Source organism: Carassius carassius, chromosome 10, assembly GCF_963082965.1.
Source record: "Carassius carassius chromosome 10, fCarCar2.1, whole genome shotgun sequence".
Taxonomy (NCBI): Eukaryota; Metazoa; Chordata; class Actinopteri; order Cypriniformes; family Cyprinidae; genus Carassius; species Carassius carassius.
In genome coordinates, this window is record NC_081764.1 from 2,035,095 (window position 1) to 2,107,183 (window position 72,089).

General features: G+C 36.4%; 3 protein-coding genes across 7 annotated transcripts; 1 reads left to right on the forward strand and 2 right to left on the reverse strand.

Moving 5' to 3' along the window:
* Positions 1–11,301: 11,301 nt before the first annotated feature.
* Positions 11,302–23,677, reverse strand: LOC132151501 (transcription factor AP-2 gamma-like). 4 transcript variants are annotated; one of them, XM_059559635.1, is made up of 7 exons: positions 23,519–23,677; positions 19,020–19,478; positions 18,883–18,936; positions 15,540–15,766; positions 14,096–14,214; positions 12,854–12,995; positions 11,302–12,657 (listed from the first exon to the last, which is right to left on the reverse strand). In XM_059559635.1, the coding sequence occupies exons 1-7, from the start codon at positions 23,546–23,548 to the stop codon at positions 12,363–12,365; spliced, it is 1,326 nt and encodes a 441-aa protein (XP_059415618.1). In that variant the 5' UTR covers positions 23,549–23,677; the 3' UTR covers positions 11,302–12,362. The 4 variants fall into 4 exon arrangements, with proteins under 4 accessions (XP_059415618.1, XP_059415619.1, XP_059415617.1 ...); XM_059559636.1 differs by having other exon boundaries at positions 19,020–19,475; positions 23,519–23,672; XM_059559634.1 differs by lacking the exon at positions 23,519–23,677 and adding an exon at positions 20,787–21,082 and having other exon boundaries at positions 19,020–19,475.
* Positions 23,678–24,641: 964 nt separating this feature from the next.
* LOC132151503 (replication termination factor 2-like) lies at positions 24,642–58,334 on the reverse strand. Of its 2 annotated transcripts, XM_059559638.1 has the most exons (9): positions 58,141–58,334; positions 57,308–57,402; positions 56,666–56,759; positions 49,311–49,450; positions 47,263–47,341; positions 35,643–35,756; positions 30,211–30,262; positions 26,185–26,256; positions 24,642–25,011 (listed from the first exon to the last, which is right to left on the reverse strand). In XM_059559638.1, the coding sequence occupies exons 1-9, from the start codon at positions 58,207–58,209 to the stop codon at positions 24,812–24,814; spliced, it is 915 nt and encodes a 304-aa protein (XP_059415621.1). In that variant the 5' UTR covers positions 58,210–58,334; the 3' UTR covers positions 24,642–24,811. The 2 variants fall into 2 exon arrangements, with proteins under 2 accessions (XP_059415621.1, XP_059415622.1); XM_059559639.1 differs by lacking the exon at positions 35,643–35,756.
* Positions 38,489–43,898, forward strand: LOC132151502 (beta-1,3-galactosyl-O-glycosyl-glycoprotein beta-1,6-N-acetylglucosaminyltransferase 7-like). The gene is made up of 4 exons (XM_059559637.1): positions 38,489–38,685; positions 41,558–42,544; positions 42,692–42,787; positions 43,411–43,898. Exons 2-4 carry the CDS (start codon positions 41,593–41,595, stop codon positions 43,650–43,652), a joined length of 1,290 nt encoding a protein of 429 aa, XP_059415620.1. The 5' UTR covers positions 38,489–38,685; positions 41,558–41,592; the 3' UTR covers positions 43,653–43,898.
* Positions 58,335–72,089: the final 13,755 nt, after the last annotated feature.

The following is a 72,089-nucleotide window of genomic DNA, read 5'->3' on the forward strand; positions in this document are numbered from 1 at the left end:
TTCTGGTCTTCTTGCCTGTCTTCACAGCGGTAGTTGTTATATTCATAGTAACTGTCTTAAAGATCAACTGAGCTGCTGTGACAGTGACACACAAAAGGAGAGAATGATTTCCTGACAGCTGATGTGTGCTTACATTGCTCAATGAGGAGAAGGAGAAATGTTTTCAACACATATGCTTTGAAAGATGTGATAATTCACTGGAAAATGACAGTTTTGGCATCATTTACTCATCCTTGTGTCGATCCAGTCCCACGTTACTTTCTATTTCTGTGAAAGGAGAAAGCATTGTGTCTGAGCTTCCGTTTATCATTCAACAAAAGCAGAAAGTGATTTATACAGTCAAGCTCAGAGTTCAGGAACCTTACAGGAGCTTTCGGTTAACGTTTCTTTTCATTTACGTGCATACTTTGTCTCTGAATAGAGTCAAACGAGTCTGTTTTCGTTCAGTCAGAACAGTCGACATTCACAAGCTTCCAGACAAGCTACGAGACGAAACAATGCTATCTCAAGATCAATTCATATATTTTATGAGGTGGCTAATTCGTACGAATTCATACGACCTCTCTCGTATGATTTTGTACAGTTTGTCTCGACCCTAGTGACGGGGTAAGATTTAGGGGCGGGGTTAGGTGTAGCTCATTCGTACAAATTCATACGATTTGTGCAACTCATAAAATAGGTACGATTTAGCACAAATTGTGTTAGTTCGTACAAATGTGGTCGTACAATTTCATTCAAATTAGCCACCTCATAAAATATGTATGAATTGCCATGAGATCAGGCTGGACTAACAACAAAGTAAAAGTGCGCGACGATCACTTAAAATCGAGAAAGTCGGAAAACTTTCCACAAACAATCCACGCAACACAGTTTCACGCTACCCTATCCGTAATGTGCGATTTGCGAACAAATGGCTCAAGAACCGGTTCGTTTAAATCAGTTAGTAAAAAGATTCACAAATTCATGAACCAGGAACAGTTACTTAAAATTACCCATAAAAAAAAAAAATTAAAACATTTTTTTATATATATATATATATATATATATATATATATATATATATATATATATATATATATTTCAGGTGACTACCTCTTGAAGCTCATCAAGAGAATGCCAAGAGTGTGCAAAGCAGTAATCAAAGCAAAAGGTGGCTACTTTGAAGAACCTACAATATGACATATTTTCAGTTGTTTCACACTTGTTTGTTATGTATATAATTCCATATATAATTCCACATGTGTTAAATCATAGTTTTGATGCCTTCAGTGTGAATCTACAATTTTCATATAGTCATGAAAATAAAGAAAACTCTTTGAATGAGAAGGTGTGTCCAAACTTTTGGTCTGTACTGTATATATATACATATATATATTTTTTTTTTTTCATTATTATTATTTTTTATCAGCTATATTCAAACAGAGTGGCAATTTACGTGGCACAAATACAGCTAAAATGACACCACTAAATTAATAAATCACTTCTAATGTACCGTTTTGAAGAAATTCTGTTTTTTTTTTTTTTAATAAAGTAGCCTAGTATAATATGGATTGTAGCTCCTATCATTTAATCTTAAAATATTTTAAAGAGAAATGTTCACATTGAGGTATCTACTTTTTGTATCTTGTCGGATCTGAGAGCAGTTGGAGGCACGCTGCTTAACATTTCCAAGATAACTGTTTCACTTGGTTTACATTTTCTTTACAATCTGCCCATCTCTTTCTCACTCATGTCTCTATATCTGTTTTTCCCATGTGTTTGTTTTTGTTCGTCTGATACATTCGTGTCTATCTGCAGAAGTGTGTGTGTCAGCAGACACTGTGTGCAGTAGTCACGCTTGTTTAGCCGTGTCAAGTGAGATCGGACAGGTGCATGCTGGTTGAAGCACACACACAAAATACACTAAATAAGTGAGAACAAACCTGCGCCCGGCGTGCCAGTCTACTCTACTGTAACATTAACTGTAGCACTGCTTGATTTTGCTTTTTCGTCTTCCCATTGCATTCCAGCATATTTTTCTAGGGAGTTGAATTTCAAAACATTTTGGACTGAGAGAATCTCAGTGAACCACAAATATTGGCTCCCTAGATGTTTAGTCTATTCTTTCACTAAAGCGTTTGTTTTAAAGGACTAGCTCACCCAGAAATGAAAATTCAGTCATCATTCACTCAACCTCATTTCACTACTGTATACTTTTCTTTCTTATGTGGAATAAAATGAGAAATATTATATGATGTTAATGACTAGGTCACAAACTGTATGGGCTAGTTTTACATTGCTTTTATGATGCGTTTCTTATTGACTGATTGATAATAGAAGTGATGCATTTATTATGTTATTATTATTTTGCTGTATAGAAAAGAGCATTTTAGAGATTCTTCAAAATATCCTGTTTTTTGTTTTATGCTAAAACATGCATGCTATTTATTTGTTTGTTTTTCTGTTTATTTATTTATTTGTTTATTTATTGAAAATAGCAGTTTGGAAAATCTTCAAAATATCTCTCTCTCTCTCTCTCTCTCTCTCTCATATATATTTATTTATTTATTTATTATGATTAGGATGGTGGTGATTTGTCTATATATTTTATTATTATTATTTTGCCGCATAGAAAAAGGCATTTTGGAGATTCTTCAAAATATTTTGCTTTGTGTTTTATGAAAAAGAAAAAAAACACCCTGTATGGTTTTTATTTATTCATTTACTTATTTTACATATCTTGGTATAAAATATGAGTTTATAGTTTCTTCAAAGTATCTTCTTGCTACAAAGAAAGTATTATGGGTTTGGAAAGACACGAGTAAATGATGACAGAATCTTCATTCTGGGAAAAATATTCCTTTAAAAATGAAAAACCGGTCTCACCCTCATCCACACACACAGGATGGAGTATCATTCTGATAGATCCGATAAAAAATGTGCTCTTTGCTTTCGTTCTCATTGTTATTTAAAGACGGGAACCTTCTGACAAGGTGGCATAGACAGATTTCAACAGCATGCAGCTTTTTCTGCCAGAAATCTTTACTCTGGAATGTGGCCTTATGTGTCAAACAGCACCTAAACAAAAGACAAACAAAGCCAAAGTAATTCAGTACATCTATAGTATCGTTCACCTCCAGCAAACACATAGGCATCATCTTGTCATGCCGAATGTATTTAATAGCCTATAAACATACTTTGCATTTACTTGTTTTACAGTGTAGTTTGAAAAAGACTTGTGCTGTCTATCTTCACTACCATTGACCTTTGGGACTGTTTAGTAATCAAGTTCTGAATCTGCACGAAAATCATTCTAGCCTACACTGAATGGCGCTGATTCTGGAACCTAACGTTTTCAATACAGTTCGCACTAAAAATAAAACTGATACATTTGATGATTTTAAGAACATTACAGCCCATTCAACAGCAACATGAACATTCCGCTGGACATCCCATGATGTAACTGCTGACGGAATGTTCATTTTTCTGTTGGATTCGATTTGAATTTTCAAATCGAACATTCTCTCTCTCTCTCTTTAAATAAACCAGATACTCCAGCTACAGTCATCCTCCCACTTTCCACCCAGTTTTGCGCTAAAAACAAGCCCGGACAGCTAACACGCCCCCCAGATAAACACATACAGGAAATGAGTGTGGTTGAGCCATGATTCACCCTAGACTGGAAACACTTAATGTCTGTGAGATTCATTCCAGCTTTTAGACAAAGTGTGGCATGTTTACTGCACCAGATGCCATTTTTTAGTTGTTATTTGTTGTTTTTGTTTATTGTGAGAGCTTGAAGGAAAGAGCCCTAATTTTAAGTCACTGCTAATTTTGGTATTCACATGAGTGCATTTAAACTGTGGGGTTCTTGGTGGAAACTTCAACGCTTCAAATTCGAAAGAGGAGAAATGAATGGATTTTACTTAATGGATGTTCTGCTCTGACGTGGTTGAATAAGAATAATTATGGAAAATAAAATTTGAGAAAACACACACATATCCCAAAATAAGAATCTGCATTGTATCTCCTACACATTGATAATACTAAATGGAGAACAAATGGAGACTTGATATTGTCTCCTATTTTATTTGATTTTTTTCTTGCCATGTACCTCCTCTGGAGTTTCTGAAGAGATTGCAACTCAAATCTTATTTTTTACAAACATAAAATTATTTTATATCTACACTGGGGAAAAAATCTAAAATGCTATAAAAACAATTTCTAGTAAAACTGACAAACAGTTACAAAGAAACCGCAAGTAACATTGAATTAAACATGAAATATTGAAGCTTAAATAATTTTTTCTTGTGAAAACTCTCTTGTGTACTTAAAAAATAATTTTGAATATCTTTATTTAATTTATATATTTTAATTTAAATTGTATTTAGTTTTATAGCTCCTTTACTGTAAGTCTCTTTATTTTTTACACAGAAAAATTTTTACTTTAGAAATTGCTAGTAAAAAAAAGGAAGAAAGAACAGGTATCACATTGAATTAAACATGAAATTCTGAAGAAGAAAAACTGAAATAATATTGTTTTAATATTCTGTTTAAAAAACAATTAAAGCCATTATCAGCCAACCTGAATTTGTTCACGATCTATCTGTAAGCGACTCCTCACGTGCTAATTTTAGTCTATTCTGCTTTGCATCGCTATCCTCTTTCACTTAACTAGTTCCAAATTTGTGTGTTATCAGTATAAAGGCGGAAGGCCTCGAGACCTCTTTTTAGTCAAGTAAGACAGCTGGTTGAAGATGGCAGAACGAGTAATGAGTTTTACCTTTCGCTGAACCATAAAGACTGGTCTACGCCTTTAGGCGCTCTTTGTCTTTCTAAGTTTCCAATGCAGCCTTCCACACAGTGCTTACCACGTGATCTCGTTCCTTGTAACTGGCTCAGTGAGTTAGTAAACGGTTTCATGAAAGCTCACGTCTCCCTTATACTTCTATAATTCACAACTCTAGACCAGTGAAAAAGAGGTCTGGTCTGAATCAGGAGAGAAAACTGCACAGATCAAGCACAGTTTAAAGGCCAAAACAACAAAACAACTTTTTCACTTTTTATGGACTCGTATTTTAGCCAGAAGCAATAGTTTAAAGTTAAAACATTTTGTTTTGTCTTGGCATCACAAGACATTAACTGATGGACTGGAGTGGATTACTTGTGGATTATTGTGATGTTTTTATCACTCTCATTCTGCCGGCACCCATTCACTGCAGAGCATCCATTGCTGAGCAAGTTTTGGGTGGACTATTCCTTTAACACTTACAGCCCATTAACTGAACATCTCACTAAACTAAAAAACATTGCTCAGTTTAAGAGCATATTACTAAAATGCATGGCACAGACAAAAATCCACAATTATTTCTAACTATTGTATAATATTTGATCATTGTAATATTAATAATAAGAAGAAGAATTCAAAGTTGTAAATAAAACTTAGAGTTATTGTGTTTCAGTTAATAATCTTCAAAGTCTAAACGTTGCAGATGTCACTGTTTTGCATGACAACAAAGCTTTGCCAGTTACAATCAGACTCCTTTAAACAGGGACATTTCCATGTTAGGGGACATTTATCCAGGATTATTCATTAGCATTGCATTATTCATAATTATTGCATTATTCAAAGACACGTTCACGTCTGTTGCTGTTACTGTAAATAAACCAGTTCTGGTGAAATGGGACCTGATGAATACAAAGCAAAATTTGTCCGAACTAGACACATGACGATGAAGGTTCATTTTTACCAATAGTTGTAGAATCTCAATATATCTTATTAGATTAGAACGCATTGCTACTTGCCACAAAATAGATAAACCTGATGCGTATGATGGAGGAGGAAACCAAATTATCAGCTGAAAACACTTCCTTTTGGATCAGTAATGGAAAAAGTGGAAAACAAATTAAACATTTTTAAATAAACATGAATAAAATTGGATTTAATATATATATATATATATATATATATATATATATATATATATATATATATATAATTAAATTATGTGAGATGTATAGATTTGCTGGAAGGCATATGTAAATAGGTACTAACTATAGACCTATTTTGCATAAAGTTTTAACAAAAAAAGTTTGGATAACACAACTTGGATTGTGAAAGACTCTCTAGAAAAGTTATTTTTTGGAATGAAAAAAGCTGATGTATATACAATATTGATCTAATGAATGGGGTCATTGGGATTTTTTGTGTATTTGTTATTTTTGTATTTTTTAAGGAGTCTCTTCTGCTCACCAAGGCTGCATTTACTTGATTGAAAATACAGTAATAACTGAAATGCTTTTAAAATGTAAAATAATTGTGTTTTTTCTGAATATATTTTACAATATTATTTATTCCAGCATCATTCCTCCAGTCTTCAGTGTCAAATGATCTTCAGAAATCATTCTAATATGATGATTTGCTGCTCAAGAAACATTTCAGTTTATTATCAGTGTTAAAAACAGTTGTGCTGCCGAATATTTTTGTGGAAACCCGAAACCATCAGACATTTGAATTTTTGGGATTCTTTGAATAAAATGTTCAAAATAACAGCACTTATTTTAAACATAAATCTTCTGTAACAATATAAATGTATTTCCTGCTTCTTTGGGATTAACTTAATGCATCCTTGCTAAATAAAATAAAAAATAAAAAAAAACCTTTGAAAATATGTGTAAATAACTGACCTCATTGAATTGTTTTTCACGAAGGACACATATATTTTCCAAGTGGGAGTCAAACTGATCATCACATCAAGCATTGCATCTTAAATAAGCATCCCGGGACCATGAGAATCAAACATATGGTGGAGCTGAATGTGCAGGATTAACATCAACCATTTAATCAATAGAATCTGACTGTTTTCCAACAAGATTTGATAGCAGTCGTTTGAACTGTTGAAACAGAAAATATCTCAAATTTGGACTGGACATAAAAAAAACATGTAAACTTTTGAACAGACTTACAGTACATGGCCTTATTTTTGTGCATCAAATTTAAGACCATTAGAGAAAATTACTTACAACAAGGGAGTGTTTTTTGTAGAAAAGAATGAACAAATACTCTTAAAAACCAGAAATCCCTTGCATCTGATAATGGCTTCAAGGCTGGCCAGAGAATTCAGTCAGGTTGTTTTAATTAGCGCTGTTTAGTGCATTATAAGAGAATAAACAGGACTAGCTCCGTATCGTTAGGAGGGACAGATGCTTTTAATTAAGCTGGATATGTCTTGTGAGCCGTGGAGTAATTTCTTGCACAGGAAAATAGGTAATGGTGGTTTCTAAGAAAGTAAGAGCCATCTTGACGTCTCTGTCCGTGTGGCAGAGTGGACGCTTCCCGCAGAAACACGGACATCTGCCGTCTGCCATGGAGGGGTGAGGAGGCCCTGGATTCGTTAGCAAGAGCGCAGGCTAATTGGCAGTATGTGTTATGATGAAGGGGGGGGGGGGGGGGGTCTGGGTGCTGCAGGCAGACCATCGCTTTCCCACAGAACTTGTCCAAGAAAGGAGGAAAAGGAGAGTCAGTTCATGATAGTTTACACGATTCATCCTACCAGACATGGGTCATTTTCAGGAAACACAGCCATTGTGTAGTATTTTTGACCTTTATTACTTACTACTAATATGAAAGGAAAAAAAAATATCGGGAAAAAAATTAAAATAAAATAAATAAATAATAATAATAAAGAGACACGTCTTCATTGGATTAAATATAAAAACATAACAAAACTAAAATGAAAATATAAAATGTATAAAATAAAAATTGGTTTAAATAATTTTTGTAATTTATTAAATTAAATTGTATTTAATTTGAAATGCGTTTTCTGAGAACATTTAATTTTCTTCTCTTTTTTCTCTCTCTCTCTCTGATTAAACAAACAAACACACACACACACAAACGCGTAATGCTACCGTAATTTACCAAATTATGAAGAAGCAGGAACAGAAACTACTGTACTATTTGGGTTCTCTTACGAGAGCTCTCTCGTACTGCGTCTTAGCTAAGACGCTACGGGAAAAGTCTCTTTTAGCTAAGACGCAGTACTCGTTCGCTCTTCTAGAGAGAACCGAGGTTACGTTTAGTAACCGAGTACGTTTTACTACTGAAATAATTAACAGGAAAAAAAAAATCTTTGTATGTCCCCACTGAATTTTATCTTAAATAATAATAATAAAAACACAATTCCATTAAAACTGGCAAAAATAAATCATTTTTAAAATAATGCACTGAATTATTTGAAATGCTTTTATAATTTTCACAAACACACAATCATGTTATATGTTACAATATTAGTTTAAAAAACAAACATTGATTTTAAAATTAAATTATTTAAAAAAAATATTTAAAATCATTATTTTAATGAACGATTCTAAATCCTTCATAGATTTATTAGGAAAGTTTCAGAGTTAACCGAGTTATTTGTAGTTCCCATTAGTCTTCCATTGTTCGCCAAAAACAGAGAGTCCCTTCCAAAACACAAAACACTGTTCTTTGAGAACGATTCCCATCAGTGTCTGTATTTCCTCCCTGGAAGCTCCTGCTCCACCAGAACATGCAGAAGAATTCCTCCTTGTCTGTAATTTAAGTTCATTCCCGGCATTTTCTGCTGGAATTCTTTGTTGTTAGATGCACACACATGCCTCCCTCCAACAACTTTTATGTTCCCATTATTTGGCCTCCTCATACCAGCAAGCAACTCCTCGGCTTGGCTCTCGCAAACCATCTGTACAACAACATCCAAGTCAGACATGTGCTGCTAATGTTCTGAAAACAAGAGCTTATTCAGAAACATCTTTCTGAATGAGTATGAAAAAACATCCAGGCACTGGAGTTACAAACCCCATTTAAAGCGAGTGTCTTAAAGAGCGGTTACAGTGGTTTGGAGTTTCTATTTCCATCGGTGTCGCTGCTAATGACTGCTAACGCAAACCATCCTGTGATGTTTCTGGAAACGCATGTTTTTTGCAGAAATAAAAAAAGAAGATGTGTTACAAAACTAAGTAGGTTACTATTCTCGTTTCATCTAGTATAGAGATTCTCCGAAATATATATAAATAGCCTCAGGATTCAAGAAATAAAAGCATGACAGCAAACATCACTGCCAATTTAAACACAATGCTGCCAGTCAGTAATGTGAGATAATTCAAGCACAGCCACTGACAACAAATTTAACATTAGCAACTCAACATTTATGTGCTTGAGCTTTAGTTTGAGAATAGATTTTTTTTTTTTGATTTAAGATTTAAGGATATTTGCATATATTAACAATAATGTATGCAAAACGGGAAAACAAGAGATGATATTAGCTTGGCAACACGGCTTCTGAAAGAGGCCTAATGCCTGCAGCTATTTGGCTAATTAATTAATAAAATGTCATGCATATAAGTTGTTTTATTAAGGTATTTGATAAATAATATGAAATATTAAGGTTAAGAGACTATTATTAACTAAATCTGGACCACTTAAAGGGATAGTTCACCTTCAGTTGCTGGTCCCCATTGAGTATGAAAAAAAAAAAAACTATGCAAGTCAATGGGGACCAACAAGCAAAGGTGAACTATACCTTTAAGGGATAGTTCACCCAAAAATGGAAATTCTCTTATATTTTACTCACCCTCATGTTGTTACAAACCTACAAACCCCCATACTATTGAAGTCAATGGTTAAACTAATTGGTTATTCAGATATCTTCTACAAAATATCTTCCTTTGAGAGAAATTCAAACAGCTTTGAAACAACTTGAGGTGAACTATTCCTTTAAAAGTATTAAATGTTTGCATGTTTATGTAAATTTAATATTTCAACAAAACACTGAATCACTGGATATGAATTTACTGGATCACAAGCAACGTTGGACCTCACTGACCTTCAATTTATGGGGAAAAATAAAATCTGATGCATGATGGTGAGTAAATACTGAAAAACATCTCATTTTTTGGGTGATTAGTGGTTGGTGATTTGAATAAACCCTTAACTTGAAGTAATAAACTTATCAAAGGGAATTTTGACTTGTCCTAGTAAGCGATGGTTTAGCTATCACCTGGAACACACTAGCACTGTTGAACTGACAAAATGTAATAATATGGTAAAGATTTAATATGAGGACAATAATGTAATTATTAAACATAGAGAATAGGCCTCATGTTTGTCTCCATATGTTTTTAATTATGTCAGTAGCCATTTTCAGAGTTAGGCTGCAGCCAGTTTAAACAAGCACAATGCATCCTCAGGACATACTTTCTTAAAGAGATGCAATATTTTTCCAGCACTTCCATGTAGGCATCTCATCACGGGACATTTGAAGTGTGTGTTGATTTGGGTGCGTGTCTTTCCGTGTCCGCATTTCACACCGATCAACACCTTTCATGAACAAGAGGAAGTTCTGCAACCAACACCTACAGCCGAAAAATCAAAGCAAGTCCATCAAAGTCGCCATGTCTCAACTTATAGCCTTGTGCAGGAAAAGAATCAGAGTAAGTGCAGGCAGTTACAGCCAACTGTGGGAGCGCGGCAAAGCCACACATCTGGTTCAACGGGTTCTGAGGGAGACGCTCACACTTGCTCTACTGTCAATTCAGTTGCATGAGTCAGTCACTCAACAGAGACAAACATGCACACCTGTGATTTCATTGCATATGAGAAATTGGGAGCGCTTGCTGTGAGAACGAGACAAGATAGGGGATAGTTTTGATAAAGAGATGTGATAGTTGCATCTGTATACTGGTGTCATCTGAAACTTGAGGTTTAAACAAAGAGAGATCTACATGCTAACTTTATAAACAAAAAGGCTATGAATAAACCGTTTCACATCTGACCACATGGTGCATTAATAATAAAGCAGTACAGCAAATAAAAAAGAAAAACATTGGGTCAACATTCTCTCATGGCTTTGTTTATCTCTTCTCAACAGTCCTGTGACTTCAATTGAAACCGCACTGCGAGTTTCACAGTAGAGCATTTAAATATGAAAAGAGAGATGCGGAAACCTCACACATATAACTGTTGTCCTGTCACGCCAATTTGCAAGATAAGCATGCTTATGAAAAGAGGGGAACTGTCTGTTTCGAGCAAATGAAAAACACAACTATTGGAAGGGTAATACAGGTATTCACAAATCCACTCTTCTTTTCTGAGGAAAGCCTTCGCTTGCCCTGCTTTCCCAATTTAGTGCAATGAAGACCACTTTTCTTTCTGTGTACATTGTTGGCATTTATTTTAAAAAGGAATCTTTATACACATGAATTAGCCATGTTGACATGCTTCACTGGCAGGGCACACATGTAGTGAAGTGTACAACTCAACGCCATAAATGGGAGTCTTGGTCGATGTAAATCAAGAGTTGAGTTTTTATTCCTACAGCTTTAAACCAATATTACACAATTCTATAAAGTATATCGATCCCATAGCCTAACCACTACATGATAAAAAACACAAACAAACACCCTTTATAAAAGCTTAACAGATTGTTTTTAAAAAGTGGAACCAAACACCATAATTTTACCAATATTTACAAATCCCGTTAAATTACAACATAAATTAGAAAATATTTACATTTGGGGAAAGACAAATGGAACATTTAACTTCTAGACTGGCGTAAAAGCATCAAAAAGGAGAACAATAAGGTTGTACGCTCATACGAAAGTGAACATGCACACACACACCCAACCGATATTTGATGTTTGATTTGATCTTGTTAACTTAATCAGAGGTCGTTTTAATGGAGATTTACGCCAAATACATACAAGCATTTCTTGTATAGTAAAATCCACTGATCAGTGGATAAAGGTTTGTTTAGTAATCATGTGTTTCCAAGCACACAAAACTTGTCATTCGTGCCAATAACACTCCCACAATAAGAAGAACAATAACACTGTGCCCAATCAAGTCAAGTGTGGAACAGGTCTCAAACATAATCACATCATTGGCAATCCATTAGGAGGTCAGCACCAAGGAGGAGGACAGGGAGAAACCAAACTTCCTCCTCCCAGATTGGTTGCAAAAGAAAATCCACAACAACTCTTGAAATGGTGTCTCTGGGAAACTCAACAACTTCCTCTTTGCAGTTCCCCTCTGAAAGACAACTTCCTGTACACTGTCTGACTCGTCGCAGCCCCGCAGGGTTCACCCAATAAAGAACAGTCTCGACTAAGGCTAAGCATTGAAATGTGTTTGTGTCTTTGTGGAGGAGAAAGTGCTGGAAGACCAAGACGTGAACCAAGAGGGCTTCGAGTTTAAGCTTAATCTCGTTGTGGGAAAACAAAGCAGAACGGAAACAGAATCAACAACTACAACAACGATGAAGAGTCAGATCTGGTAAAAAGGTAATTCCACTACAAAAACGGTTATTGCATTCAAAATGGTCCAATCGAGTTTGACCTCAGCCTCACTTTCTGTGTTTGTCCATCTTGTCTACTTTGTTGGTGCTGTCGGAAGAAGCCTGCGAGGAGTCTCCAGTCGAACTCACATACATTTTGTCCACCTGCTTGAGCGCCTCGTTGAGGTAGTTTTGCAGTGAGGTCATGGCCGCACAGATGGCCGGAGAGCCAAAGCCGTGGGTGATGAGGCTGAAGTGAGTCAGGCAGCTTTGAATCCCTGGCTCCAGAATGGGAGCCGGCCTAGAATTTCCCAAAGGAGATCGGTCCTGAGTCAGCAAGTCGGTGAACTCCTTACAGATGTGCCTGAAAGATTAGATGACCAGTTAAAGTATTAAACCATAAAGCAGAGATTTCAGAAGCCTGTTCTGCTTCAGTGGAGACACCCTCAGACGCAGGGAGACTTGTTTCCAGCCTTAATGCTTCCATCAACATGGGCTTGGCCACCCTAACCTTAATGCTTTAAGAGTTGGGATTCATGTGAAATGGGATAGTTACTCACTTGGCTGCCAAAAGCATGGTTTTGCGAGAGTTGATCTCATTGCGTTCCACGTGCGGTCGGCCAAGGTACTCCGCGATGGCCTTAGCAGGAAACTCTGTCTCACAGACGTACCCAAAATCTCTTGCCAGGTGTACGGCCTCACCTGCAGACAGGATGAGGTGAGAAACAGTTGACTCACGTAGCCCATGACTGCACCACAAAGATGAGTCATCATCAGATCCATCGACTTGAAAATGACTCACAGAAAGAATAGTTTCCTCTCTAAACTAAGATGAGTTCAGAGGAATAGACTCTCTTTTGTGGATTACGGTGGTCACACTGCATATCTCTAATGAGCTTTTGTAGCTCAAGGGGTCTAATGGTCCCCTAGACCCAACAGGCTCTTATTGATAGACTAGCACATTATTCACAGTAGTCGTCTTTAAGGTCAGTCGCTCCTCTTGGCTAGCGAACATGTGATAACAAGCCCTAATTCAGCTTTGAAGGTCTGTAAATAACTACGCCTTCTAGTCATGTTCCTGCTTCAGACCCATGCTCCCATTAGTGGTGAGAATGGTGACATTAAATAAGAAGGCTAAAAGTATTCTGCATGGCTCCTGGTGCTAGTTAACTCGTGATCTTTGCGCTGATGTCTCTGTGACTCATTGGTTAGCTATTCTCATGCGAAAAGGTGGACATGAAATGTCAAGAATTTAAAGATTGCCAATACATCAGTAGAGCTAAAATTTACAGCCCTGCATGTGATCACAAAGCATTTTGGCTTTGTATTGAACAACTAATAGTTTCGTAGATGCTCCATTTAAATTTAGACACTAGACTTTTGACAGAACAAAAAATGACCTGATAACAAGATCAGGACATTCGAACCTCAAAAAGTCAAGTCAAAGAATTTGTTCAGCATTTTGCACAGCGAGAATCAATTAAACTTTCTGTATTGTTGCAGGTCATTCAAACCAATTTAGACTGATTTAATGCAATTTAAGACTAGAAGATTTTTCAAATCTGAACAGATTGCATCATACACTGTGATTTTCTGTCAATTCATACTGCTTTTCAGCATTTACCATTGACTTGTTCAGACTACAAATTGGGGCAAAAGTCTTGTTGTGTATTCCAGCTTTTAACATCCACTTTTCAGTGTAGAACTTAAAGACATCCAATGACTGAAATACGCTAAACCTCTGCCATGTGGCTGGTTTTACAGTAACAATAGTGGAAATTTGACTGACATAAGGTGCTTACCTTCCACCAGAGCAGTTAGTAAGGTGACGTTAGCGGCCTTTCTGCGACCCGCCGGCAAGTTCAGCCCAATTTTATCCAGTTTTTCCCTCAAGGATCGGCCGCCGTTCTTTGACTTTGCCCTTTATAATAAAATTGACAGTGAGTGTCATTAGTGACCTTGTGCTAAACCTGCCAATGCAAGGTTAGAAACTGTTGCCATCTGTCATATTATCAGTCAAGCTTTTTTACGTTTCCTAGAAAACCCAGATGGACTTGAACAGATTTTTTTCCACATTTCCAAATCTTTAAACATGTAGCATGAGCACATTTTACAGAAAACTACATTTTTTACAGAAAATCTTCAACTAATCCAACAACATGTTCCGATAGAACAGCAGTAACCAGGATAGCAGAGTTAAACAAAGGCTTAATTATTGCAGGTGAAACACATGGATTTTATTTGTTTTGTTTGTATTATATGACTTCGAGGCCAATATGGAAAAAAGGTTTTGGGCCCAGATTCACAAGGATAAACAGGCTCGTGAAATAAAGTGATGTCACAGCTCAAGTGTTCTAAAAATCCCCACTTGCTGTTTGGGCCTCTGTGATATGCATGACTAGAGCTGTGGCCTGGCATCACCCTTCACATGTGGGGTAAGGGATTGTTAGCAGGAGGCATGAGTAAGTGCCCTCTTTTTCCGCCCGACACTTCCCCCTCCCAACGCCTGTGTTATATGACCTACTTAACGAATATCAGCGTGGTTGCATCAGACACATGGGGAAAAAAAAAATATTCCCACTAATAAGGGGCAATCAGATTAGATTGTGTGTCTGGTGACAATCTCCCAACATTGCACATGCCGGCATATGGGGTCAAAGGGTCAAATGAAATTAAAATCAGCTACATCTTATCAATACGCACACAAATGGAACTTGATGGTACCAAACATGAACCTGCAAAGATTGATAAACACACACATTTTGTTTCCACTGACTGGTAAATGCATGGGGGGAATCTCACAAAAACATACAGGTTACATTTCAACCAAATATCAAGATGTTTACATTTAGCTAAAATAAAAATAAGCTTTTTTTAAAGACCATTCAGATTTGTAGCATTTTAGCATAGTGATTTTAATTAAAAAAAAATTCACTTGTGCAAAAAATTTTTTTTCAGTGTATAACAGTAAAATGTCTAATTAAGCCATTCCTTTTTATTAAAATCAGCATAAATTAAAAACTCATAATATATAAATATTTTATCAATCTATGTTTAATTTCACATTATTTTTGTTCAATATGGCATATATAAATTCAAAATAGGGTTTAAAGTTGGCTTTAGGGTGGATTAAGACCTCTGCATGTTGAATGGTTTCATGATATACATCCACCAACCTCTAAAAAGTCTTACGTGCAAATAATTAATAGAACACTTTTCTACTTAGAAAGTGCAGTAACTGCTCACCTGCGTAATACTCCTCCAAGCAGGGATGCGTTTAGACACTCCGGCGGAGACAAGCGCCTCTGAACTTCTGCCACAGTTACTTTGTACTTCGAAGTGGAGCTGAGAAGAGAGAGTCGACCAGGGACCGAACAGAAGACCTCAGTGGGATTTGACACCATTCCCAGCAGCTGCTCTTTCTGAAAGGAAATCCCAAACGGACTTCCCTTCGGCAGGGACACCGGACCTGGAGATGAGAAATATCTCGGTCAGCCAAACAGCTCCAGATATACAGGGGAGAAAGAAACTAAATAAAACGGTCTGTTATGAAAGTTATAAAATAATTGTGTTTATCAGTTCAGGTCATAAGATCTTGGGAGAATTTGGTGAAAAATGTTTGAGAAAGCTCTGATTTTGATCTGATTTTTTTTTTTTTTTTTTTTTTTTACAAGGAACAAGTTGAACTGACTGTTAGGAAAAAACACAAGGTGTTCAGATTTTGTTTAAAAAAGAGTGAATATTATCTATACAAAGTGGAAGCTGAGATGGTATGGATGAAAACCGATTAAATTCAAGCCAAATGTGACAGAAATTTTAAAATGAACCAGAACGGGACACAGCAGTCATCCACGATATAATCATGTCGACTAAAATATTGGCATAGACATTAACTCAGCAAGTGACTTTGGTGACTCGAAAGAAAATCTAAATTACTGACTGGCTAAGATAAATGCCAGAATCTGTCATTCAACTCCTGACCACAACATAATACAGACGCTGCAAACAGATACATCTAATTACACTGCAGGAAATGGTAAAGACCACCAAACAATATCAAAAATATAGACTCTGAAATTGATTTTTTTTTCTGCCAAACATATTGCATTCAGATGTAATCTTTTGTGCATCTTCAAAGAAATACTGGTTCAATGGTTTTTAACTGATGGGTTTCTGTTCTAATATTATACAATGCAACTACATTTTTTATTATAGATAATTGTCACAGCAAAAATAAATAGGAATTAATAGCAACTTTTTAAAGGTCGGACAAATGCTTTTTTTATGATGGAAAGGTCATGGGGTCCAATTATACTCATGCATTTGTAACTTAGTAGAAGCTTGTCAAATTAAACAGATGTCAAAATGCATGCATTCAAACCCAAAAACCATGAACAAAACTAAACAAAGTAAAAGAAAATACTGTAATGCTACTCCGTTGCAAATGTAAAAACATTCTTGTTTACTTTTCCATGCTATACAGTTTTAGTACTGAATAGGGTTGATGTAACGTCCCGAAGGGTCCTAAAGCAAAACCTGTTGAGAACCACTAATACAGACTATTCATTTCACCAACTAGTGATCACACAAAACAAACAGACGTTCAAAACTATCTTTCGGTTTTGCTTATTTAAGACGATTTCTTGTCACAGCATATGACTGAACAAAATACCCATGCATTTATAAAAGCAGCCACACCCCAACTACGGTTGATTCTTGTCTCCTCGAGCGTGTTTGTGTGTGTATAGTGGGCCAGAATTGCATTTTGACAGTGCTGTTTCAAAAGACCTAGGCCTAGGCCTCCTCTCTCTGAGCAAACACACCATTTTAAGGATTGCCCAACATCTACAACTTTAGCTAGTCTGCCATTTTGAGAGGAACCTTTCTTTCTCCATTCAAGCTGACAGAGAGGCAGAATGCTCCACGGATCAATGCTAGATTAGTTAAATGGACCACATGACCAAAAGGATTAGCGATATACAGTACAGACCAAAAGTTTGGAAACATTACTATTTTTAATGTTTTTGAAAGAAGTTTCTTCTGCTCATCAAGCCTGCATTTATTTGATCAAAAATACAGAAAAAACAGTAATATTGTGAAATATTATTACAACTTAAAATAATAGTTTTCTATATGAATATAGTTAAAAAAAATAATTTATTCCTGTGATGCAAAGCTGAATTTTAGCATCATTCCTCCAGCCTTCAGTGTCACATGTAACATCCAGTCTATCACATGATCATTTAGAAATCATTCTAATATTCTGATTTATTATGAGTGTTGGAAACAGTTCTGCTGTCTCATATATTTGATGAATAAAAGGTTAAAAACAACTGCATTTATTCAAAATAAAATAAAAAATTCTAATAATATATATTCTAATAATATATTTTCTTTACTATCACTTTTTATCAATTTAACACATCCTTGCTGAATAAAAGTATTGATTTTATATAAAAAAAAGAATTAATGACCCCAAATTACTGACCAGTAGTGTATATTGTTATTACAAAATATTTATATTTTAAAAACATAGCTTCTTTTTCTTTTTTTTTTACTTTTTATTCATCAAAATATCCTAAAAAAGTATCACATGTTCTGAAAAAATATTAAGCAGCAGAACTGTTTCCAACTTTGATAATGAATCATCATATTAGAATGATTTCTAAAGGATCATGTGATAATGATCCTAAAAATTCAGCTTTGCATCACAGAAATAAATGATAATTTAAAGTATAATACATTTAAAAACAATTATTTTAAATTGTAATAATATTTCACAATATTACTGTTTTTTCTGTATTTTTGATCAAATAAATGCAGGCTTGATGAGCAGAAGAAACTTCTTTCAAAAACATTAAAAATAGTAATGTTTCCAAACTTTTGGTCTGTACTGTATGTATTAACCAGCACCACCTCAACTCCACCCACCTAAACCGTTGGATCGGACAAGACGAAATCTGGAGGCTGACTTTGTTTTTTCCACATAAACAGCAAAGGTGTAAGATTTTAGTCTTTAACACGGCTTTAAGCAGAACAATTCCTTCTGGAGATTTGGATCGGTAAATGTATTAACACGAGTGCATTGCATAAGTTTAATGCAAAACGATTATTATTATAGAATTATAGTTGTATAACTGCTGAAGTTTGAATCAAAAGACTTCACAAAATGACAGAAGGTTGACAAATGTAGGAGAGTCCTGAAATAAAATATTGTTAAATTGTACCTTCGTTTAGGAACATTTAAAGTAAAAGGTGAATAAAAAGACACTTCAGAAATTTGACATTTGACTTACTCTACAAAAACTATAGAGTGAACAGTTTTATGTGAACAAATCTCTTTCTACTCGAGTTTTTATAGGTCACTTTACTGCAGTTTTTTTTATCAATTCAGAATGACTATGAAATTATAATTATAATCATTTTATTTTGATTATTATTAAATATATTAAACTAAAAATATTTTTATAATGCTATTATATTGTTTGTGTGTAAAATTGCAATACTAATATTGACATCTTTCCCATATAAATTTGAACCTAAAAACTATCCAAAGATACATTTATACTAGAAAACAGAAATGCAACCAACCTTTTTTGATGACTGTGTGATCAGGAATTACAATACTGTGATCACCTTCATGCTGCAAGAAATAACCAGGAAATGCATCACTCTCCACTTAATCCCACATAAATAATTATGAAATCATTGATCATATCAGCTCACCTGTACATCATCCAATCCATGGCCCATATCGTGCAAACCCATGTTATCACCTATGGAATCAATTCCATGCATGTGTGGAGGCAGAAGCTCCGGTCTCCTAAAACCATCTCGCCGCATCCCGGACGAGCCCCCTTCGAGGCCCAGAAGGGGACTGCCGAGTCCACTGCGGTTGTGGGACCCAATGGCCTCTTGACCTTGCCGTCCAGGCCATGACTGTTGCTGATTAGATGCTGCAGACTGGTGTATTGAGTTGATATGAAACGGATCGCCCAGGTGAGAGTACGGGTCGTTAGGTTGGGTGTACGGCAGAGGTTGGTAAGGGGGAGGGAAGTACGGCGGCTGGAAGTCCGAGCTGGCGGTGTGTGAGAGGGACGGTGGCGGGCTGTAGAGGTGCTGGCTCACCGCGGGAATGTGAGGTAAACGGGAGTTTCCATTGCTGCTGACATCATGTCTTTCCTGCTGAAATAGAGAGTGCATCACATTAAAACCACACTAAAATGAGTTTCTCTGATTTTTGCCACATTCTGCTGACATGAATACCTTTGTAGAAAAAGGATCCGACTAGTGCATGAGTATAAATGCTTACAAGCAGTTAAATAAAAATAAAAACAAATATACATGGAAAAATACTGTTTTCTATTCTCACAGATAGTTAACAATCCTTCAATCACAAACTTTTTTATGCAAATTAAAAACTGAGATTTGCATGTTCTTTAGTTTATCATGCAAAATTAAATGCAAGCTCAAAAATCTTAGAATTAAATTAAAAAGATGCAGTGTTTGGCTTAAAGATCTATTTCTACCCGATTAAAGCCTTTAATGAACTTTCGTTCATTTAACCCTACGTATTCAGTCACATCGAATGCATCTGGCCTGCTAATTTAGACGTTATCACATGCAACGCAATGTAAGGTTACCAAACCAAATATTTTTACAGTCATTTGTTCTCTTTCTAATTCAAAATCAACTGCTCGTTTTTTGAGTCTGTGTTCAGCTCTTGAGTGGACTGTATAGTGTGCATTCATGACTCCCATTGCCTGGCATAGTTGCTTGGAGAGTTACTGTCACCAGAGACACATGAATAACAATGAACGGGCCATTTCTAGACAGCTTCATTCTCACTTACATTCATACTGAAAACCGATACGCGTTGGAATTTTGCGCCACCCCCCAAAAAAGCAAAACAATTATTATTATTATTAATAATAATAATATTTTAATCACATTGTAAAGTTTCAGTCTAATCTGTATGAAAATCAAAACTGAGCATTTAAAACATGTGGAATAATTGCGTGTCAAATTAAATTGTAGGCTACTTATACTTTCATTATTGTTGTTATTACTATTATTATTTTATTATAATTAGCTACTTTATTATTATTATTATTATTATTATTATTAACTGCTCAACTAAGTAAATTCCTTATAAATTTACATTAAGTAAAATATTTTTCACATCTACTATTTAAACGAACGCGTTTTGGTCATCACATGCATTATTTTTTCAAGATCAAATTTAAAATATCTCCCTTTTTAAATAAATAAAGCCTAAAACATTAGCTTATAGGTATGTTTCTTACTATAAGAACGAACCATCGTGCATTGATCTGCAAGAGTAGCTTATCTAGTTAACTTCCCAGAACTTACTTTTCATATTATTTGGAAACAGAACAATGCGAATGTCCATATTTTAAATTAAAAACAGACAGTTGCATGTGTTTAATTCTCTGATAGAATCTGCCCTTCGACCAGACGTTTTCCTCTTACCTCGCAGTCATCTTCATACTTCACGTTATCTGCTAATTTCCACAACATTGTGTCTTTGTCGCGCGAGGATCTCAGATGTGTGTATCTGTGCTAATGTTTGTTCGCGGTCTAGAAAATAATCCAGAGAGTCCGGCGCGCGCCGCGCACAACTCGAGCATCAACTCAGTGTTTGAAGGAGGAGAACGAATGAAGAGAAACTCGTGCAGTTCGCGACACGAGACGAATGCGAGGGTTCCGGTCCAAACAGACTCCCTCTGACGGACAACAGAGCGGCTCAGTGTCGACTCACTAATTCTCTTTGGACTCTCACTACTATATTTGCATGTGGCAGCGGTGGGCGGTGACCTGCTGCGCGCTGGCTACGTCAGAGCGAGGACCCAACTGCTGATTGGCTACTGTCAGAAAGACAGACCAATCGCAGAACTGTCCGTCTGTTCAGAGGGCAAATTAATCCTGGACGAAAAATTGCAATGTTTTGCCATTAACTAAATAAACTCTACAAACAAAACATCTTAATTAAAATTATAGGCCTATGTTATTTACTCAATTATAATAACAGATTGATGGAACGATAAAAGGGTAGACAAAACGATCAAACCGAAGAAGGATAGATAGATCGATAGATTTTGATTGATTGTAAAGTGGAGTGCAAATACTGAACAAACGAAAATATATTCATGTTACTTTTTTTCCACTCAATTTGTATGCTGATTATACACTTTGTAAAGACAACACACGGAATAATATAGGGGAAAATGCAAAATAATAAATGATTTTAGACCTTACAGACGAACTGTACATTATAATTTAATTGTGCAATTTTAAACGTTCTCAATTTATAATAGAAAATTAATTTTTAAAAACGAAATATAATAGTAGGCTAATAATAATGATCATGGTAATAATACTAATAATAATAAATGCAAAATATTTTAAAGTGATAAATGTTTACATTAGAAATCTGAAAATCCGTAAGTAAAAAGATAGCAAGAGAGAAAAAAGAAAAAAACTAAAGAAAGTCTTAAGACTCGGCTGTCTGTTAATGCAGGTGAATTAAATGTATTTGTGGGTCAAAGCGCCTGTGGCTCGAGCTGGACTGTGATAAATGAAGCGCACGAGCTGGTTTGATTAATCTGAAATCTGAATGAAGTTGCTGTCAGATCCTTCCACACACTCAGACTGTAACCCCGAGGGAGAAACTTCTGTTTATGTAACCTGCTGAAAGCACAAGCAAAACATCCACTCAGGGCAATAATAAAATGCACGAATGCGTGAATTGTGGCAAGACAATAATTATTTGCATTTAGGCCTAACCTGGAGAGTCTGTTACATTCTCATTTTCAGTCGGTTGAGCAAAACGGAATCAGGTCGAATAATTTAATATCTGCCTGATAAATCATCAATATGAGATCTTAATTGTGAGCAGTGACTGACTTTTTTTCCGTGGTGTTTTATTTCAGCTCAAAACTCATCGCTGGAAATAAATGATCGAAATCCGCCAAAAAAAAAAAAAAACAACAACAACAACAAAAAAGAATAATAAAATCTAATAATTTATTGAATTGAATTATTTTAATAATTTAAAATAAATAATTTCAAGTGAACAATCCCTGATCAGACAGGTTTATGATGCGTTGAAACAATAAGGCCTACAAAGTATGAAAAAAATACAATTACAAATATAATATGCATGCTATGTTTAATGATTTAATAATTCTTATTAGTGTGACTACAGGAAAACCAGAGATGGTTGTAACTCTCTTTGAGTTTAAGTCTGTAGCTCCTCATACTTTCATGTTTTCTCGCATTTATGTTACAAACTGAGCAATGTACAACTTAGCTACTTTAAACTGTTTAGAAAAAAGCCCAAAAAAGCGCTGTTATAACAACATAACAGTAACAGAATATGGCTTATAACATTAAGAGGAAAAAAGGGGGAAATGAGAAATCAAATCAGTTAAATTTGGTGCATTAATTATTTTATTAAACTGATTAACCACGACCGCATTTAAGCAATTTAATTAATTAAAACGCACGAAAATATATATATTTTTAAAGATCAACAGTTACATAATACAGTAACAGGCTAACAATTACAAATGTGTTTGCGTGTATGTATAACATGTAGCAATACAAAAAAACTGGAACCATCATCGTCTGATCAGTCATTATAGAAGTTTCACAGATCAAATTAAAGAAGAGAATATGATTAATACAATTCGCGATTTGTCATCTGTTAACATCACCACAAATCAAATTATAACCAAGGAGTAAAATGTGGATTATAATTATTATTTTCAACCCTGTAAATGCTTTATGATTTTTGCAGAGAGTTGTGACCTCACGTGGTGCTGATTTCAGTAGCTCATTTCTAATTGGTTAAATTTTTGGGTGTTGAACTACTCCCAACATTTCAAGATTTTTATTCGTCACATACAAAATTATATATAGCATAGCCTATATAACCAGCAGTGAAATGTGAGTTTCTCTTCAAATTTTACATTGTGATAAAGCGCGTTTCTCCTTCATCAAGACATCTGCTAAATTCATTAATTCTAATAAAACTGCTTTGCCTCACTGTTGAATGCTCAGATAGGAGTTAAGCTTCACACCAGAAGAAATAAAAGATCTGCAATTTGGAAATTACTTATTATTGTTTGTTGTTAGCCTAATGGCTGTTGTATAGTTCCTCTTGGCATAATTATAGCAATAAGAATTGAATGGAAACGTACCCGCCAGTCCAGCCTCTCCAGCATCGACATCTGCCTTAACTGTTCGGTTCCTCTGTGAAGCAGCGAATGTTCGCATCACGCGCTCCCGCCGCTCATACACCTGGATGCGCAGCGCAGAGAGCGCGCATGCGCGTACTCTCAAAAACACCTGAACGGGGGCCGCAGCATTCCGATCGATGAGGATGATTAGTCATCACATCAGCTCTGTGGAGCAGCACGCGATTGCAACAGCACGCATTCAATTAAAGAAACGTCCAAATAGTCATTAAAAATCAGGATGATCTAAAGAATTCACACACATTTAGACTTATCCAATAATTCCTTTTCATTTAAGAGAGACTGTACCTGCACTTTCCATGTTTTTAATGACGGAAACCTTGAATAGCTATATTAAGTGACAGACCTACAGGAAAAATGATCTGGAGAAAAACGTAACAAAATCTGGGGGATTTAATTTCACATGCAATAGTTACAATATTTTAAGTAAAACGTATTAGACAAAGCATGTCTAATAAGAATGAACCTCCTTGGACTGGGTTTTTATGTTCCACAGAACATGTAGCACACAATTCTGATTCAGTGAGTGAGTAATTCAAGTTTGACATTTCAAGCATGCATTTCTCATGCTTTCTCACGCACTTAGGAATTAAGACACATAAAAGAAACTGTAGAGTCTGGATTTAATTTATGCACCTGTCAGATGAACATAACAGACTGCGAAAAGTCAAGAAACGGATAACTACATCAGATCTAATACGGTTAGACTGAGGCAGCGCTTATTCATAGACATCTACTGCCGCCCTGTGGACAAAAACAGTATTGAGGACCATTACTAACATATATCCAACAACAGTGCAGGATTTCTCCCAGATCGGACTTTTACTGTGTTCACAAATAATGCATGTTTAAAAGCACACTGTATAACTACTGTAGCTATTTCTATGAATACTGTGAAACGCACAATAATTACAACAGTGCAAATAATTATAACATACAAAGATATCAGCCTTTAAATGTGTTTTTAATACAGCTCATTTAAACCTTAATAAAGCATTTCAAGACCAGATGCTGCTGCAAAGCACGATCCAGTCAAAAATTGTATAATGGAAAAGACATTTAACACTCAAGCCAACATGAGTTTACTGAACTCTTATGCATGCAACTAAATTAAGATAATCTTATAAAGGTAAATAAAAATGCAATGTTGAAAAAGAAAGAGGTTAATACAATGCATTCATTTTGCTCCTCCACAGCCAGACCACTACAGAGCGAGCTTCACTAGGAAGAACACACTCAAAAGTGGTAAGGCGTGTGTGTGACCCAGTTGGATATCTGGTCTTTGGTACGTTTGGCCGAGCTGTGGGAGGTGAAGAGTGACTTGAAGGTTTCAGATTTGTCCTTCATGTCCTGGATCGATCTCTTACTGCCAATAACGGGTCCTAGGGGGGCCTTTAATGTCTTAGAGCACTCTCCGGATGTAGACGGTCCCGGAGCTGAGGAAAAAAAAAAGACAAGACACTGGAGTGATTGAACTGGATGCGTGACTTCTCATGGGGCAGACCGATCTTTAACATCCATTCTTAAAGGAATGGTTTAACCAAAATGTAACATTTTCTGAAAATGTTTCACAGTTTTGTACGACTGTCCTCTTAATATGTCATTGCACATGTTTATAAAGTTTTTTTAAAGTATTATAAACTTATTTTAAAGTCTTTCTAGAATATAGTCTGTCTCTCAGAACAAGACAACAGAGAAGCCTAACAATGTCCTTAAATGACATGACATTGGGGGAAATTCATTTGCTTGTTAATATCTCGTGTGGCTTGCAGATAGTGATGGCCAGTAAGATATTTTGTGTTATATTTTTTTTAAGCTGATATTACTGAGGACTTATGCTTTCACATTTGCATGATGTGTACTTAAATGCAAATTATATTTAAATGTACTGCCATTCAAAATTTGAAAATAACAGTAAAGACTTCTATTTCAAGTAAATTGTTCTCAAATAATCCTGAATAAACACAGCTTCTAAAAAAAATATTCATCAGCACAACAATAATAATAATAATCAGAAATGTTTCTCAAGCAGTAAATCAGTATATCAGAATGACTTCTGAAAATCATGTGACACTGAAGACTGGAGGAATAATGCAGAAAATCCAGCTTTACATAACAGAAATAAATTACATTTTACAATATATTCACATTGAAAAGAGTTATTTTAAATTGTAATAGTATTTCACAATATTTATTTTTTTTTACTGTATTTTTGACCTTGGTGATTATAAGTGACTTCTTTAAAAAACATGAATAAAACTTTCTAACCCCAAATTTTTGCTGCCATCTACTGTTGGAATGAAATACTACAATAAATTGCTTGCCACACACACTGCACAGTATGCATCCAGCCTACCATTTAAAAACAGTGTGTGAACAAGTATGCAATGCCTGTTTCACACGACCTGACCATGTTAATGCAGCAATACACTTCTTTTTGAAATTGCATCATATTTCCAGAACAGTTTCCTTTTTTACAAAATGATTAAATACATCGCAACCACTGACTAAGCATTTATGAAAAAAAAACACTGATATGATTGTGATTCACATATAGTTCAATTCCACATGTAAATCTAGCCCTTCTGTACTCTGGCATGCTGGGATACCTGAATCACTGCTGCTTTCTCCATTTAGTGATGTCGGTTTAGACTCTGCGGTGTCACAGCTTCCTGCCGTTACAAGAGAAAAGGAAGACAATATTTAGTAGTTTTACTAGTTTAATAAAGTACTACAATTAGTTGTTCTACCATCATTGGGAAGTTCAAACCGGTGTTATTTTACGATCACAATTGCAGTTAGATACTATTGCAGTTTTTATTGATATTTTAAATTAGTTTTTTATTTAATAATTTATTATCACATTCATTTTAAAATTGAAGCAGTTAATGTCTATATAGTCTGTAATAATTTTTATTTTTATAAATAAGTTTTTTTTTTTTTTTTTTTTTACACATTTCATTTATTTCTACATGCAGCTCACATTAAATGTTCAAAAAATGCACAACCATTTCAAAATAAGTGTATATGAATTTACAAAAGCTTATTGACAATCCAGCTCATATCATGATTTAGACCGTATCATAGTACTGAGACTGCTCTCCTTAGAGTTACAAATGATCTGCTCTTATCATCTGATCGTGGGTGTATTTCTCTATTAGTTTTATTGGATCTTAGTGCTGCGTTTGACACAATTGACCACAACATTCTTTTGCAAAGACTTGAACACTTTGTTGGCATTAATGGAAGTGCATTAGCATGGTTTAAATCGTACTTATATGACCGCCATCAGTTCGTAGCAGTGAATGAAGATGTATCATATCGATCACAAGTGCAGTATGGAGTACCTCAAGGCTCAGTACTAGGGCCGCTACTCTTCACGTTTTATGTTACCCTTGGGAGATCTCATCAGGAAACATGGTGTTAGCTTTCACTGTTATGCTGATGATACTCAGCTCTATATTTCTTCGCGGCCCGGTGAAACACACCAATTTGAAAAACTAATGGAATGCATAGTCGATATAAAAAACTGGATGACGAGTAATTTCTTACTGCTAAATTCTGAAAAAACAGAGGTGTTAATTATAGGACCTAAAAACTCTGCTTGTAATAACCTAGAACACTGTCTAAGACTTGATGGTTGCTCTGTCAATTCTTCATCATTAGTTAGGAACCTAGGAGTGCTATTTGATCGCAATCTTTCCTTAGAAAGCCACGTTTCTAGCATTTGTAAAACTGCATTTTTCCATCTCAAAAATATATCTAAAATACGGCCTATGCTCTCAATGTCAAATGCAGAAATGTTAATCCATGCATTTATGACCTCAAGGTTAGATTATTGTAATGCTTTATTGGGTGGTTGTTCTGCACGCTTAGTAAACAAACTACAGCTAGTCCAAAATGCAGCAGCAAGAGTTCTAACTAGAACCAGGAAGTATGACCATATCAGCCCGGTCCTGTCAACACTGCACTGGCTCCCTATCAAACATCGTATAGATTTTAAAATATTGCTTATTACTTATAAAGCCCTGAATGGTTTAGCACCTCAGTATTTGAATGAGCACCTTTTACATTATAATCCTTTACGTCCGCTACGTTCTCAAAACTCAGGCAATTTGATAATACCTAGAATATCAAAATCAACTGTGGGCGGCAGATCCTTTTCCTATTTGGCGCCTAAACTCTGGAATAACCTACCTAACATTGTTCGGGAGGCAGACACACTCTTGCAGTTTAAATCTAGATTAAAGACCCATCTCTTTAACCTGGCATACACATAACATACTAATATGCTTTTAATATCCAAATCCATTAAAGGATTTTTAGGCTTAATTAATTAGGTAAACCGGAACCGGGAACACTTCACATAACACCCTATGTACTTGCTACATCATTAGAAGAATGGCATCTACGCTAATATTTGTCTGTTTCTCTCTTATTCCGAGGTCACCGTAGCCACCAGATCCAGTCTGTATCCAGATCAGAGGGTCACTGCAGTCACCCGGATCCAGTACGTATCCAGACCAGATGGTGGATCAGCACCTAGAAAGGACCTCTACATCCCTGAAAGACAGCGGAGACCAGGACAACTAGAGCCCCAGATACAGATCCCCTGTAAAGACCTTGTCTCAGAGGACCACCAGGACAAGACCACAGGAAACAGATGATTCTTCTGCACAATCTGACTTTGCTGCAGCCTGGAATTAAACTACTGGTTTCGTCTGGTCAGAGGAGAACTGGCCCCCCAACTGAGCCTGGCTTCTCCCAAGGTTTTTTTCTCCATTCTGTCACCGATGGAGTTTCGGTTCCTTGCCGCTGTCGCCTCTGGCTTGCTTATTTTGGGTCACTTCATCTACAGCGATATCATTGACTTGATTGCAAATAAATGCACAGACACTATTTAACTGAACAGAGATGACATCACTGAATTTAATGATGAACTGTCATTTTGCATTATTGACACTGTTTTCCTAATGAATGTTGTTCAGTTGCTTTGACGCAATGTATTTTGTTTAAAGCGCTATATAAATAAAGGTGACTTGACTTGACATGTAATGTTTAACAGCTCATTAGTTAATGTACAATCAAAAAGCAAACATGAACCATGGCATAGCACATGTATGAACTGCACTAAATGCAGTCAGTGTGGTTTCTCCATTTCTGTGAGCTAAACAAAGAGTTTTGTTACCTGACTGTCTTCAGAGGAACATGTCTAAAGGTTGTGTGCCACTTCAAATACAGCAAAAACCCAGAAAACGGTTTATTTTCCTTTACACGGATTATACCTGACAACTAAGAATCACTGCTGTAGTTGCAAGAAATTTGATGACAAAATCCGGTTTTAATTCAATTTGTATTATGTCAGTGTGTTTTGTCATAGTTTTGAATGAACTGTCACCTCAGCTGATCTGTCATTATCTCACGGATGATCACGTCAACTTTACTTTAGCCTGATTTATACTGAAGCAATACTAAAAGGGTAGATACAAACTTCAGTGAATATTGACATTTAGTCCTGAACTGATAACGCCTGTCTGTCATTTCTACACAAAACTGAACATTTATACCTCACACACTTCAATGCACTTTCTATGGGGCTTTTTTGGGGGATTTTTGTGTATGTGTAAATTATATTCAACATTTTCAGACATTTTCATAGTGTCTTGTCTAGTGTCTGACTCAAAAAGCAGACTTTCATCACAAGCTTTATATTGGTCAAGATACACATTTGTGAATTGGTAACATCTTTAATTATGAGTTCTTTATAATCTAACACTGTTCGATATGCACGTCTACTTGCTTCGCTTGTCCGTGTAAAGTCACTCGCAATCTTTCAACAAATTTGTGTTGATGAAATGCCGGTAAAGCCGGTACAACCTTCTTGAGAACAGAATGTTATTTATATCTTGAAACTTTTTAGCTGGACATACATGTAACAATTTTTTAAATGTTACTTTTTTTAGAACGTTCATTGAACATTTAAAAGTACAATTTTAAAATTTACGTTCACGTTACATTTTGAACGTTCAGAGAATGTTTTCGTAACTTAATGGGAATGTTTGAAAACATAATTAAGAACATTATTAAAGACAAATGAAGCTTCTACTGGAAAAGTACAACTTTCACACAATATGTGCATATGGACAGGGCTGCTTACATACAGAAACATCCACCCACAGGAATCACGTCTGTAAGGTTAAACTAAACATTCTACCTAGAAAAAGTCTCCTTATCTCTCTTTAGATGACTCAACAGCTCAAACAATAAACTGAGATTTAAAACAGAACTGAAGTGCTGTATAACTACCCTTAAAATGAATAAAACAGCATCACAAAAGCAGCTCATATACTCGTACACTATACACTATTTTTGACTGTTTGTGACACAACAAAAGTTTGACAGCTTTGGCAAAGCACTTGAAGCTCAAAGCTCCTGTCTCTGTTCTCTATCTGTGTTCCACAGAGGAAATAACCAAGGCTTGGAATGATATGAGGGTTAGTAAATGACACCCAGTTTTCATTCCTGGGTGAACCAGTGTTTTAATTTGAAGCTACGGATGAAGCATGTCACAAGAAATACTCACTGTTCAGAAACTTTAATGTGATTTATAATGCAACTCTTATATGTTACAGTACCTGTTGAATCCTGCGCCTTGGAGACTTTAGTATCTTTGCTCTTCTTTGATTTCTGCCAAAGAAAAAAAAAAAGCCTAACATGAAATGTGTAATGAAAAACGTCTGGAATCACATTAAATAAAATAACGTGGAACTGAAAGAAAGAAAGGAAGGAAGTGAAAGCGTTTTTTTGCTTATTCAGTAATGCCTGGTTCAGATTACACGATTTTAGCCCGATTTTGCCACGATCCGTTTGACTTAGAGTCGGGACGCAAGATTCGTCGGGACGCAAGATTCGATCGTTTCATATCGTATAGTGTGTCATAGCGGGCGACAGCCTACGTTGCGTCTGCGATACTTCAGGACACCACGACAAAAAGACTAGCATGTTTAATTTTTTTCCGGTCCTCCACGACGGGTTCTATCACGTGTGACATTGACCAATAGGAGCACAGACGCATTTCCATTCACAGCTTTCAAAAATGCCCAAACGAAATAGAGACGATGGTGTTGCTAAGTGGAATTATGAAATGGAGGAAAGGTTCGTGGAGCTGTGGCAACAGTACTCCTGCCTGTATGATGTTTCATCGAGAGATTACCATGACAGAATTAAAAAAGAAAAATGCTGGCGAAAAATAGCAGAAGTACTTCAGCAACCCGGTGAGTAACTGACTGGAATTAGCATTAAGCTAACTAATCATTCATTAAATTGTACTTTGCTATAGAGAAACTTGTTTGTGTGAGTGCGATTATGTATGTGTGTTACGAGTGAGAATGCGTGAGTGTGTGTGAATGAGCGAGAGTGTATGAATGAGCGAGTGTGTGTGTGAATGAGTGAGCGAGAGTGTTTGTGTGTGTGTGTGTGTGTGTGTGTGTGTGAGCGAGCGAGCGAGAGTGTGTGTTAATGAGCGAGCGAGAGTGTGTGAATGAGCGAGCGAGTGTGTGAATGAGCGAGTGTGTGTGTGAATGAGTGAGCGAGAGTGTGTGTGTGTGTGTGTGTGAATGAGCGAGTGTGTGTGTGAATGAGTGAGCGAGAGTGTTTGTGTGTGTGTGTGTGTGTGTGTGTGTGTGAGCGAGCGAGCGAGAGTGTGTGTTAATGAGCGAGCGAGTGTGTGAATGAGCGAGTGTGTGTGTGAATGAGTGAGCGAGAGTGTGTGTGTGTGAATGAGCGAGCGAGAGTGTGTGTGTGTGTGTGTGAATGAGCGAGCGAGAGTGAGTGTGTGTGTGTGTGTGTGTGTGTGAGTGAGTTTATGTATGTGTATTATGTGAGTGAGTTTAAGTGTGTGTGTGTATGCATGTACATAGACTAGATTTTACATGTGCTAGATTAGTAATCTGATTTCTTTCCTACAGCCGGTGAGGTCCAAATAAAAGCTGCTTCCCTCCGAACACAGTATGGGAAAGTCCTCCGGTTAAAACCAAGTGGCAGCGGTGACAAAGAATTAACTTCCAGACAGAAGTGGATTTTAAAAAATCTCCAGTTTCTACAACCTTTTGTTGTCCAACGTATGTCTCAGTCTACACTGAATGTAAGTTTTGGCTAAAGGTTGTTACAGTACTTTCCAACTTTGACATACAGTTTGTGAGCTTTCTATACAAACATGTATTGTGCCATTACTTTTTATGCCTGATATTTTTTTTAAAAATGTAAAAAAAAATGTATCATAGTTGGATGACTTGGAACAGAGCATCACAGATGAGGGTGGTGAAGATCAGGAGACAGAGGAGGATGTGTCTGAGTCATCCACCTCCCTCCTCACATCTGGACCATCAACTTCACAAACCTCACTTGAAGCCTCATCATCCTACCAGCATCATCAGGTTTCAATCACTAATCCTGAAAGAGCACATAAGCCCAAACAAAAGTTACGGGAAAAATCATTTGATGAAGTTGAAATGGAGAAAGTAACTATTTTAAAAAAATTATCTGAAACACTGGTAGATGCTGGAAAGGATGTTGATCAAACATTTGCCAAACAGGTAGTGACTGAGATTAAGCTGATTAAAGACCCACTGACCAAAATGAGACTGCGTCGCAACATCCTTATGATGTTGTATGATGCGCATGAAAATGAGGCCAGATTAGCTTTACACCCAGACACACAGCGAGTGTTATGCCCCCAAACAACTTGGCAGGGACACACCAATTTTAACCAACTCTACCAAAATGCACCCAGTCATGTACCCCCTGTAACACTTCCAGTGAGCTATCTCAGGGCAGTAGAAGAGTCATATGACCAGGACATAAATGGGGTGTAAGTATTGATTGGTAAGTAAGTGATGGTGCAGTCACATTGTATCTTAAAAGCTTTTTTTTTTCTTCTTTTTTTTGTGACACTTTGAAAGTGGTTAATGTTTAATCTGTTCTGTAATATTTGCACATTTTAAAAGGATTCATTTTTGTGAGTAATTGTCCCTTTGTTAAAAATGTAAGACGTTTGAAATGAGTCAAGACAAGTCTTATTTGATTTCAATAAAAAAATTTACTAAAGAAAATGCATCTTGTGCATTTTTTTGAACGTATTTCATATTAATTTTAACCATTACAAATTCAAAAATGTTTAATGACACATATAATTAAGCCTTTAAAGGGTAAGTGTTATGTAAATATTAGTATAATATACAACCAAAACAAAGGTTGAAAACTTTAGTAAAATGTTAAGGGTTAGTTCACCCAAAAATGTGATTCTGTCATTAATTACTCACCCTCATCTCGTTCCAGACCCACAAGCCCCTTTGTCATCTTTGGAACACAAATTAAGATATTCAAAAATATAAAGTTTGGAACAACATGAGGGAGAGTAATTAATGGCAGTCACATTCACATTTTAATCACAAAATGGTTAATATGAAAAGATTTAATCAGTTGGTGTCCATGTTTAAATCATATTTTCCTGCCAGGAAACAGATCCAGCTGGTGAATGAAAATATGCTTTTAAACTGTCTCTCTGATTTTTGGCGACGGTTGTGGCATTCCGTGCACTGCTTGCTTCCACAGAGGGGAGTTCTCCATCCCTTCTCCATGCTCCAGGAACCTTGTTGTGATTGGCATCTTCCACATCTGCAAAGGTTGAAGGCAGGTACACATCAGATGCCTTCTTCCTCAGGAAGTTGTGCACACAGAGTGCAGCCAGTGTAACTGTTGTTACTTTCTCAGGCTCCAGTGCAATGTTGGAAAGAAAGACACGGAGTCTATTGGCTAAAATTCCAAACGCGTTTTCTACTGTACGCCTTGCCCTTGATAGCCTGTAGTTAAATATTCGCTGCCCATGGTCCAGATTTCGGAAGGGGTATGGCTTCATCAGATCGATTCGGAGAGGGAAAGCTTCATCACCAACAAATGCATAGGGTGAAGATATGTTGCTCCCTGGTAGTGGCTCTGGGGGTGGGACATTTAGCAGATGTCTGTCCATGGCAGCTCGGAGGTCTGACTGGCCAAATATTCCTCCATCTGACACTCTTCCTTGTACGCCAACATTGGCATAAATAAATTTGTAATCTGCGTCGACTACTGCCATGAGTACAACTGAAAATCTAGACTTGTAGTTGTGATATGTACTTCCAGAGTTTGCAGGTGGTTGGATATAGATGTGCTTTCCATCTATAGCTCCTAAGCAATTAGGAAACTGCCATTTGGTTTCAAATCCCATAGCCACCTCTCTCCACTCTGCCTCTGTTGTAGGAGTCTGAAAAAAATAAACACCATATATAATTAATACATGTAATGTTCTCTCATTTTTACAGAGGTTATACTTAATAAAAAAGTCCACTTATTATATATCAAAAACATATCCATAACTCTGGTTAAAACGCTTCGTTTTGGGAATTATTCAGTAAAGGCTTCTCTTTGTGTAAACCCACTGTCTTGAAATGTACGTCTGTTATTTACATCAAATGACTTACCTTTAAATGATCCTCCTTTAAGACGCCATACAAGGCTTGACAAGTCTCCATTACTATCTCACTGATAGTACTACGGCCGATCCGGTACTGGAAGCTTAGAGATCTAAACGTCTCTCCTGTGGAAGGAAGCATGTATAAGGTTTATAATGTATCATGGCCTGGATTTACAGACACAGCAAGATTAAGCACAAATTAGGCATTAAATGAGATGGAGCATTTAAGTAGCTTTTAACTTTCCTTAAAAACATTATCTTTATCTTAAAAAATGTCACTGACATATTTTAAGATAAGTCAGTGCAAATTACTTTTAGTTTAAACAGCTCAAACTTGCATTTTAGTCTGGGACTACCGGACTAGATTAAATTTTGTCAGTGAAACCAGGGTCATATAATTTTTTTTTAAATGTACTTTTTACCGGTAGCAAGGAATCGTAGGGTAATTGACAGCCTTATTCTTGCACTGATTGCTCTTCTCAGTTTTGTGTCCCTTCTTTGGATAAATGGTGTAACTTTGCCAAGCAAGTAGCTGAAATCCTCCACATCCATCCTAAGCAGATCACGAAAACCCTTCCTGTCACTGTCCTTCAGTGTAAAAAACAAACAAAAAAAAAAAAGTCAGGCTTTTTTTTCAGGGTTTTAGCCCATAGCAATGTTTAACTTATAAAACCTTCACACATAATGCAAAACTTCAAAACAATAAAAAAAAAAATATATATATGCCATGGAAATGGTATTGCAATTTTTATAATTGAGAGTAAGTCTATAGAGAATGGCATGGTGTTATGAAACGATCAAAGGCATTAAACTGATTTTTTTTTTTATTGTTAAAGGCTCAATTACCCATGTGACTGCATAACAATAATGGTTAACGTTACTTCTGAACATTAGAAGTATTTAATTAAACTGATGAACAAATAATTGTTTTAACAGTCTGTTTTTGAAATATCTTATCGTTGTGGCAAGCTAGCAACATTTATATTACTTTTACTACTGGCTAAAAGTACAAATATAGGCCTAACGTTATAAAAAAAAATATATATTTTACCTCAAGTTCTCTTTGAAGGATTGACAGTCCATACTGTCCTCTTCGTGCAATCCAGGAACGTGTCCATTGTCGGTTTTTCTTTCTTTTTTTATCTTTTTCTGAACACAAGACAGCCAATACGAAAATCGCCGCTTCATCCATTGTTTGTTTACGTTCGTTTCCGGAAGTCAGGCACTACTAGTTTCGCCTTCACGCGCGTCTTCAAAGACGGCACGTGATGACTGGTCTGGAAGAAACGTGTAGTCTGACATGGTTCTTGTCCACGACACGACAATATTTTAGGAGTCAAAATCGTGTAATCTGACACAGTGACTATCGCATAAGACGAAAAAATCGTGTAATCCGAACCAGGCATAAGGTTAGGGGGCATTTTCATTTCCTCATCTCTTATAAATTACACTACGGTAAAGGACTTTTCTTCAACTGGTAGTTGAGTTTTCATTCATAGCTTCCATCCCACATCCCAAAGACTTCTGCAATTATACACCAGCTAGACATCGGTTTACTTTTGCCGTTTTAGCCTTTGATCGGCGCTCCTCCATGGCCCTCTGTAGCTTCTCCACCTCCTCTTTAGTCCCATTCAGCATCACAAGGTTGTCTTCTTGGAAAGGATCTCCACACTACATATATAAAAAAAAAAACACAAAGTCATTTCATTCAACTGGCTTTAAATGTTTACTTTGAACAGCCGAATTCCCAGAACACATCTACACAGTCTTGATCATATTCTGAATTAGTCAAAGATAATTCAACTAACAGATGCAATAAACAAATCGTTCATGATTGACCCATCATCTGTACAGTACTACACCTGAACGAGAAAGACGAAGTTAATATATGCAAGCATTTTCAGAAGAGTGGCTAAACACACACGCATAGGGAGCCGACTTCCACCCAGTCGTGTTGACGTACATGCGTGCTGAACACGTGAAACAATACAAACACGATAACCATATGCCGACTCAAGCGTATATGTACATGCTTTATACACGTTTTTCCATTCGCTCTGTGCTGAACGCTTTTTTACCGTGAAAAATGTTTTTGTGTGGACACTGTTTAATGTTTTCAAATGGAAAAAAAGAAGAAAAAAAAACACATAAAACACAAATAATTAATAAGCTTGTTGTGAATGTACCCTGATAATATTGCTCAGAAATAGTGACAAAAATGATGTAAAAAAATGTCTCTCTCATGAAACGTCGTTTAAGTAATTGTATATTTGAAGATGAATTTTTTATGAACACAAATATTCGAAATGCATCATTTAAAAAAAAACGCCATCCCTGAGATTAAACAAGGCTTGAGATAATACACCTTAACTGGAAGCAGATGTAACCTATATGTCTTTACGAGGGTTGAAAAAATGTATACTACTAGTTAAGTTTAGACTCAATTATGACTATTTTCCTCACTACACTGAAAAAAAATAAAAGTAAAAAAACCTTACAAATTAAAAGAATCTGAAAAAAAATTGCTATTATATTAGGACATTGCAACACATTTAATTACATTTTGAAGCATAAAAACATACTCTAATAATACTTTAACGTATTTACTATATATATATTAAATTAAAAATTTATGCATTTAGCAGACGCTTTTATCCAAAGCGACTTACAGTGAACTCATGCAATCAATTTTTACCTATCATTTTTTACCTATTATTTTTTCCCGGGGAATCGAACCCCCAACCTTGCGCATTATAGCGCAATGCTCTACCAATTGAGCTACAGGAACATATATATATATATAAAATTATATATTATAATAATTATATTATATTATATTACATTATATATATGTATATATATATATATATTGTTTTATAATTTTTTTATTGTAGTAAAGTCATGAAATCTTTGATAACACACAATGCAAGTATGGGAAATATGATGTGACCACAAATGTAAAACAAATAAATCAGAGCTTTGTTAAATGTCAGAAAATAGTTGAAATTACCAATTAACTAAAAAACTATCTGAAAGCAAAGTGCACAAACCAGAAAACTGTTAATGAGTCACAAAACAGGTTATAAAGCGGGTATGACGGCTTTGCCTGGAAATCAGAAAAAATGTTGCAACGATGAAGAAGTTTACTGAAAGCCAAACACACACAAATGTCAGGCATTCAGCAGCAGCTATTGTCCTGCGCACACAAGAGCACTAATCTCTCGCGCTCATCAGCAAACACAGACCCCCGTCCCTCAGGCTCAGCACGACAGTTTCCTTCAATCTCTGAGCTCAAGTGGGAAGAAACAAGGAGCTGATGCATCTGGAATCATATTTATCTGCAAAGCAGGCATTTTTTACCAAGTTTTTTTTTTTTTTTTTTAGCTTGGCTGTCCTTGACTGCCATTCTTTAAGTACAGGACCATTATTAGTCAACTGTAAACTGAAACCATATTAAAACGCTAACTGTAACTGAATTAACACATTTTAGATCTTATGATGCACATTATTAAAAAACAAAAATTACATATATCTCAATTTTAGGTCTGATCACATTAAATTAAATTTCCTTGTTCACATTCCAAATGCAAATGATACAAAATAAATGACTAAATAATGACAAAATTGTCATTTTTATGCAACATAGCAACGATTTGTTTAAAAATATAATCGAGTCAATTTGAAATAAAAATAGACTCCTTAATGCACACTTCTGATATGATTGTGCACAATTTCCTCAATGCACATTATAGCATATTTAAAAATAATATTTGCAATAAAAATGTAAATTTTTGGTCTGTTATATACATAAAGATACTGTTCATGGACTGCGAGTTATTGAAGCTTGACCGTCTTTCTTCACATTCTAACGTGATTACATGATGTCAGAATTTTCATTTTATGCATGACAACACCTATTTGTTTTGAAACGGACCCAGTCATTAACTAATTCCCAAATTCCTGATCATATTGTGCATCAATTCCTGATTGCGCATGACTGAACATTAAAAAAGCGTTTTTGCAATACAAATTTTAACTTGCTATACATGGACTGCTACATTTTACACATTAGCCTTTGTGTTATTACTGAAGCTTGACCTTATTCACACTCACAATGCAAATAGCAAAAAACATGACAAAATAATGACAGAATTAGCAAGTATTAATTTACAAATTTGACCAACTAATTCCCCAATGCTATTGTCAAACGCAAACCTGAAACCATGTAAAAACATCTAACCAGTTCTGATGAGTACAATAGGTTACGGAACTGGTTAGACATTGTGCTAAAGATGAAAGACCAAGAGCAAAAGAGGTGCAAATTACAGCATGAACTGGACCAATCATTTTCACCTCCTCATGCTCCTCCTCCCTTTCTCTCATGGGGAGAGTTACCAAGCAGCTAAGCCCCAGTCGTGGGAGGTCATTACAGCAACAACAAGCTCACAGCGGTTTCACTCTCTCACAGAAAGGCAGACGCACTGATAGCCAGTGCTCGACGGAGGAGCCTTTTAGACAGAGGTCATGTGGATGTCAGTGCGTTTGTGAATGTTTAATCCCATTGCTCATTTACTGGAGAGGGAACGGCTTGAGCTGAAAGGTAAGCACACTCTGACTCGGGGATTTATTGGGCTGCGCCTGATGCACTAGATGTTTATGCTTCAGAAAACCAAAACAATGTATAATGTTTAAAGGCTGGTTATCGACTCTTAGTAGAAAGGAAGTTGAAACAATATTTCCTCCATCAGGACAATGTTAGCGTTACTAATCTGTTGCTCTTGAAGCCTGAGGTTTGACACATTTGTTATCTTAGCAGGTGTTTTAGAAGTTCATTTGCTAGCTAACGACTACCAAAATTAATCCCTTTTTCAACACAGACCCATGTAATGGCACTGAGATTGTATCACCAATGAAAGCATATGCACTAAAGCTCAGGAGGTTTTCTACTCAAAGTGCACTGTGATTTATAATTAACACCACTGTAGAGCTGGAATGAGTCTAAGTGCAAGTTCAAGTGCTGTTTAAATGTGCACTTCCTTGAATCAAGAGTCAAGATTTGCTAAACATTATATACATTTGCTTTAGATGAAATTAATCAATCAGTTCATCTGATGCAAATTTGTTTCAAACCTGCTTCCAGGGTTTAAAATTAAGTAAAATTTCCTACTAGCCATGAAACAGTAATTTACTTTGCTTCATGAAAAATGTATTACAATGGAAAAATAGCTGCCTTTACCATTGTGTAACACAAATGATCACATGTGAGATCTGTCATACATGGCACCGGTCACACACAAGTATGAACATGCATTGTGCTCATGATATCTTTATATGGTGATGGTGTTATCTGAGGAACATTACGTTTTCGGCATTTTAGAAAAATCCTTGATGTAAAATTTTCCACTGAGGTAGAAGTAGCACATGTGTTTATTACTAAATGGAATCGATTCTAAACATGTCTTTTCCCCGTGCATATGGCACGTGTGTGTGCGCGCGTGCTAGAGACAAACGAGGCGAGCTTCATTGCACAAGATATGCCAACCACATTTAACTGCAACTTGACAACTCGAGCCAAACAATAAATAACAGGTCACATATTATGTGATGTTGACAGAACAGTGTGAGCTTTTCATTCTTTAAGGTGACAATGTCAGCATGTTTTATAAACCTCTGAGGATTCATTAAACGACTTGAGTTAAAACTGATCTCCAAAGCTCATTTGTGTCCAGCAACTGGGACCTCCAGCAGTGAAGGCAACTCTATGGGGTGCAATTAAAAGGAAACCCAAGGGTTGCTACGCTTAGAAAAGAGTTACATCCAGGTGGGAAAAGATGTTTGTAGCCTTATAGAGATGTGAAGGCAAACGGTGATAGGGACCACACCATTATGCGTCATTATGAGAGTAAAAAAAATGCTTCTGAGTAATAGAAACACCCCGTACAAAAATACTGCAGATGTTTATCTATGTATGTAGTGATATGATAACTTCTGTCCCTGACTTCACAACACAGCTAAGATGGAGCCACCCAAAACATGTGCTCTAAAACTGCTCTGGAGTTTAATGTCATGACATGATCCAGATTCATATCACTGATCAATAATGCAAAAAATATAAGTATTTTAACCATCTAGATGTGTAGATGTTTATTAGCTTAAATTAAGTTTGAAATTAGCTAAAATAAAATAAACACTCATTAATACTAGTTTATGTTAACTTCTATTTATTAGTAACATTATATTTGTATAAATTTAATTAATACATTGCATTTTGAATGTACATGACATATTGAATTAACACAGTTAAAAAAAAACTTGTTTATTACTAGTCCATGATATCTAATGCATTAACTACTGTTAATACTATTGTAAAGTGTTACACTTAATGTCTAATTAATGATTGCATGATATTGATTACCACAAAAAAATCAACGTGACTTATTTGCTTTAAAGCACAAAAACTATTTAATAACAAATATTATTATCTTATTATTATTATCTTTTTGAAAGAAATGAATATTTTTATTAATCAACGATGCATTTAATTAATTAAAAGTGCCAGTAAAGACAGTAAACACATTTATGTTACAAAAGATGTCTATTTCAAATAAATGCTTTTCTTTTAACCTTTCTATTCATCAAAAATTCATGAATTCAAATGAAATTCAAAAATTCATCAAAAATATATGAAGCAGCACAACTGTTTTCAACACTGATAATAATCAGTGCAGTAAATAATCATATTAGAATGATTTCTGAAAATCATGTGACACTGAAGACTGGAGGAATGATGCTGAAAATACAGCGGAGCATCACAGGAATAAATTACGGTTTACAATATATTCACATAAAAAACACCTACTTTAAATTGTAAAAATATTTCACATTATTACGGTTTATACTGTATTTTTAATCGAACAAATGCAGTCTTGATGAGAATAACAGACTTCATTATCAACAAATACATTATCGTTCAAATACAAATACATCAAATTGTTTTTGTTGGAAGTCGTGGCCTATTGGTTAGAGAGTCGGACTCCCAATCCAAAGGTTGTGAGTTCGAGTCCCGGGCCGGCAGGAATTGTGGGTGGGGGGAGTCAATGTACAGTTCTCTCTCCACCTTCAATACCACGACTTAGGTGCCCTTGAGCAAGGCATCGAACCCCCAACTGCTCCCTGGGTGCCGCAGCATAAATGGCTGCCCACTGCTCCGGGTGTGTGCTCACAGTGTGTGTGTGTGTGTGTTCACTGCTCTGTGTGTGTGCACTTCGGGTGGGTTAAATGCAGAGCACAAATTCTGAGTATGGGTCACCATACTTGGCTGAATGTCACTTCACTTCACTATCAAGCTTAGTCTCTGTAAATGGCTGATGTGCTTATTTAATGATTGACAGAAAGGGGAATGTATATTTGAGTAATTCACAATGCTGAGATAAGTTCTCCTCTTATTATTTTCCTTATCTTCTCGGTTTCAGGAGGTCTATAGCTGCTTTTCAGATGCTGGACTATTATGGTCCAGCTTGAGAACACCAAGTGCAGTTTTCTCTTCTGCATTGGAGTCTGCATCTTAATATGTTCTGCCATCTACCTGAAAGCCAAAATACCCAAAACCTCTCTTCCATCAACTGACTTGAGCAGCCAAACCACAACAGCACCACAAAGCTGTGACATACTTCCCCCTGCGACTCCCGGGTTTACATGGCAGCAAAAAGACTGTAAGAAAATCAGCTATGAGACCAAACCGGACACAAACTGCACTCTATTGCAGTCAGATCTGCACTTTATCATGGAGCCGTTGAGCAAAGAAGAAGAAGACTTCCCTTTGGCTTTCATAATCACTATCCACAAAGAGCTGGAAACTTTTGTGCGGCTACTGAGAGCCATTTACGCTCCACAGAATGTGTACTGCATTCACATAGACGCTAAAGCGGTGGAAGAATACAAGACAAGCATCCGAAACCTAGTTGGGTGCTTCTCGAACGTCTTTGTGGTGTCCGTCAATGAAAATGTTACTTACGCTGGCTTCTCCCGTCTGCAGGCTGACATCAACTGCATGAAGGACCTGGTGAAGTCTCCAACAAAATGGAAAAGAGTTATAAACCTGTGCGGCCAGGACTTGCCAATCCAGACCAACCTGGAGCTAGTCCGATACATGCAAGGACCCGAATGGAAAGACAGGAACATGACGCCGGGAATCAAGCAGCCACCCACTATGAGGCACAGGACTGAGTTTCAGTACGAGGAGGTAAAAGGCACCCATGTTGCACCAAAAGGCAAGGGTCAAAAGAAGGGACCACCTCCTCACAACCTAACAATTTACTTCGGGACTGCTTATTACTCCTTAACGAGACCGTTTGTGGAGTTTGTCCTCAGCGACAAGGTAGCCAAAGACTTGCTGGAGTGGTCTAGAGACACCTTCAGCCCTGATGAGCATTACTGGGTGACTCTAAATCACATGAATGGTAAGTCAGAACACAATGATCAAGCATATGGTTGCCTTTTAAACGCAATATGACTGTGTTAGTTCAAGTCAGTGATTAAGCATGATATCAACTGCTCAGAAGCATGTGGTCCCCCAATCATAAAATTGGTTTTGCATGTTTATTCAGAAGCACCTGGCAGTTATGTCGAAGGCGGATGGCAAGGTAACGTTCGTGCAATCAAATGGAAGGACCAAGAAGGTACAGCACACCAGGGCTGTAAAGGTACGAGACCTTTTAATACATTTTACACTGGCATTAATGCATTAAGCAGATAATTGTATCCAAAGGTTCATCCACAGCAATCTGTCACAGAACCAACAATATTTTTAGTATACAATGTTACGTTTATTCAGGGATTCTGCAGGTTTTATGAAGGTAAAATTAATGTTTTTTTTCCAAAGAAAAATAGTGTCTCCAATAGTAAATGTCTGGTATTAGCAACCCTTCAAAAAAAAAAAAATCTTGGGTTGAATATGTTCAGTTTGCATTTCAAGTAAATGGATCTTGATCTAGATGGATCTAGATATTTGTATTAGAAAACAAAGCAAAAATATCTGCGAAATTTTATGCAATGCCTTCATGAATTTAAGACTTTCGGCTTTGAAACAAGACCTTTTTAGGCCTTAATTATTTAGAAGGGGTGAATTAAGACTTTATGAGATACACAGATACCCTGTTAACATAAAGCTGGATATTACAGCTCTTGATTAAAATACTGCATTTAATTAAGACTGTGCCAATCAAGTCATAAAACATGTTCCTAACAACAGGCTTTATTTTCATGCAAACACAGGATTTCAATCTCGTGTCTGTGGATACAAAAACCATTGTGTTTGTTTCTAAAGGGCGATACATCAGGGATATCTGCGTTTACGGGATTGGTGACTTACCATGGCTTATCGAAAGTGAGAGCATGTTCGCAAATAAATTTGAGACCGCAAGTTTCCCCGAAGCCCTGGATTGTCTAGAACTGTGGCATCGGCATAAAGTTCTCCAGCACGCCATGGTTCCCATTCAACCATCATGGCGTCTCACCACAGAGGTTGAAGTCATCAACAGCACACTCATTTCAAAACCAGATGACTGATTCTGGGCAAACAACAGCGAAAATGGAAATTCACACCATTTACAGACTTGTCAACTTCTGCATGCTGAAAACCCTTTATCACGAACATCACTTCATGATGTGTGATATCAGTAAACACTAGTTCCTCTTGCCTTTAAAGTGCAATCTCTCATGGACACAGCAGACATGAAGGAAGAAACAATAGAAACCTCAATGGAACATTTTCTGCTTTACGGAGCAAATTTGTTGTTGCTGATTGTTATGTGAGTGATGAGTAATATAACTGTTGCACTGTTAATAGTAATCGTAATTTCTATTTATTTTTATTTATTAAGTGCAGCATAATGCATCGTTTCAAATAATAAAGAATGAAGGCATAGCAATCCTTGGCCAGGTCCGTGATACCACAATAACTGCTATTTCAATTTGTTCATGCATGTTCAAACAATTCATTGCATCCAAAATAAAAGTTTTTGTTTACATATTGTGTGCACAGTGTATATACACACACAAACACATATACATATACAGTACAGACCAACAGTTTGGAAACATAACTATTTTTAATGTTTTTGAAAGAAGTTTCTTCTGCTAATCAATCTTGCATTTATTTGATCAAAAATACAGAAAAAAATGTAATATTGTGAAATATTATTACAATGTAAAATAATTGTTTTTAAATTTATTATACTTTAAATTATCATTTATTTCTGTGATGCAAAGCAGAATTTTTAGGATCATTATCACATGATCCTTTAGAAATCATTCTAATATGATGATTCATTATCAAAGTTGGAAACAGTTCAGCTGCTTAATATTTTTTCAGAACATGTGATACTTTTTTAGGATATTTTGATGAATAAAAAGTAAAAAAAAAAAAAAAAAAAAAAAGAAGCTATGTTTTTATAAAATCAATACTTTTATTCAGCAAGGATGTGTTAAATTGATAAAAAGTGATAGTAAAGAAAATATATTATTAGAATATATATTATTAGAACTTTTTATTTTATTTTGAATAAATGCAGTTGTTTTTAACCTTTTATTGATCAAATATATGAGACAGCAGAACTGTTTCCAACACTCATAATAAATCAGAATATTAGAATGATTTCTAAATGATCATGTGATAGACTGATGTTACATGTGACACTGAAGGCTGGAGTAATGATGCTGAAAATTCAGCTTTGCATCACAGGAATAAATTATTTTTTAAAGTATATTTAAATAGAAAACTACTATTTTAAGTTGTAATAATTTTTCACAATATTACTGTTTTTTCTGTATTTTTGATCAAATAAATGCAGGCTTGATGAGCAGAAGAAACTTCTTTCAAAAACATTAAACATAGTAATGTTTCCAAACTTTTGGTCTGTACTGCATATATATATATATACACATATATAATAATATGGTAATATATTATTATAAATAATACTTTTTAACAACAGTCAAAGGGTGCTATCCTGTGATATACACAGTAACTGACCAAACATTTTGAAAATATTGTGATTTTATTTTTTACTTGCAAAGCCAATCCTTACTCACTTGTTTAGGGACCGTCGTTATGGCATGTCATTATAATACTTTCATAATGTATTCCATATATTATCAATTTGTAAATGTTCATGAAAACTATGTACACATGAACATCTGCTCAAGTCAATTGTGATTTCAACACTGATCATATTCTGTAGTCTCTGTGCTTTATTTTCAGTGCTGTCAACTGTATTGAATCGTTGAACCCCCAACCGAACACATCAAGCACTTTCATTTCCACTGTGATCTTAATAAATGTGACTCTTTAGTAACTTTAGTACCAACTTTGGTAACAGCAATGTAAATTATTTGACATAGACAGAGAGACATATGTTAGCCATTATTTGTATATGTATAATATCCATTTCTTATTTTAAACATTTACATAATGACCACTATTAGCCATTTAGTCAAAGTGGCACTACAGCTGACGGTGTACACTTCCATTCATGTGTCATCCATTTGCAAACAGAGACATAAATGTTTTCTCAATTCATGTGTTTTTGAGGAGAGATGTGTTTCTTCTTTATGATCATTTTCACCTGGAGGATGGAAAGCAGGTGAGCAGAACTCGCATGCAAAAGATATCTTAGTATAGGAAAAAAACATGCCACTGAAGCATATCCTTATTTCTAATTTATATTTTCTGGTGTTTATTTATTTTGCATTGAATCGTAAAAAATGTGATTAAATCTGATTTTATTTGACAGTTATTATGTAAAAAATTTAATAAATACATTTCAATACTTATTTTGGCTCATGGTCCTCATGTTTGCTTTCTGGCCATTTGTATTAAATGATTTAAGCACCTCTGTTCTAAACAATACTGCAAAAAAAAAAAAAAAAAAAAAAAAAAAAAAAAACGATGTAGCATCCAATCTAATCAGCTTTCCCTGCTGTTAAAGACAGAATCAAAAAAAAAATCAAAATCAAATCAAAATCAAAACCTAGATGCACGTAACACAATTCATAACCACAAGCTATGATTAACAGCACCAATAATAGTTAAATAGTTGCTTGGAAATGGATAATCATTAAAGGTTTTTATACTATTTTCAAATATTACTGAATGTTTGTCCATGCAAGCACAGCACACCATGCTGCCGTCTTGACTTGTTTCCCTATTTCCACCCTAAATGCTTGGATTCATTGAGAAAAATACCACAGAGAAAAGCCAGCTAGCTGAGCCTGAAACCAATTAGACCGAGGCAGGGGACTGAGAGGTTAATGATTCACTACTGAGTGCACTCATTAGTCACGGTCAAACTCCTTCCAATTGAAAACACAGCAGAGAAGGTGACAAAGAAAAACAGCCAGAGTTCAACTCAGAGCTTATCTTCACCTGTGATAATAACTCATTATCCATATCTGAAACTGACAAACAAGATATATGTGAGTGACTACTACTGTGTGAAAGTGTGTCTTACAGTTAGAAAACCAATGCATGTCTGCGGTACAGCATCTGAAAGTGTGATTTATTGTAAACTGAGTCAAACAGCAAGAATAGCTTTTATATAGAAATCTGACTGTTTGTTAAACTAGTTCTATTAACCTATACTCTACTGTTCAAAAGATTTGAATAATTAGGATTTGTTTTTATGATATGAAGTCTATTCTGCTCACAAAGGCTACATTTATTTGATCAAAAATACATCAAAAACTGTAATAGTGTGATATAGTTTTACAACTTAAAATAGCTGTTATAATTTTTTTTTTATACATTTTAAAAAAATATCACTGTAACATACAAAAGTGCTATGAAAAAACTCAATCTGCAAAGTTGGACTACAGACAAACAAAATAGCCTTTATGAAAAACTGAATGCTGAATACGATAAGCTCTATTAAAAACCATTACCTCTGATCGACATTTAACTAAAATCATCTATGTGGACATAATCTTCCATAAAGTAAACGATGAATTACATATGTCTTATGCAAATGATCATTTACGGTCTAAGGTTTTAGGAAGATTATTAACATATAGCTGGTTTAATAAAGCGTCTACACAAAGACAAAATGAAGAGATGAGTGCCAAAACAGAAAACAGAAATGTGAATGATGTAAGAGAATCGAGAACACTGCTTTTCACCAACCTTGTGGCAGATTTCGGTCTTGACCTCTTTGAGCGCTCGTTCTGAGAAAACACACCCACAGGTCTGTAGGTACAAAAACCTGCAGGAAACAAACCCAATGAGATTACCAGCACAAGAACCAACAACAACAACAACAACAACAGAAAAACAGCTAAATGTCAATAGTAATCGGTTTGACTGCTCATTTAACAATGTGACCGGCCAGAAATCGGAACTGAGCGGTTTTTGCTTAAAATATGCGATCGCAATCAGCCGGTTTTTGGTCTTTTTTCAGGAGATTTTTCCGGAAGTGCGCCCGCGTGCACATACTACATTGTAATCATTCGCTATCGTGTCATTTGTGTGGAATTATTTCGAAATCTGTGCACAGGACACGGGCAGCCGATCAGCACTGGAAGTGCAGAGCTACACGTCTGAGACACAGATTGCAGGAAGTGAACAGCCGTTGTTGTACTGGTGCACAAATAAGATCCTTTCCTGCTCACTGAAGCTACGTGAGCGTACTGTATCTGTCACGCCCTGCACAAGCGGATACAGTGAGGATGTTCAGCTCAACTTCTCACGTGTTGGATGAGAAACGAAACTGACTAAACTGTGACAAAACTGAAATGCTTTTTTTTTGTTTTTTTTGTGAAGTAGAACTTGCATACACGTTTGAGAAGCCAGAAGTAAACGTCAGTTCTGTATAGGATGATTATTTTTATTTTACCTTAAAATTACATAGACTTAATTTGATTTAACAATCACCTGCTGTATCACACTGAAAAAAAAGTGTTTCATTCATCCAATTAAAACATTTTCAGGTTAATGATTCACATCAAAAAATTTTAACTTGAGCTAATAGTTATTTTATTTTTTTTATTGGATGAATGAAACACTCACAATGAAGCATATTTGTTGCTTTGTTACATTTTGGAATAAATTATATAGCATACTCTTTAGTTTCACTGGTAAATACATTTTTTTTTATTTAAAACCAAAATTAAAAACTAAAACAAATATTGAATGCTGATTAAGAAACATCTTACTGAATGTGTGTTGATTGTGTTGTTTGGATTGTAGAACTATGCAGTTATTGCTTTTAATTTCACATGGTTACAGTTAATCTTTTCATTTAAGGCCAGTTCAATGTAGTCTCAACCCAATTCAGAAACAAAAGCTAAATGCTGATGTCTGTAGCATCTATGTTCGTACTGAATGTAGGGTACTTACTGTGCAGTTACTGCCGTTAATTTCAGATGATAACGGTTATTGTTTTCAATAGCCAAAAGCCAGTTTGGCCTATTAAATACCAAATAAACATCTTGTTTATTTATACTTTCCTTCTTTCTTGTTTGTTGCTTAAAGAAAAAAGAAAAAAATTGGAAATCGGAATTGGACAGTTTGCTTGTAAAAAATCAGTATCGGTATCGGCCATGAAAAATTATGATCGCTGCATCACTATTTTAAACTTTAAAGTACAGCAGCCACTTAAGTCACATTTTAAATCATATGAATGTTATTAGATAGCAAAATATAAAAGTGATTTGAATATTATACACACACACACACAACTGGTCATGGTTTAAATTTTACAAATGTGTTTCCAAATGATGAAATTAATGTAATTTACTAATATTAACAAGTTTAACCTCACTGCAAAGTGTCACCAAATAAAGTTAGTTCAGAGAAAAGCTCTAGAAGAACTGGTTTTAGATTACATTTTTTTTTTTTTTGATATTTTCAAAATAGTATTATTAATTAACAATATTTTAACTGCATTTATTAATGGAGATTAATGTTGATTGCTATATATACCGATAAATGTATTGTTTAAAGTTGAATAATTAATATGGTTAATATATGAACGAACACAAATTAAAAATGACCATTTATAAACTAATACATGCTGTAGAAATTGTTCATTGTTATTTTATGAAACCTAATGCATTAACTAATGAACAACTTAAACATACTGTAAGCAAAAGTTTTTTAGTTTTTCTATGGTCTATGCAACAACATTAGTGTCCAAATCCTTATTGCATGTGAGCTGAGAGATATGGTCTTACTTGTGTTTTCCATTCATCTCCAGACCAACCACAGGACAGATGAACATGCTGCAGTGCATGTCCTCATAACAGTCCCCTTTAATGTTGCGCCTCTCGCCTTTCCACGCCGGGTTATCTGTCAGATTCAGCTCCTTCACGTCCTGTCAAACACACCAGAGTTATGGAGTTAACTAAAACTATAAGAAAAGTTGATATATAAAATAATACGTTAACTAAAAACGTACTTACTCTGACCTGTACTTATAAAAATATATGAAAGAATAAGCCATTGTACTATACTTTCATATATTTTCAATGACTTCTAGAAGACAAATGGGTAAAACACATCTTGATTAACTTCAAATTCAAGGACCTTTCAAACACTTTCCAGGTCCAATACACTCAAACTCAAGGACTTAATGTAGGGACACATTTCAAGTGAGAGTGAGGTTACATCGTGTTTTCTTGTAAGATACTAGGGCTGTCAAAATGGCCGAAAAACTAAATTCGAATTTGTAAATAAATATTATCAAAATTCGAATTATATTCAAATTTAAAATGCATAATTTCAGTTAGGTGGAAGGAAAGCTTTTGGCTTCTCTTCTGGTGCCACAAAATATTACTAATGCACGTTTATTCAAAGAATAAGAAAATGTGACTGTGAAAAAAGTGCCTAATAGTTAAAATAATGTTTATAAACCAATTATAATTAAGTAGCTTAAAGAACTATAAACAAAACGGCATCATGTATGCATGCATAGTTTAATACAAAGGGGTGAAAGCCAATCACACAGAGTACATCTTTCATTTTAACATGAGAGGCAGTGGGTGTCACAGTGTCTGGGTTGTGTTCCCTGGGTTCCCACTAGGTGTCCTCAGTTCCCACGGTGTTTATCATATCATCACTTCCTGTCTCCTTATTTGGTCACCTTCCTCCTTGTTTAGTTAATTGATTGTTTCCCCACCTGTCTCCTGTTTCCCCATATCCTTTTGTGTATTTATACTAGGGATGGGACGGTATGAAAATTTAATATCACGATTATAGTGACTAAAATTATCACGATTATCAATATTATCACGGTTTTGTTGAAACGAGATGAAAGTGTTCAAAAATAGTTGATGCTCACACTGAAAACATTTCAGCAAGTTTTATATTTGATAATCAACAAACAACTAATAAAACAAGCAACTCTATGCACTTAATTTAAAGAAAGATTAAATTCTGTGGCATTTCCTTCCTTACAATGAAAAGTGTAGAAGCATAGAAAAGCATAGAAAAGTCACTGACTTTCGCCATTCCTTCTCGAAAAAAAACAAAAAAAACATTGTGCGCTGCGCTTGCGTCAGACTGTTGCTGGCTGGACATGATTTAATAGTGAGTTATTAAAACCGCGATAATCAAACACGGTTTTAATGATAATTCATTTTTAAACGATATTACTAACCTTCAGCACATTTTATCACGGTTATCAATAAAACCGGTTATCGTCCCATCCCTAATTTATACCTGGTCTGTCTGAGTCTTAGTCACGGAGTCCTTGTTTAATGTTGAACATTAATTCATGTCTGTCAGTTCTTGCCCTTGCCTTGCCTTGTCTTCGTTTGGTTTATGTTTGGATGGATGTTTTTGGTTACGACTCATGCCTGGACTGTGTATTCTCTTTGGATTACCCCTTATTAAAGACGTACTCGCAATTGGTTCTCTCTCCTGTGTTTTCCGTAACACCGATCGTGACAGAAGGACTCCGTCACAGTAAGAACCAGCGGTATGTCTGCCTATGTCTCATCCCCAGCCATAGAGCGGGAGAGAGACGGTTTTGAGGGAACTCGCCTGGTGGTTTTCCGGGGGACCAGGGGAGGTCGCCGAGGAGGGAGTGGTCGAGAGGAGACCCAGCATCACTCTCAACCATGGCCTCCCTTCGACCCGGGTCTCGTGTGGGATGGATCAGAGCCACCGTCTCACCATGGCGGACGGAGAGGGGAGAGGAAGCGCACGTCCGCCACGGTGGCGCCACTGCCCATGATTGCCGCGAGTCCAGCGCCACGGTGCAAGATGGCCGCCAGCTCAGCGCCAACGCCCAAGAAGGCCGCTGACTCATTCTTGGATTATTTCGCTACGCTGTCCAAGATTCTAGAGATTCCCAAGACGGTCAACGTCAGGGCTGCTGAGCCAGCGCCTCAGCACAAGATGGCCGCCAGCCCAGCGCCACAGCACAAGATGGCTGCCAGCCCAGCGCCACAGCACAAGATGGCTGCCAGCCCAGCGCCACAGCACAAGATGGCTGCCAGCCCAGCGCCACAGCACAAGATGGCTGCCAGCCCAGCGCCACAGCACAAGATGGCCGCCAGCCCAGCGCCACAGCACAAGATGGCCGCCAGCCCAGCGCCACAGCACAAGATGGCCGCCAGCCCAGCGCCACAGCACAGGATGGCCGCCAGCCCAGCGCCACAGCACAGGATGGCCGCCAGCCCAGAGCCACAGCACAAGATGGCTGCCAGTCCAGAGCCACAGCACAAGATGGCTGCCAGTCCAGAGCCACAGCACAAGATGGCTGCCAGTCCAGAGCCACAGCACAAGATGGCTGCCAGCCCAGAGCCACAGCACAAGATGGCTGCCAGCCCAGAGCCACAGCACAAGATGGCCGCCAGCCCAGCGCCACAGTACAAGATGGCCGCCAGCTTGGAGCGGTGCCCGATGCTGTTCCAGAGGCCGAGGCGGTGCCCGATGCTGTTCCGGAGGCCGAGGCGGTGCCCGATGCTGTTCCGGAGGCCGAGGCGGTGCCCGATGCTGTTCCGGAGGCCGAGGCGGTGCCCGATGCTGTTCCGGAGACCGAGGCGGTGCCCGATGCTGTTCCGGAGGCCGAGGCGGTGCCGGATGCTGAGGCGGTGCCGGATGCCGAGGCGGTGCCAGATGCCGAGGCGGTGCCAGATGCCGAGGCGGTGCCCGATGCCGAAGCGGTGGCCGATGCTGTTCCAGAGGCCGAGGCGGTGCCCGTTCCCGATGCGGTGCCCGAGGCCACTCCCGATGCGGTGCCCGAGACCGGTCTAGAGTCAGGGCTAGTTCCAGTTGACCCTCCAGAGTCGAGTCAGATCCTCGTGGACCTTTCAGAGTCAGGTCAAGTCACTGGGTGGCCTTCTGCTCCGCCCTGTTGGACTCCGGCATCGACCACAGGGGCGTGGTGGTCATCTGCTCCGCCCTGGGGGGCTTCTGCTCTGACCACACGGACATGGTGGTCTTCTGCTCCGCCCTGGGGGGCGCTTGCCCTGACTACACGGTTGTGGTGGTCTTCCGCTCCGCCCTGGGGGACTCTGGCGTCGACCACGAGGACGTGGTGGTCCTCTGCTCCGCCCTGGGGGGCTTCTGCTCTGACCACATGGACATGGTGGTCTTCTGCTCCGCCCTGGGGGGCGCTTGCCCTGACTACACGGTTGTGGTGGTCTTCCGCTCCGCCCTGGAGGGCTCTGGCCTTGACCACAAGGGTGTGGTGGTCTTCTGCTCCGCCCTGGGGGGCTTCATGTTGTTTTTTCCTTTGGTTTTTGTGTCAATGTCTGTCCCTGTTCCTTTCTGTTAGTCTGGCCCTCCGTCCCTCCCCCTGAACCTCCTCCTGTCCTCCTCCCTCCTGGTCTCTGTTTTGTGTCTGTCTTGGAGCGTCTGGGAGCCACTCCGTAGAAGGGGGGTACTGTCACAGTGTCTGGGTTGTGTTCCCTGGGTTCCCACTAGGTGTCCTCAGTTCCCACGGTGTTTATCATATTATCACTTCCTGTCTCCTTATTTGGTCACCTTCCTCCTTGTTTAGTTAATTGATTGTTTCCCCACCTGTCTCCTGTTTCCCCATATCCTTTTGTGTATTTATACCTGGTCTGTCTGAGTCTTAGTCACGGAGTCCTTGTTTAATGTTGAACATTAATTCATGTCTGTCAGTTCTTGCCCTTGCCTTGCCTTGTCTTCGTTTGGTTTATGTTTGGATGGATGTTTTTGGTTACGACTCATGCCTGGACTGTGTATTCTCTTTGGATTACCCCTTATTAAAGACGTACTCGCAATTGGTTCTCTCTCCTGTGTTTTCCGTAACACCGATCGTGACAGTGGGATGGGGAAAAACCCAACATAAAATCTCGAGATAAGTTTTTGAAAAAAATTGAACCCACCTTAATTTTACATGGCTTTCTAAACATGCGGCTCTGTTGTGTGAGACGCGAGTGCAATGGTTCTAGATTATGTCCCTCTCGAAAATGGGTTTCAGTTTTGATGTAAACAAGACCTTCTTCACATTCTCTCTTTCTGCGCAACATTTTTGCATTCGAATGTGGATTTTTATTTTAAATTCAACGAATATTAGAAATTGACAGCCCTACAAAGTACCTCACGTGCGAAACACTTCACATTATTTGATATATTTCATATACATATTTATATCATATATTTAAATGTGCGTAACTAATGTAAATCAAGCACGCTTCTATGCACACGAATTGCTGGCACCGTGCATCTCTCAGAAATCAGAGCTTTGCAAGAGTAATTTCACCTATAATAATACATCATACACTCAACTGTTATCTAGCAAACTCCGGACTGTGCCAGCTTCAGCTGAGTACTCAGACAGAATTATTCCTTGTCCGTTATTTGTTTTTGAAGCCATTTTCCGTGCCATTCAGGCTTCAGGCACAACCCTAATTATTACATTACATATTTTATTTTTACATGCAACATAGATAAAGTCATAGAAAGTAACAGCTCCACGGAATATTGAAATCCTAAAATTCACGTCGTACTTGCAAACACTTTGTATACATTATGGTTAATGCAAGTTGGAGTAGTCGATTGTTTCCGACAGCGCAGACTAGTCTATTCAAGCCCTAGTATAGTATGACAAAAATGTTGCTGTATTTATGAGCGCATGCCCAGTAGAGCCAAACGTATCCCTTCTATCCTTAAGCATGCGTCATATCCCAAACTTTGCATGCATTTTAATTTTTAACCACAGACATAATGTCAGCAACAGCAGCATTATAAAGTAAATAAAAATGGGAATAAAGTACATAAAAAAAATGTGATCCCACAGCTCGGTCCTAGAGGGCCAGTGTCCTTAAGAGTTTAGCTCCAACCCTAATTAAACACACTTGAACCAGCTAATCAAGCTCTTACTAAACACACTAGAATCTTCCAGATAGGTGTGTTAAGGCCAGTTGGAGCTAAACTTTTCAGGGCATTGGCCCTCCAGGATCTAGTTGGGAGTCCCCTGTCCTACAGAGTTGTTACTTTGCACATGCTTTTTGATCATTACAAATAATAATGTAAAATTATTTTCTTTGAAATATGCTGTCTCTCGGATCACATACATTATCAGCAGTGTTGGGGAGTAACTAGTTACATGTAACGGCGTTACGTAATTTAATTACAAAATTATTGTAACTGTAATTAGTTACAGTTACTAAGAAAAAATGAGTAATTAAATTACAGTTACTTATGAAATTTTTAACGATTACAAAGGGGATTACATTTGAATATTTACACACATCCACATACAGATTTAACTGATTTCTTTCCCAAATTGCACTGACTATTCTGAGACATACCGCCCTAATAATTTCCGGGATGCGGAAACACAGTCTGGTTCGTAGAATCCATTCATAAAAACGTAATGCCTAACGCGGACGGAATATGCCACATTTTGGATGACTAAATCAAAAGTAGGTCAGTACACTTGAATCAAAACATGACATGGACTAGTGTCTGTGAATATTAAGCCCCAAAGATGCAATATATGACTTGCACATTCTGCGTGTCTGTGGAAATCAGGCGCGGACTGGACACCGGGAGAACCGGGACAATTCCCGGTGGCCTGGCAGATGATGCCCTCTATTTTAATATTGTTATTGTATAATTGCCTGTCGAATGTACTAAAGCGATCATTTGCGAATCCGCCATTTGATAATTCAATCTCTAATAAATCATGAAGTGTTATTAATCATGACTCGCGCGCTCTCTGCGCCTCCGCCAAACGGTTTGGATCAGACTCAGAGTAATCAATGCGAGAGAGAGAGAGAGAGAGAGAATACAGTGGACAGCTGGAGCAGAGAAGCAGAACTACTGTTCAGGGTTTCAGGTCAGTTTCATCTGTAAAGATGCTTTTTTTTTGTCTTTTTATGTATTTAATCAAGCAGCAGCACGTTGCTCATCAGTCATCACTCAAAATACTATATAAAGGACACCATTATTATCAGTTGTAATGTTACAGTAGTAATTTAACTAAAAAAAAAATCAGATTTTTTTTATAGGTTTAGGGGGAGCTACGACAGACAACAACACAACCCTTACGAAAATTAACATTTTAATATTTAACTATAAATCCAGAGAAAATGGTTACTATTGTTTAAATGTGGTAACCAAAAATGAAAAATTATTTTACAAATGTATTTATTTAAAAACAAATACAAATCCATTTGCAAAAAACAAAAACAAAACAAGGTTATTTTACTTTTATATAGGCTAATAAAAGCAAGGTTAATTTTTGTAAGGGAAAAACATGACGCGTGTACAGTATTAGGATTTTTCTATAAAGATATTGTAGTATTGTAGAGTATTGTATTGTAAAGTATAGTTTTGTTCAATCTTGAGTATTAAAGTCATGAGAGAGATGGATAACGGCAAAATAAAGAGACTGAAGAGAAAAATGGAAGTGAAGGTGCAGTTCAGGAGAGAACTTTTAATTATTTTGCATGTCCCCAAATTAAAGATTTAAACCTTTTTTATGTCAGGTCCATACAAAAAATAGTTTTGTCCATGAATTTGTTTGTATGAGTTTGAATATTCCAGTCTGAATTTTTTTCCCAGTCCGCCCCTCCTGTAAATTAATGGCAAAGACATGGTTTCATTTACTACACATAGGCCTACTGAAGCTCGCACTGTTTTCAACCTCTGCTGCCTCAGTATAGGAGTACACGAGCACATAAACATAATTTCTAGAACTGCTCTGTGTCACTTCATGTGCATTTTACTTATTTTGAGAAAACTATCATCATGTACAAAGAGACAGCAGTTTAAAAAAAACACCAATGTTTCAGGAGTTTATTACACAGAATACGTCACATGCTTATTAGATAACTGTATTTAAGTTGATGCATATGCTTTTATTTATTATTCTTTAATTTTCACAAATTTAGAAAAGTAATCAAAAAGTACTCAAAAGTAATTAGTTACATTACTTTAATAAAGTAATTGAAAAAGTAACACTACTATTACATTTTAAACAGGGTAACTTGTAATCTGTAACCTATTACATTTCCAAAGTAACCTTCCCAACACTGATTATCAGTAGTTAAGTATGTGGAAACGTCATTCAGTGTATGATGATCATTTTTCAGCGTTTACTGACCTTGATGCTACGGATGTGAGCCACAACCTCAGAGTTCGGCCTCTCCGCTGATTTATCCAACAAGTACTCAATGATCGCATCTTTATTATACAGTCTGGTGGAAGAAAAATCATTTTTATGCATATACTGCAAAATACCGTCTTAGTTTTACTATACGCATACTAAACAATACAATAATATTCTTTAAAACAGATAAACATGCATGAATCACGAGTGAAATTCTGCAGATGGATTTAAACATGGTCAAATATACCAGAGCAATGAATTCTACATTCTTATTGAGGCTTTATTGAAATAAATTCTAATTCTATTGAAAACTGCGGAGCATCTTCGTGAGGATCCATTCATGGAGGTTAATGTTAGATACTACAGTTAAACAATGGTTGGTTGTTATGCAATAATGAAGGTACATCTTAAGAACAGAGGTTAAGGTAGAAAGTCATTATCAGTCAAAATAAACCCTATAAAGGCGATCAGGGCATGAAGCAGAGGTGTTGTTTCTGCCTGAAGGGTTTGATTTTGTGATAATGACCATCTGATAATAATTATGTTGCACTGACCCTGCTATAAATATATAAATAAATATCAACCGTTTTACATTTTTTATGATTCAAACATACAGTAATGTGTAATGTAATGTACCTGCCCAGCTCACAGGCGACTATGGGCCGCTTCAGCTTCTCCTGACTCAATGCACAATATCTCCATTTAGCAGCAAGTTCTGCGGTTTTATCCACCTGTAGAGAAAACAACAACAACAACAAAGGATTTATTAACAATAATAACACTATAAATCAAAACTTCCTGGTGTATGAGGGTCCTACATAAAAATATTTAGTGCATTTAAAAGTGCAGTTAATTCAAATATTAAATGCATTCACAATAAGCCTTAATACAGATGAAATAAATGCATGTTGTAAAAGTTTGTAAATAAAAAAATAAAATAAAAAAACAAGCTACACATTTACAGAATTAAATTCCAAAAGTTATAAATATTATACTTTTTTATTAAAATATTTAACATAAAATATATATTTTTTTGTGTAAATTCCTAAAGCGTATTTGTATTTATTTTCATGTTCACAAACTCAATGCCCTTTTTTGCAAGAGTTTGTAAACAATCAAATAAATAACATCATAGTATTTTAGTATTGAGGACCAAACTCAAACACACTAATACTTTAAGAAATTCAATAGAACCTTAAGAAATATCATAATAATACTAAAAAGTAAAGATAGTAATACTATGATACTTTGAAATATGTCATGGCACTGAAATAAATCCATGTATTTCCAAATACTACAGTATGTTTATGTCAAGAAAATAAAAGTTTATTTAAAACACATTCGATCACGCATAGTTTAATGTAATTGAAGAAAACAAAACAGATGTTGAACTCGCGAGCTATTGACATGCTAAGATGCTACACGCTAAATTTATGATAATAATCCAGCGTTTAGCGCGACGTCTTTACCTTTTCGACCTTTTTCGGGCCTTTAACCAGTTCGTGTCTTTTGGGAATGGTTCCGCCGTCGCAACCCATGCTGAAAATGCGATTTAAACGGTTTTAATGAGAGAACTTAACCTGAAGCTAAACGGAAAACTGTAAACAACCGAGGAGCTTCGATGAAGAGCGTCAGCGGTAAGTCTGCGTTTGTTTTTCAGATAGCGCCGCCTAGAGAGCAGTTAAAACATTACACCTCAGGTAGATGTTATTTCAACACCAACCACTAGATGGCGAAGTGGAGCTAAAATAAAAAAATATAAAAAATAATTTCAGAAATATTTTTCTTTAGGGCACCAGTTATTTATCCTGACACAAAACCACACCAAGAAAAATACTAAAAATATTGTTATTTGAAATGAAATTCATGTTTACAGTATCATAGTTTTTACATGGAAGCTTATTTCGAAGAATAGCACTAGAGCAGCTTCCGGGAAATTGGGGGAAAAAACGTTCAGGCAATGTTCTCTCAAAATTATAAAGAAACATTCTTCCAGTAAATCGAATGTTCATTCAGTTATCATAAAATTCTCAAAACATTAGCACAAAAACATTATTTATACATTTTAGTTAGACATTCCTCAAAAGAGAACATTCAAAAGTACAGTAGTTCCCATAATGTTTGAAAAATAATAAAATAGAATGTTCCACTTGAAAATAGAATGTTGTCTTTGACGGTCATATATGCAAAAAAAAATAATATTAATATTATTATATTTTAATACGTTTTGAATGTTCGGAGCACATTTAGAACATTATAAAATGTTCTTAGAACATATATCTTTGGTAGCTGGAAGTAAGGCTACATAAACGTGTCCAAATCTTCTTTGTTCTTCAGCTGCCTTTGGTGGTGTTTAATGTACACAATAATAAACAAAAAGTATCATGTTTTATGTGCTATAATGAGTATGGGGATCATTCAGTGCCATGACAATAAATAGTAGGCTATTTCCATCTGATATCACTGTACAACCACAATAGTTTTTGAAAGAGAAACTTGGTGGTATACAACAAGCTTGTATTTATATAAATGCATGTTAATTTGCCTATTTCGCCTCTTTAACTAACGAATGTCTTTTAGGAATGGCTTGAACAAAACTTCTTACCTGAGTGTATGTTGCAGTCAGACATTAAGCATTTTCATGGTCATTCTGATGCTGTGGACAACGAATATGAATTGAAATGGTCAGTGACAGGCCACTTAGTCTAACTGTGTGGATGAGAGCTAAAAGTTGTCTTAGGAGAGGAGGTGAGTGCTAATAAAGTCTATTTCCTGTGCCTTCAGGAACGACTGATTGGTTTAACATTGATGTGCACATCAGCGTGACCATTAGTTTGTGCAGCGGTATGTAAAGTACGACTGTGGCTGTATAATTTATTACAGTGCATGGTGTAAACATGAATATGGTGTTAATGTTAATGCCAGTGTGTGTTTATATTTATGATACAAGGTGTAATAATAATGAATATAAGAATATGCTTGGGTAAATTTGTCATTTTGTTTGACATTATCAAATAAGGCCTATATAGTTCATCTCTATTATCTATTTGCTCTACCAGTAATTCAGAAATTGTGTTACGTGTCTTATTAAATTACGGATGCCTCTCTCATGGCTAAATGTTTTGCAATATGGATTTTCATTAGATCAAGGAGTGCTCTAATCTGTTAGCACACTCTTTCAAATACTTTAAAGTGTCTTTCAACACAGTGGTGCGGATCCATACGCGTTTTCTTGCGCTCTCAAGCTGTAATAAACCATTTCACTCTCTTAGACTCACGTCTGAGCACGCTCAGAAAAGTATAGCCATTTATCTCAATTTAATTGCCAATACATTTACCTTTCAAATTGAGTTTAGCTTGAAGTCAACATGAAATCAAAACTGACCTCACGTGCTTTCTTAGGCTCTTAGGCTGGTTTTGCTATGCATGTTATTCCAAAGAAGAAAAAAATATATGTTTTCGTAATCTTTTATCAAAGCATAATAATTTCACTTTTTCCAACTGATGCTATGGATCCAAGGAATTCTAATTTAAGTGAACACAACTTTCCGTCAGCATCTCAATTAATCTCAATGGCAGGTTTTTTGAGCCACTCACCTGAACTATAATGCATCATTTAACTGATAAATCTATATAAGAACTATTTGCAGTCTATTTCAAGCAACTGGTCAGTATTGACATCTACAGATATTTATGCAAACGTTTGGGGTTAGTAAGTTATTACTTGTTTGTTTGGAAGAAATGAACACAAGAACACATTAAACTAATCAAAAGTGACAGTAAATACATTTACCTTAAATCATTTATATTGAATAAATCATATTAGAATGATTTATGAAGGATCATGTAACACTGAAGACTGGAAGATGAAAATTCGGATTTGTAACACAAAAAATAAATTCCATTTTTAAAAATATTCAAACAGAAAACAAGTATTTGAAATGGTAATAGTATTTCACAATATTACTATTTTTACTGTATTTTTGTTCAAATAAATGCAGCCTTGTTGAACATCAGAAACTCCCTTCAAACGCATTCTCAAATCTTACTGGATGTAGACTTTTTAATGCTTTTTAAATTTCTGTTTGCATCCCGAAATGGGTAGTGGTGGATCATTTACTGTAATATAAAGACACTAATGTGAATTATATGTTGCATGCAAAAAACAAAACAAAAAAAAAACGTTTTTTCATCAAAATACAGTGCTACTTTTGAAAAGCTTGCTGTCAACAGAGAAATGCTCTTTGTGCCCAATGGTAATTTTCCAGCAGTGGCTAAAAAGCTAAAAGTTAACCAGATAAAATCAAGTTCTCAATGAATACCCTCTCATTTATGTAAAATTATGCAAGTAAAAAACAGAACTATATTATATTACTACAAAACCTAATTTGGGTGATCCTAAAACTCTATATTATCAAGCAAAATTTCTTTCTAGAGAATCTACAAACCCCATATGTGCGATTGAAGCATAGCTTCATCAGGTTGAACATAGAGATGAGGCGTGTTTAACTGAACTCATCAGGGCTCGCAGGGCACTGAATCAAACGCATTTAGCATGTCTAACTGGCCAGGCATCAAAGTGTTTGTACTGGCTGCATCCCATCCTGACTCCACGAGTCTTCTGCTGCTTCAAGAAGGCCAAAATCAGGAACTTTTCTTTTTTTTAATGCTTAAGCAGAAAGCAAAGAAATCTTGGCCGGCAGATATGGTACAGACATCATACAGTGCATTCAGGGTTAAAATAATAAGCCTCATAGTGTGTTCAGGGAGGGGAAAGCATATCTTGATTAGGTTTCAAGAAGTAGTCCTTCAAAATATAGAGAGCCATGTGCATTTCTTGGCAGACACTTTGAAAACGAGAGGCTTTCTTTGCCTTATTTCCTCTGAATGCACCTGGATAAGTGAAGCACAGAGCCAATTTGTCAGTGATTATGGCAAATTGTAAAATATTTGTGGATTTCTAAGGAGGTCATTGAACCGCAGTCACTGTAATTTGCCCCAGAAAGTGCTCATTACACAGATTTCATTTCCTATCAATCATTTGTAATTAAAATTAATTATTCTTATTATGTGACATAAAAATGGACAAAACCCCCCACAGACTTAAAAGCCATATGTAGGAGCCGTATCATACCTGAGCCATATCTAGAGAGCAGAAAATCACTGGTGTATGTTAACAATCAATATATTAAATTATTTAATGGATACTGAAAATATGCAGAATAATATACTGTGCAAATCTATTACAACATTGAATAATACTGAACATAAAGAATAACTGCATTTCATATATTGAAAAATATGTGACAACATACAGTATGTAACACAGTATTTTTTATCTTTTTTTTTTTTTGTATGTACAGTATGTACTGTATGTGCATTTGATCAAATATACAATACTGTGTGCTTATAAATATATTTGAAAAATGTAAGTTAATCTATTCTCAAAGTTGGGTTAGGAGCTTGGTCTATAGGCGAGCTATGATGACTTTCACCTTGATATTTTAGCGCGGATGTATACCTAGCCAAATCTGTAGGGGGCGATAACGAGTCTTTAAACCTGTGTGTATGCCTACTGTGAAATTACCACATCAAACGTGACGTGCTAACATGGATGCAGCTGAAGCCGCCGGGTTTGCTTCAGGGAATTTTTTTAAGAAGCTTCCCAGTGGACCCTCGACAAGACGCACGCCTGTTTCACACATACTCCGTCTGCAGTGCGTATGCAGTCCGTGTGCGTTTCGTATGTGGTGCAGAAACAGCACAGACTCATACTCATTGTGCTTTCACACAGGACGCGTTTGCAGTTCGCTACTCGGTACGTAGACGATCGCTGCACTGCTGCAGACGCAACGCTCCTGGACCACACTGACGGACCGCAACCGCGTGAACGCTGGAATCCGTTAACATGGATAACATATATATATGTATGTATGTATGTATGTATGTATGTATGTATATATCAACAAAATGAAACAAAAACTTTAAAATATAGTTTTCCCTGAATTTAACTTTATAACTTGCAATTTTAAATTTATATCTCCAGGACTCGCAAAATCATACCAGAATTGTGAGATTACCGGAAAGTTGCAAATACTTTGAAATTAATCATAACAATAAGAACAATAAATAGACAATATCAAACAGTTTCCAAGGTTTATTGGGGGGGGGGGGGGGGGTTGGATAACTAAGAGACTTTTGCAAAGTACTATTCTCTGTAGATCCTCTGTAGCCAAAATGTCCTCCCTCCTAATTAGAAATTAACGCTTCCAAAGCATCATTCACTATCTGCTGAATCTTGGTGCATTGTGGGTAATGCAGTACCAGTCATTGACATTTTTCCAGATTATTTTGTATCACCAAAACAGGAACACCCACAACAGACATTTCCAACAAATATAATACCCATAAGGATGATGATGCACGCCCTCACCAGTTTTTCCTCATCAAGACGAAATCGTCTTTGCATAAGTGCTGTTTCCACTGCAGTGGCGTATCTGTAACTGGCCTGAAGCCTGAAATACGGAGGGAAACCCATACGTCTGAAAGTGCATCTGTGTTCAACCCCCAACTCCTCATCGGCCGCTCAGGCCTTTTCCACTCTGGTTAGGCTGACGGGAGAGTGGAGGGTTTTTGACTGCTCTTTGGCTGGGCAGGGGTTACCCACCAGGCCGGGGACATACCTGTGGCCAGGGCGAGTGTGTGCGCGTTTGTGAGCATTTCAGACATGCGCAGAGCCACTGCCAGATCTCCTCTCCGCACACCCCAATAATAACAGCACTCCCTGTCTGAGCCATGCTTCTGCATATCAATGAGCTGCACTACTTTGCTTTTCCACATTCAGCATTCAGACTGAGAGGGACATTCTGGATGAACATTGATGGATGAACATCGATGGCTCATTATGCTAATTGTTGGGAGAGAGGTTTGTTTGAGAATGTCCACGTGGATTAAATGTTGTGTATCTCACAAACACACACTTTGCTTGCTGTGATTACTATGGTGTCTTAAACAAATGAAACCATCCATTTTCCCCAAAAACGTAGTAAACTGTCTTGCTGCCTTGGGATGAGTACGTTTGAATTGTTGGTTGACATGCACATCCGTCAAATCATAATTTTTGGACATTGTTTCACAACTTGTGCATGCTGTGCATGTTCACTGAAATAATAATAATAATAATAATTTGTGATAGCGTTAATCACAAATTAAAATAATAAAACATATAATATTTACATTAATATGAAAACATTAATACAAAACAAAAATATTTACATTATTTTTACATTTTAAAAACTTTAAAATATAAAATTAATAAACATTAAAAAAATCTTTGTCCTGTTTTTTTGAATAATATTAATAATAATAATAAGACAAATGCTAATTTTATGATAAATTTAACAAAATGTAATGAACTTTGTGCCAGTGGAGTAAGAAAAAATTATATTAATATTTAAAAAGAATGTTGTATTTATTTGTTTGTTTGTTGTTGTTTTTTTTATTCTTACTAAAATTTTGTTTAATCTCATTTTCAAAGAACGTTAACAAAATGTAGTTCACATTATGTCAGTTGGGTAAGAAATATATTTTAAAATATAAAAATGTTTTTGCACATAAAAACTTTGGATTTATATAAATATACTGTATATATATGTTTTTACATTATTTTCTATGATGCTGTCTAGTTAAGCAGCTCGCTCGGTTTTGAAGCACAGCCTCAGGTTTTCTCCAATATTCATAATGTTTGCAGCAATCTTTCTTTCTTTCTTTCTTTACATGTGTTTCTCATAACGTTGTGCGTCTAGTCTTCTCAGGACTCTGTCTTTACGGCGCAGACTAATCAGCTGTAAATGTTACTCTTTAAAGGAGGAGGAGGCAGAAGTTGAACAGAAAAGGCCGATTCACAAGAGAAGAGGAGAGCAATGGGAAGGAGGGGCCAGAAAGAGAGAGAAGACAAGTAAAGAGCTCTGGGCTTTGACAAATGATCTAATAAAGGGGCAGGAGGATTATGGTCCAGCCGCCCACTGGGAAGAGGAAGTGAAGGGGTAAATATTTTTAATTTGACAGATTTTTTATTATTATTATTGTTATTTTATCACTATGGAATACAGAATAATAATAATTATTATTATTATTATTAATTTATCTCACCATTCTGAATTTAGAGTTTTCTTCTGACTTTTCTTCCCAGAATTGTTTATATTTAGCTTTTTTTTTAAATGACGAGAAAAAAAAGACAGAATTGTTAGATGAGACATTGCAATTAAAAATGAATAAATAGGGGGCGTGGTTATGACTTCGAGCTGAGTGCACGTCTTTTTGTGAGCTCCTGGCATTATTCGCTAAAAATCCTTTACATTATCCGTCTTTTTGTTTATACAAGTTTAATTCATCTCACTAACTCTCTAAGGGGAGCTAAGAATCGAAATGCCATCGAAGAAATCGAAAATTAAGCACAAATCGGACTCTTCGCCACTGAGGGAACAAGATGGCGAGTGGGATGCTAGGAGTGTGGCTAGCTCAACAGGTAACGCTTGCAGCGCTCCCCTAACTGAAGAAATCTGTACCAACACTGGCCAGAATTGAGATGTGATTCAAAAGTTGGACATGATGAGAAGTGACTTTGCTACAAAAATTGATGGCGTTCTTAACGCTATTCATGATGTTAAAAAGGATGTAAGGGACTTCTCGGGGCGCATGGATATGGCCGAAGAACGTATTAGCAACGTGGAAGATACAGTTAATACGGAGAGAGGCAAGATGGAGGAGGTAGTTAAGCGTCTGGCGTTTCTTTCTCACAAGCTAGATGACCTTGAAAACCGCTCTCGGAGATCGAACCTAAGACTGGTTAATCTTCCCGAAAAAGTGGAAAATCCTGATGCGGTCGCCTTCTTGGAGAGATGGCTGCCTGAGGTGTTGGGCCCAGAGTCCTTCTCCACTCCGCCGGTCATCGAGAGAGCACACAGATTACCGGGTCGTTCACAACCCGGTCGATCATCTCTTCCAAGAGTGCTTATAGTGAAGTTTTTGAATTTTCAAGATAAAGTCAGAGTGATGCGAGCCGCCAGGATTAAAGGCAAGATCATGTTTGGAGATATCGAGGTCAGATTCTTCCCTGATTTGTCCGCGGAGCTTCATCGTCAAAGGCGGCGTTTTGACGGGGTTAAACATCGGCTGAGATCCCTGAGCGTCAATTATGGAATTGTCTACCCAGCCAAGCTGCGCCTGACAATTGATGGGCAGACCCCTGAATTCGAGGAACCGGTTGATGCTGAAAAGTTTATACAAGGAATACAAAGTTCAGGTGAAGCGGAGAAAACCTAAAGTGTCTCTTGACAGACTTGACAGACTTTGAGTCCTAGCAAGAAGTGACTGAGATTTATATACTTAAATTTTAGTGCAACAATTCAGCTGGGTAGGCGGATCTCACTTTTATTACTAGTGCATTTCTAGTATGTGGTTGAGGCGTCACTGATGTTTTGATTTTATTTTTTATTTATTTGATCCCCCATTTAATTGTTTTGGTGTGTTCCTAACGACGCCATATTATGGGGGACTCTTATGTATCTGAAGAGATCGCTAACCTATTTACTAATTTATTATTTATATATTTATATTTTTTGAGTAAAAAGACGCACGAAAAGCCAGGGGATTCACACATTTTTTGATTGTTTTATGGTTTCTTTTATTATTATTTTTTATATAAGCACTTGGTTTGGTTTAACCGTTCCCTTGTTTACATTGGAACGGTGCGGGTACATAACTATATCCCAAGGTGATAAAAGAGGGAGGGGGGGTTGTCAGGCTGTTCAGTTCGGGATAACAGCTAAGGGGGGGTGTTCAGGGCAGTCTGTTGCGCTGTTAATTTGTTTTAATGTTTTGTATACTACCTCCTTATTCTGGATTATCTTTTTGTTAACTTACACATCGAGTGACTATTTCCTATATAGACTACTGTTATGCGGAATAATTTTCTTAAGGTGAAATAAAAATGTTCCAGATAGAGAAGCTTAAAATTACTTCTTGGAATGTAAGGGGTATGATTAAAACAGTTAAACTTAAGCAAGTAATGACGAGGATTAAGCAGCTTGAATCCTCTATAGTATTCCTTCAAGAGACTCATCTGCTTAAAGAAGAGCTCCTAAAGATACAAAGAAGATGGCCAGGCCAGGTTTGGGCTTCTTGTTTTTCTTCTCACTCTAGGGGAGTTATGGTGTTGGTCCATAAATCCGTACCCTTTCAAGTAAATAAGGAAATTAAAGACAGGGCTGGTAGATATTTGATAATACAAGGAACTTATATGAACAAAATTTTTAATTTGGTTAATATTTATGCCCCAAATGAGGATAATCCTGCATTTTTTGAAAATATTTTCTTATTGATTGCCTCACTATCCGGAACGGTTATAGTAGCAGGTGATTTTAATTGCACACTTGACCCTGAGCTTGACCGCTCTTCAGGATTAGATAGCTCTCACTCTCAAGGTAGGAAAAAAATCAGACAAGCTATAAAAGATTTGAATTTGTGTGAACCTTGGAGAACATTGAATCCTTTAAAAGGGGAATACTCATGTTTCTCTTCTTTATCTAAAACCTCCTCTCGTATAGATTATTTCTTAATTCCAGTTTCTTTACTACCTGATATTGAAAGTTGTACATATGATAGTGCGGTTCTGTCTGATCATTCTCCCATTTCATTACTTTATATAGAATCTCAAACAAATAAAGGTCCCCCTAGATGGCGCTTACAGCCTAGATGGCTACAGAATTCTGAATTCATCAAATTTGTTGGTGAAAAAATAGACCTGTATTTTACCATAAACACAGATCAAACTTCAGCAGCCATTAGGTGGGAAGCCTTTAAGGCATTTATTAGGGGCCAAATGATTAGCTATACTAGTTCCAAATGTAATAAAGATAAACAAAAGTTGCTTGAATTAGATATTGAAATAAGAGATTTAGAGAAAATAATAAACATAGATAAATCCGTACAAAGTAAGCAAAAATTATTAGCCTTAAAAGCTGAATACGAGGAACTTTCCACACGAAAAGCTGAAAATAGTATATTAAGACTAAAACAAACCTTTTATGATCAGGGTGAGAAACCCAGTAAACTATTGGCTTGGTAACTTAAGAAATTAACTTCAGAAAGAGCTATTAATCAAATTAGGAATGGGAGGGGAGAGATCACCACAGATCCGGCTGAGATTAATGCTGCATTTGTATCATTTTATAAATCTCTATACCAAGCTGAATTTCCTATAAGCACCTCCACTCAAAATGAATTTTTGGATGGGTTGGATATCCCCTCTATTTCTGTAGAGGACAAGCTTGAACTAGATCAGGCGCTGGAGTTAGAAGAGGTTTCTATTCTAATTCTATTCTAATCTATTCTATTCTATCTATACAATTTAAAGATAAACTAATAGGTCCCTTACTAGATATGTATATAGAAGCTTTTAGGCAAGGATGTCTCCCTCCCTCGCTGAGAAGTGCTCTAATCACTCTCATCTTGAAACCCGGAAAGTCGCCAGAAGAATCTGGCTCATATCGGCCAATATCACTTTTAAATACAGATACAAAAATTATTGCTAAAGCTTTGGCAATGAGACTTGAAAAGGTCCTTCCGTTGTTGGTACATTCGGACCAAAATGGCTTTGTCAAGAACCGTCAAGGGTTCCACAATGTTAGAAGGGTGCTCAATCTGGTGCACGCCGGGGATGACACCCCTGATACGGCCATCCTGTCGCTCGATGCCGAAAAGGCATTCGACAGACTTGAATGGCCATATTTGATGGAGGTGCTTGCGCGATTTGGTTTGGGTGAAAATTTTCGTAGATGGATGGAAATTATATTAGCTGATTCTACTGCAGAGGTACTTACTAACAACCATGTCTCGCAACCATTTAGGTTCACCACTCTCACCTCTACTCTTTGTTTTATCCATGGAACCACTAGCAATAGCAATTAGAGCACATCCAATAATTTGTGGTATTCATTCAGGGGCTTTAGAACATCGTATTGCTTTATATGCTGATGATACTATTGTATTTCTATCAGAGCTTGAAAAATCTATACCTTCCCTTTTAAAGCTTATGGGCCTGTTTGGTGAGTTTTCTGGTTTTAAGGTTAATAAGGATAAGTCATCAATTATGTTCCTAAATGAACAAGAGAGAATAAACCCTAAAGTAGTACACCCCTTTGTTAATGCTGTTAGTGGTTTTGAGTATTTAGGAATTAAAATAACCCCCAAAATAAGTTCCCTTAGTTCAGCTAACTATGAACCTTTATTGCTGAAGGTGTCTGAGGAAACTACTAGATGGATGACACTGCCCTTGTCTTTAATCGGAAGAATAAATGTGATTAAGATGAACATATTGCCAAGATTTTTATATATCTTTCAGTTGTTACCAATTGCCCCTCCTCCTGCTTTTTTCCAAAAAGTGAATAAGCTTCTTTCTAATTTTATCTGGAGTAATAGGAAGTCTAGGCTTCGACTTTCTCTTTTGTACCTGCCTTATGACAGGGGAGGGTTACAATTACCAAACTTATTATGGTATTATTGGGCTGCTCAAATGAGGGCTGCAATGTTCTGGTTCTCAAAAGATCCGAATATACCTTGGATACAGGTTGAAGAGTTGACCACAAAAGGCATGACACTTGACAGCTTTATATATTCAGCACCCCTTAAGGAACTAAAAAAGAAAACCGACAATCCATTTGTTAAAAATACCATTATGATATGGTATGAAGTTCATAAATTTCTTGGAGAGACCCCAGTGTTGTCATGTTTTTCTCCAATTTGGGGTAATGAATATTTCAGCCCAGCTAAAAATGACTTTGGTTTTAAATTATGGTTAAATAAGGGTATTGTTAGATTGATGGATCTATATGAAGATAATATATTAATGTCATTTGACAATCTGGTGTCGAAGTTCGATATACCCCGCAAACATTTTTTTAAATACTTGCAGCTTAGAAGTTTTATTTTTTCGAAGTTAAAAAATTCTGTACGACTCCCTTCATTATCCAAATTGGAAACTCTTTCTACACATGACTGTTTCAGTAAAGGGCGAATTACTCAGTTATACAATATACTGGCACAGAATTATAAAGAAAGTACTGAAAACAAAAGGCAAGCATGGATGCAAGATTTAAATAAAGACCTTTCATTGGATGAGTGGGGTACAATATGTTTGAAAGCGCAAACCCAAACTATAAACACTAGATTGAGACTCTTACAATATAATTGGATAATGAGAACTTATATCACTCCTGTGAGACTAAATAAATTTAACCCCAGTATTCCTGACTTATGTTTTAAATGTAAGAAGTTTCAGGGTACATTTTTTCATTGTGTGTGGGAATGTGAGGAGATGCAAATGTTTTGGGGTAAGGTAATTCAGTATATATCTCAATTTACCTCCTCTCCTATTCCTTTAAACCCTTTAATATGTGTATTGGGTATGTATGAGGATAGTTGCTCTCTGCCCACCAAAGAAAGAAAACTGGTGGATCTGTGTTTGCTACAGGCAAGGCGTTCGATTGCCCTTTGTTGGAAGAGTGTTGGCCATCCATCCCTTGGGCTTTGGCTAAAAAACTTAATAGCCAGTTTGGCCCTTGAAAAGCTTACATATGTAATAAAGGGGAAGTCTTCTGAATTTTATGATATTTGGGAGATATTATTGGAATTTGTTAAAAGAGGTGATCTTGAAGAGGCTATAGATGTGTGAAGTATATATTTAGGAGTGTATACAATATATATATATTTTTTGTTATGTATGTATGTGCGAATGTATGTACATATGTACATATGTATTTAAAAGACTGCCAGGGTTATAGTGGAGTGGGAGGGGTCTGAATAAGGTATGTTTGAATTGAAATGTATGTTTTGTTATATTTGTTTGTTAAATGTGCTGTAAAATTCAATAAAAAATATGTATAAAAAAAATAAATAAATAAATAAATAAATAAATAAATAAAAAACAAACCTTTTCCAAAAAAAAATAAAACATATACAACATGCTTTTGTACATGTATTTGTATTTGTGTGAATGTGTGTGTGTCAAGCTCAGATTTGCCAATATTTCAAAGTCTGCAATCAAAAGTCAGCAGTCTCATTAAATTCTTCTTTCATTAAGATCAGACAATCTGAGCTTCTCAATTCTCTTACTATATGATAGACTCATTTGCATCGGTTTTTATTTCTACAAAATAATTTTGTTTTCTAACTTTTGAGACAAAGTTAAACTAAGCCATTAAAAAGAGAGCAAACTGTGAGCGATATTTTCAGCACATCCACAAGGTGGACATCAGTTCACGTTCACAGCGAACAAGCCTCTGTTCAAGTCACATTTTACTGCTCCCTCATTCCCGATCTGCTCAGGTTTGTCGTATTTCCCCTCCACCCAACCCCTTCCTCTCTCTGTTTTCTTTCTGGAGCGCTCGGGCCTTTGAGCCTGTAAATGTCCCGTCCTCACACTTTCCCACACCATTCATCTTGGCTGGTTAGTCATCAGTCTGTTAAAGCTGATTTAAGAAGTTCACCTGTGCTGGCCAGAGGCGGCTGTTGCTCCAGATGAGTGAGAGCTTGATGAGGTGAGGAGGGATCGCTGGAGGTCAGGCCTGTGCTCACTTGCCCCACGGACGGCTTCATTAGAGCAGATAAGAAGATCTGCTGGAGAGGAGATGGAAGACACTGGAGCTGCTGTCTGTGCATCAGACATACAGATCATACATAGACCTTTCCTCCAAGCAGCCAAGATCCCTATTAGGAACAGCGTCAAATTCAAACAGAGGTTTTGAATAAAAAAAAAATTAAAATAAAAAAAAAAACACAATAATACTAAAAATACTAATAAAAATATTTAACAGCATCAAATTCAAAACGATAAGGATTCAAATAAAAAGCATATTACTGATAAAATAACAAAAATACGGAAGAAAAATAGATGGCAGCAAAATCAATTTCAGGACCTCCCAGGGTTCATTCTTGAACAAAAAATATATTAAATAATAAAATATGATTAGATTACACAAAATCAAATCAAATCAAATAGTTTGGAATAAAATAAACATATTACTGCATTAGGTGTTAACCCAGACACATTTCAGAGAAAAATAATAATACATTTTTTAAATAAAAAATAGCTGCAAATTAAATTTCGGGACCTCCCTGAATACACTAGTTAAAAAAATATCAGTAAGAAATAATAATAATAAAAATACAATAAATAAAAATATACAATAAATAAATAACAGAACAATAAATAAATAAACAGACAGTAACTGCTGGGTTTTCAGGAAATGTTATATAAATTGTCTGTGGGCTGCTATGAGCTCAACAGTGTTTAGTTCAAACACAGTTACAGCGGTCCAACAGACTGAGATATTTCCGAACTTTAATTGCCTGTAAGTGT

Coding starts and splice junctions, on each gene's coding strand:
- LOC132151501 (XM_059559633.1), bottom strand. CDS start 20,834: ATGTTGTGGAAATTAGCAGATAACGTGAAGTATGAAGATGACTGCGAG. Junction 18,937..19,019: donor ATGGATTGGATGATGTACAG/GTGAGCTGATAT, acceptor TATTTCTTGCAG/CATGAAGGTGATCACAGTAT. Junction 15,767..18,882: donor ACACAGTCATCAAAAAAGGT/TGGTTGCATTTC, acceptor TATTTCTCATCT/CCAGGTCCGGTGTCCCTGCC.
- LOC132151502 (XM_059559637.1), top strand. CDS start 41,593: ATGGTCCAGCTTGAGAACACCAAGTGCAGTTTTCTCTTCTGCATTGGA. Junction 42,545..42,691: donor GACTCTAAATCACATGAATG/GTAAGTCAGAAC, acceptor ATGTTTATTCAG/AAGCACCTGGCAGTTATGTC. Junction 42,788..43,410: donor AGCACACCAGGGCTGTAAAG/GTACGAGACCTT, acceptor TTGTTTCTAAAG/GGCGATACATCAGGGATATC.
- LOC132151503 (XM_059559638.1), bottom strand. CDS start 58,209: ATGGGTTGCGACGGCGGAACCATTCCCAAAAGACACGAACTGGTTAAA. Junction 57,403..58,140: donor GCCCGAAAAAGGTCGAAAAG/GTAAAGACGTCG, acceptor TTTTCTCTACAG/GTGGATAAAACCGCAGAACT. Junction 35,757..47,262: donor AGACCGAAATCTGCCACAAG/GTTGGTGAAAAG, acceptor TTATATATGTAG/TGTGGAGATCCTTTCCAAGA.